Genomic DNA, 72,089 nt, shown 5'->3' with positions numbered 1-72,089 from the left:
AACAATTTCTGCATTCTGATTATTGAAATTTAAAAGTGTTGTGGTACCGTTGTTCTATCACCCCCGTTTCATACCGGACCACTTACAGCACCAATGTTAACGCTATACTATGAAAGCTCTCTATCGTGGTGTCACCATGGAGGGATTTCTTTATTTAAATGGGTTCATTTTTCAGAGGGATACACGGTGAGGGTATCGTGATTTTAGCTACAAGTAGCAGGAGAACGGAGCTGCGCCATGAAGCTACAAACACTGAATAGAAGAAGAGCTGCCATCGATACAGTTGCAGCCAGGCATGATTTAATGTTACACAATACAGTTTTACCAAGTTGCTCAAAGTCTAAACTGGTATTGTTGTGCATTTAAGGTGTAAAGTTTACCTTCGACCAAACGCCCCCCAAAGGCATCCCAGCGCCCCCCTTTTGTAAAAATGTCCTCCAGCGCCCCCTGCCGTCCTCTGAACGCCCCCTGGGGGGCGGTACTGCCCACGTTGAGAACCACTAGACTAGTATATATTCCATTGAGGGAAAGTAACATAAAAGCTCGTTTTGAAGTATAAGCTGCTACTTACAGGCATTGCTTCGAAGAATTCGACTTGGAATGCGGCGTTCATAACAAACACGTGTTCATCTGCTCTACCGCTAGCAAACAACCGTACTGATTATATAACATAAAAGTCAAGCAGTTCCCTTAAAGTCCAACAGATGGCAGCAATGCGCCATGCAAAACAAAACACCCACAGTTTACAGGACACACTTCCTGCTAAAGAGCCCCCTGGTGGTTGAAGAAAAATCCACATATAAAGGAGGTAAAAATAGAGCAAATGAATTGAATAACTTTCAGTATGTTTAGGCATTTTATTACACCCACAACCATCATTACATCTACTCTCCCCCAGTGCATTCTCCTCACCAGCAGGTACAATCATACCGTCATCCTGCGGCTGGACAATAAGCTTGACTGGACAAGCAACACAAATATGAAGCTCCAGACCAGGATATCCTATCTGAGGAGGCTGAGATTTTAAGATCAGTTGTTGGGATTGTTTTATCAGTTTGTTGTTGCCAACGTCTTGTCAAATGCTGTGGTGTGCTGGTGGTGGCAGTAGGGCCGGCTCCGTGGTTGGTGCAAAGCTGAACTCTGGCAACAGTGGCAGAGAACACTGCAGAAACTCCTGGCTAATGTGGACAACACCAGCCATGACATGACTTGCTTTCCTGTCATCAGGAAAGCCAGAAAAGCAAGTTCAGTGGGAGACTGCTTCTTCCAAAGTGCAGGACTAACAGACTGAAGAACTCCTTTGTCCCTCATGTAATTAAACTCCTCACCTCCTCATTGGGATTGGGGGACAAAAGAGGGGCTATAGGATATATATAAAAAATAATTCCCTTCTCACCCTCCGCGGGTGGTCTGTTTCATCCTCTGAGCTCGGGTCCTCTACCAGAGGCCTGGGAGCTTGAGGTTCTCCTCCAGTATCTTGGCTGTGCCTAGAACTGCACATTTCTGGACTGAGATGTCTGATGTTGTTCCTGGGATCTGTTTGAGCCACTGCTCCAGTTTGGGGGTGACTGCCCCGAGGGCCCCGATGACCACAGGCACCACTGTGGTCTTCACCTTCCAGGTCTTTTCCAGTTCCTCCCTGAGGCCCTGGTATTTCTCCAATTTCTCATGCTCCTTTTTCCTGATGATGTAGTCACTTGGTATTGCTACATCCACCACAACAGCTTTCCTCTGTTCTTTATCCACCACCACAATGTCCGGTTGGTTCGCCATTACCATCTTGTCTGTTTGGATCTGGAAGTCCCACAGGATCTTAGCTCGGTCATTCTCCACCACTTTTGGGGGTGTTCCCCACTTTGATCTCGGGGCTTCCAGTCCATATTCTGCACAGATGTTCCTGTACACTATGCCCGCCACTTGGTTATGTCATTCCATGTACGCTTTCCATGCCAGCATCTTGCACCCTGTTGTTATGTGCTGGACTGTCTCAGGGGCCTCCTTGCACAACCTACACCTTGGGTCTTGTCTGGTGTGGTAGATCTGAGCCTCTATTGCTCTGGTGTTTAGGGCCTGTTCCTGGGCGGCCAGGATGAGAGCCTCTGTGCTGTCCTTGAGTCCAGCTTTCTCCAGCCATTGGTAGGTTTTCCTGACATCACCCACTTCAGTTATTTGTCGGTGGTACATCCCATGTGGGCCTGTCCTCCCATGATGGTACTTCCAGCACCTTGTCTTCTGTTCCCCATTGACTGAGACATTCGCTGAGCACATCGTCCGTTGAGGCTTTGTCCTTGATGTATTTATGGATCTTGGATGTTTCATCCTGGACAGTGGCTCTCACACTCACTAGTCCTCTGCCTCCTTCCTTACAGCTCATGTTCAGTCTCAGGGTGCTGGATTTGGGGTGGAATCCTCCATGCATGGTTAGTAGCTTCCTAGTCTTAACATCCGTGACCTTCATCTCTTCCATTGGCCAGCTAATTATTCCGGCAGGGTATCTGATTACTGGTAAGGCATAGCTGTTTATTGCACGGATCTTGTTCTTGCCATTGAGCTGGCTTCTCAGGACTTGCCTTATTTGTTGGAGGTATTTGGCTGTGACTCCTTTCCTTGTGACCTCATCGAGGTTGCCATTTGCTTGTGGTATTCCCAGGTACTTGTAGCTGTGCTCTATGTCTGCTATTGTGCCTTGTGGGAGTGAGACCCCTGGGTCAAAATGGACGAATCGAACTGACTTGTGGTTCTCACGTCACTCGACTCACATCGAAATTACCACATGCTTTAAGAACTCATTTTTGTCGCTATGCCCTTTCTCAGCACATACAAGTACCCACACTGTATGATTTCTCAGATTGGTTGGAATTTGAAGTCCAGGTACAGGAAAGTGAAATTGTAATCTCGGGTTCCAGAGAGAGACCATACAGACAGAGGGAGTGACAAGAGAAGCAAGCACATCCAAAGTCCTCTACTGTTTTACTCGGCACAGGACCTAGGATCACAGCTGCCACCCCTCCACAGACATGTTCTATTTCTACTGAGTCATCCTCAGCCAGTCAGAAATCTAAATTGTACTGCCCATATTGCAATAACAACCAACATCTTCTGAATCAATGCACAAACTTTAGTAATCTCACTAAAGATCAGAGAGAAGAGTGGATTCGGAGTAACAGAAAATCCTGGAAATGTGGAAGGAATCATCAAGCTGCTCAGTGTAAGCTGAAAGCTAGATGCAGGACATGCAATGGCAGACACTTGGAAGCCCTACATGATGTAAATGCAAGACCAGCAAAAGAGGAGACTCCTCCACACTCATCTAGTGAGGTTTTGTATGTGGACCGACCAACAGCTTCCAGCCATGTACTACTCAAGATGAGTAAGGTCATCTTGCGGAATGGCAACCATAATATGGAGACATTTGCCATTTTGGATGACGGTTCTGAAAGAACCATTCTTCTATCTGCTGCAGCACAGCAACTTAAACTCCATGGCAATTATGAGGATTTAGCCTTGAAGACAGTCAGACAAGACATTCGAGTTGTCCAAGGTGAGTCTGTTTTCTTTACAGTCTCACCAGCTTCAAATCCTAAGAAAAGGTATGAAATAACAGGAGCCTTTACAGCAGAGCATTTAGGCTCAGCGGAACATTCACACCCAGTTGCCACTTTACAAAGTAAATATGCTCACCTGAAGAACCTCCCCCTCACTTCGTTCCATCAAGTGAAGCCACTCCTCTTGATAGGTACAGACTATCCGCATTTAATCTCACCAATCGAGCCTGTAAGACTTGAACCCCCTGGTGGTCCTGCCGCTATTAAAACCAGACTGGGATGGACTCTACAGGGTCCTTTTAAAAGAGCAGCTTCCCACACAGGTTCAGTGCCTTTTCACGTCCACACGCTCCACAGACTCTGACCTAATGAAGAATGTGCAACAACTCTGGCAATTGGACGTGCTGCCCTTCAGAAATGAAAAGGTGATTATGCGATCACAACAAGATCAGCAGGCAGTTATGCTTCTAGAGGAGAAAACTAAAAAAGTGACTGTCAACAGTGTTAACAGGTACCCCACCCCGCTTCTTCGCAACATAAATATGCCTACATTGCATGCTGCTAAAGAAGCTGTCTTGCCACTGTTAAGAAGCACAGAAAGGAAATTGCTGAAGGATGTTAGAGCAGACATCTACAATAAAGAAATAGCCAAGTTGGTAGATGCAGGCTACATCACCAAGTTAAAGCCAGATGATGTTGCACAAACAAAGGAAGCGTGGTATATACCACACCACATGGTGGAACATAATGGAAAGCACAGAATTGTGTTTAACTGCTCATTTGAACACCAAGGACAGAGTCTGAATGACTATCTGTTGCCAGTACCAACCCTCGGCCCTACGCTTTTGGGAGTGCTTTTGCGCTTCAGACAACACAGCATTGCCATTTCAAGTGACATTAAAGGAATGTTCCATCAGGTCCACCTCCCATCAGAGGACAAACCTCTTTTAAGATTTCTATGGCGGGATGTGAAAATAACACAACCTCCTCATGTGTTTGAATGGCAAGTTCTTCCATTCGGCACCATCTGTAGCCCAATGCTGTGCTGTCTATGCATTGCAGAGACACACAAAGGAGAATACAACACCTGACGAAGAACTAAGGAGGGTTGTGGAGAACAACTTCTATGTTGACAACTGCTTGTATAGTCTGAGTTCTAAGGAAAAGGCAAAGGAATTAGTTGACAGGCTGCAGTCACTACTTCTTTCTGGAGTGTTTGAACTCAGACAATGGGCAAGTAGTGTCCCTGAAGTTATAGCTCATCTTCCAGATGAAGCCAGAAGTGGCAGCAATGAGCAATGGTTGGCCCAGAACAATCTAGATCAGCAAGAAATGGCACTCGGTCTACGCTGGGATTGTGAGAAAGATGAGCTGGGTTACAGATATCGTTCAGTGCCAGAGAAAAGGCCAACAATGCGCTACATTTACAAAGTTTTGGCAAAACAGTACGATCCTCTTGGTTTCATTACACCTTTTACCACAAGAGCGAAGATTATTGTTCGGCACTTATGGGACAAGCGTAGAGAGTGGGATGACCCTCATTTGCCTGAAGACCTCCTTAAGGCATGGTACAAATGGGAAGGAGAGCTGGAACACCTCCCCCAAATAACCATCCTGCGGAGCTACAGTAGCCCTGAAACAGATATGCAGGACTGCAACAAGGCTCTCCACATATTCTGCGATGCATCTGAACAAGCTTACGGCTCCGTCGCATACCTCCGCACAGAGAAAGCAGACAGAAATGTGGAAACAGCTTTTGTGATGGCAAGATCCAGAGTGGCCCCTAAGCGGCAGCAGAGCATTCCAAGACTGGACCTCTGCGCTGCTCTGACTGGTGCACAATTGGCAAAACTGCTCATCACTGAGTTGACCATACCAGTACAAGAAGTCATACTCTGGTGTGATTCCACAACTGTACTAAAATGGATCCAGTCAGACTCATGCAGATTTAAAGTTTTTGTCAGAACCAGAGTGGCTGAGATCCAAGAACTCACCAGTTCTATGACCTGGCGATATGTAGACTCGCTAAATAACTCAGCTGATGACATCACTCGAGGAAAATCTCTGGAGTCCCTTATCAACTCGAACAGGTGGAGTCAGGGCCCAGGTTTCCTCTTGCTTTCACCAGACCACTGGCCTAGTCCTCCTGAATTGAGGGATGTGGATGAGGGTGAACTGAAGGCCGCAGCCTTCTGTGGAGCCACAATGCAGATTGCAAATTCCATATCTGATGCAGATAAAGTATGTTCCTTTCAAGAACTCATCGAACGCACAGTGTTGTCTGCTCACGGGGCGGCTCCCTTCCAACATCACCTCTCAGTGGACGACTACAAGGATGCAGAGTTGACAATTTTACAGCAAACTCAAATGGACCGTTTTCCAGACGATTATCAGCTGCTGCAAGCAGGGAAAACTGTGCCACCCTCCAGCAGACTTGTTAAACTGGCTCCAGAGTACGACACAGAGATTAAACTAATCAGAGTTGGTGGACGTCTCCGACATAGTGAATACCTGGACACAGAAGAAAAGCATCCCATTTTGTTAGATGGCACCCATCCTGTCACTAAACTTATCATTAAACAGTTTGATGATAAGCTCCATCACCCAGGGCACGAAAAAGTGTATTCTGAACTACGCAGACACTACTGGGTCATCAAAGGAAGGGAAGCAGTCAAACGAATTCAACGAGAATGCCCACTCTGTCAAAAGTGGCGTGCAACACCAGTGCTCCCTCAGATGGCTGATCTCCCAGCAGCAAGGTTGCGCCTTTTGAAACCACCTTTTTACTCATGTGGAGTTAATTGCTTTGGACCATTCCTTGTGAAGATTGGCAGGAGAAACGAAAAGAGATGGGGTACTCTTTTTAAGTGTCTCACAACACGAGCAGTTCACATTGACATCCTCACAAACATGACCTCTGATTCATTCCTAATGGCTCTCAGGCGTTTTGTGTCAAGGCGAGGAAAACCATCAGAACTGCTCTCTGATTGTGGGACAAATTTCAAAGGAGGTGAGCAAGAGCTACAGGAAGCCTTTCAGGAGATGTGTCCTACAATTCAAGACCACCTATCCAAACAACAGATAAGGTTCAGTTTCAACCCACCTGGTGCGCCTCATTTTGGGGGAGTTTGGGAGCGTGAAGTACGATCAATCAAGTCAGCGCTAAGAGTATCCCTTGGAGCTCAGACTGTCACTGAAGAAGTTCTCAGAACTGTGCTCATTGAGGTTGAGAGGGTACTAAACTCCAATATAGCCTACCTCATACCATGAGAGACACAAATAAGCACGACATGCCGGCTCAGACGTCGCCCGGTCAAACAAGGTCTGCGTCAGGTGCTGGGGAACCAGAGCACCCTGATGAAAAATGGGCTACTGGAACAAGACGGAAATGGGCGAGAGGTGAAAACATGGATCTGTTGGAATGCTACCCAATACCCACCATGGAAAAGACGGTTAGAGGCTAAGATCAAGATAACAAGGAGGGAAGTGAGTCAACTGTCAGAGCTCCAAAGGGGTGCAATGAAAAGATCAGTACCCAAGAAGTACAGCCAGATGCCCATACCTGAAGCACTCGAAACTGCCAAACAAAGGCTCCAAGCCTTGGCCAGCCGCCTAAAGAGATACACGAGAGAGAATGAAGCCAGGAGGATTAACCGGCTCTTCGCCACCCAACCGGCTAAAGTGTACTCTCAATGGCAGGGTAATAACAACAGAGCAGACCCACCCAGGCTGGAGACTGAACAATACTGGAAAGGCATATGGGAAAGGGAGGCGTCCCACAACAGCAATGCACAGTGGCTAATCTCTCTACGAGAGGACCACAGCAACCTCCCGGAACAAGCCCCGGTAACCATCACTGTGGCAGATGTCCAAAACAGAGTCTCGGGTATGAAAAACTGGACAGCACCAGGACCTGACATGATCCATGCCTACTGGCTTAAGAAACTCACTGCCCTCCATGAGCGACTGGCAGCTCAACTGAACCAGCTGCTACAAAATGGGACTCACCCTGAATTGTTAACTGAAGGGCGCACAATCCTGATACAGAAGGAACCCTCGAAGGGTTCAGTCCCATCCAACTATCGGCCAATAACCTGTCTCTCTACAACATGGAAGCTCATGTCAGGCATCATAGCGGCTAAGATAAGCGGGCACATGGATAAATACATGAGCAAGGCACAGAAGGGCATAGGCATAAATAGCAGAGGAGCCAAACACCAACTCCTTGTAGACCACACAGTTGCCCGAGACTGCAAAACCCGACACACCAACCTGTGTAACGCTTGGATTGATTACAAGAAAGCCTATGACTCAATGCCACACACTTGGATCATTGAATGCTTAGAGATGTACAACATCAATAGGACTCTAAGAGCCTTCATTGCAAACTCAATGGGGCTGTGGAAAACCACCCTTGAAGCCAACTGCAAACCACTTGCACAAGTGTCCATCAAATGTGGCATATACCAATGAGATGCTCTGTCCCCACTGCTGTTCTGCATAGGCCTGAACCCTCTCAGCCAAATCATCAACAAGACTGGCTACGGATACCGACTCAAGAATGGGGCCACGATCAGTCACCTCCTCTACATGGATGACATCAAGCTGTACGCCAAGAGCGAGCGAGACATCGACTCACTGATCCACACCACCAGGATCTACAGCACTGACATTGGGATGTCATTCGGACTAGAGAAGTGTGGTCGGATGGTTACAAAGAGAGGGAAGGTCGCCCACACAGAAGGGGTCTCACTCCCAGAGGGAACAATAGCAGACATAGAGCACAGCTACAAGTACCTGGGAATACAACAAGCAAATGGCAACCTCGATGAGGTCACAAGGAAAGGAGCCACAGCCAAATACCTCCAACGAATAAGGCAAGTCCTGAGAAGCCAGCTCAATGGCAAGAGCAAGATCCGTGCAATAAACAGCTATGCCTTACCAGTAATCAGATACCCTGCCGGAATAATTAGCTGGCCAATGGAAGAGATGAAGGCCATGGATGTTAAAACTAGGCAGCTACTAACCATGCATGGAGCATTCCACCCCAAATCCAGCACCCTGAGACTGTACACGAGCCGTAAGGAAGGAGGCAGAGGACTAGTGAGTGTGAGAGCCACTGTCCAGGATGAAACATCCAAGATCCATAAATACATCAAGGACAAAGCCTCAACGGACGATGTGCTCAGCGAATGTCTCAGGCAATGGGGAACAGAAGACAAGTTGCTGGAAGTACCATCATGGGAGGACAAGCCCACATGGGATGTACCACCGACAAATAACTGAAGTGGCTGATGTCAGGAAAACCTACCAATGGCTGGAGAAAGCTGGACTCAAGGACAGCACAGAGGCTCTCATCCTGGCCGCCCAGGAACAGGCCCTAAACACCAGAGCAATAGAGGCTCAGATCTACCACACCAGACAAGACCCAAGGTGTAGGTTGTGCAAGGAGGCCCCTGAGACAGTCCAGCACATAATAGCAGGGTGCAAGATGCTGGCAGGGAAAGCATACATGGAACGACATAACCAAGTGGCGGGCATAGTGTACAGGAACATCTGTGCAGAATATGGACTGGAAGCCCTGAGATCAAAGTGGGGAACACCCCCAAAAGTGGTGGAGAATGACCGAGCTAAGATCCTGTGGGACTTCCAGATCCAGACAGACAAGATGGTAATGGCGAACCAACCGGACATTGTGGTGGTGGATAAACAACAGAGGAAAGCCGTTGTGGTGGATGTAGCAATACCAAGTGACTACAACATCAGGAAAAAGGAGCATGAGAAATTGGAGAAATACCAGGGCCTCAGGGAGGAACTGGAAAAGACCTGGAAGGTGAAGACCACAGTGGTGCCTGTGGTCATCGGGGCCCTCGGGGCAGTCACCCCCAAACTGGAGCAGTGGCTCAAACAGATCCCAGGAACAACATCAGACATCTCAGTCCAGAAATGTGCAGTTCTAGGCACAGCCAAGATACTGGAGGAGAACCCTCAAGCTCCCAGGCCTCTGGTAGAGGACCCGAGCTCAGAGGATGAAACAGACCACCCGCGGAGGGTGAGAAGGGAATTTCTTTTTTTTTTAATATATATATATATATATATATATATATATATATATATTCTTTTTTTTATGATTTAATCTGGATTGAAAACATCTCTGTTGCTCTGAGCATTTCACTGGCGGAGCAAATTTATTCCTAAAAGATAAAGTTTATAGTTTATGCATTTAAAGCCGGGAGAGCGGAAAAAAATCACACCACTGGCGCCTCGCGCAATGCCGCTGTTTGATCTCTAGTCTTGGTGTGGATCACGCACGCCGCCTTTCACTCAAACTGGACACAGGCTGACTTGTATGGAATTATTTTTCTTTGACGAACTCCACATCGAGGTAAGAGTTTAAAACTTCAAAATGCATCACAAGACATGACATGTAAAAAACAAGCACTTGACGGAGTTTGGCTATATCGAGGCTCAATGCAGGAAAAAAGCGAACAGACAGCAGGATAAAGCAGCGCACAACTTCCAATACTCACCCGGATTAGAAAATGATGTGCTCATGTGCTCATTTCGGAGTTAGGTGCCCAAATAGTTAATCAAACTTGCTAGTTCTCATTAAGATTGTGTGAAATAAAGGAATTTGTCACGAGAGAATTTCAGGTAATCAGTAGCTCGAGTATGAAGACACAACTGTCCGCGGACAGTACGTTCATGGAATGCGCTCAGTACGCCCGAGTATATTGGGGCCTTTAGTCAGCCAGCACGAAAATCAGAAAAATTCATTCCACAAACTTGAGCAACCAAAGCAGTCTCTGTGACGCTTATTAAAAACTCCACAGGCACAAAATGGAAGAGTTACTGAAGGCACATTAGCCACATTGAATTAAATCTCTCATTTGTTGCACATCTCTGCGCAGTGTAGTGGATTTAACTCATCATACAGGGCCGATCCAAGGCTGTATGAGGCCTCAAACTCAAAGATTAAACTCAGATTGTTGCTGTGGTACAAAACAATCTAACTATGAATATTGTTCTTTGAACTTTTACAAAGAAAACTTTCCCAATCCTTAAAATCTTACATTTAAATGTTAAACTATTTAAAATATCTTAATTTATGTATGCTGAAACCATCAGACCAAATTTAGTAGCATTGATCATCTCAAACGAATGTTACATTTATGTATCTGTGGTTTGTGTTAAAATGTTAGCATTTATGGGGCCCCTTAATCCCTGGGGGACCTTATGGAGCCGCTGATTTAATCTGGATTAAACAGAAGTGCAAATAATTGATATTGATATTCATTTTGACTGTATTTTTTGATTTGATGTTTTTAAGACTAGTGGTGGATTCTAAACAGCGTTTCACTGGCGATGTTTTCCAGTAACATATAACATATGTAATATTTTTACATTTCCTGTCTACTTAACATCTTTTAATACAAATACGTTGGAGTGCCGGTGGACCGCCTCGATCACTGGGCTTAGCAAGTTTTCTGGGGGAAACCCTGAATATGTTTTCGTCACATTAAAGCAGTGCACCCACTTGTCATTGCCACAGTGCTAAAGTTTACCTGTGAACAAGGTGAATACTTGTCAACCCATGGTTCATCTGGATCTCTTTCACTTGATTTCGTCATCCAAAGAGAACCATTTAGGCCTTCTTTCCATTTTCTAGATCTCTCTTCAGATTGAAAGCCCCACATTTGTCTGTCCTCGCTCTTGGCAGGTGCATCAGAGAAGGATGGATCCACCCAGCTATTTACCTAATATTCAAGAAGAAGAATTTAAAGAGTGGTAATTAAGACCTTATGTGCATACCCAAATTTGCACCCTCACACTAACAGGACTTATTTCATTTTATCAGCAATATTAATAAAATACACACTTGAATTTTGTACCCAAAGTATATGTTCCAATATCCTTTGGGTACAAAAACATATCATAATGCATACAAATACTTATTTTATACTAATATATAATACTTGTACCTGTAATATTTCTAAGACATTACAACGGGCAAGTTTTACAATAAAACCAAAATAATATTTCCACTGTAATGTTTACACATTTCTGGCAGTTGGTGAAAATTTTATTTAGAGATTTTAACAACATAAAATTTCAGTTTAACTCAATCATAATATCAAGGTCTTTCTCAAACATTTGACAGTTTCACCATTTTATGTTTTATAACAACAAATACATATACACATTTATCATACTCCCTTTAACCCGCTACCAGGGAAGATAACAGTGATGCATATGGACAAAAAACAAAGTCTAGTTATTTTAGCTTTTCATTTAAGTTTAATTTTTCTGATTATTTGAGTAAAAAAGCAGCTCTATGCCGCAACCATTTTGTCACTTGGCTATATGGAGCAGCAAATACAATGCCTTGTGAATTTAATAATCAAAAACACATATCAGATGTGAGCGCATGCTGCGGTACCCGTCCCACCCCATGCACCACTCTGACAGCACTGAGCAGCTCCTTCAGTGCCCGGCTGCGGCGTGAAGGAAAGATACCGCAGGTCTTTCCTTCCGGCCGCCGTCAGACTGTACAACACCCGCTGCTCCCAGTAGTTCACTACTCTACTACAGGCAATAAACCTGGAATTTATTTATTTATATTTCAAACAATACTGTTTCAGTATTTTTTTATATTCACTTGATTTTACTGTGTATATATAGATTTTTATATTGGTTCTGCTCTGTCCTTTATACTGCTGTAACAATGTAAATTTCCCCACTGCGGGATTAATAAAGGAATATCTTATCTTAATCGGGTGTGCTGTGGTGGCGCAGGGGTTAAGCACACAGACCTCGTCTGTGAGCAACACATGAAAACTTATGTTGCATTCAAGAACACCTCAGAAACCAGATTATCTATACTGATATGAATCTACTTTGGTTTACCTATTCTTATTAATAAATGTCAGAAGACTTTTACCCAAGTGTTCCTAAATATTATCATTAACCAGTTTTCAAGTTATCAGTCAATAAACAGATATAGAGAATAGACTGATAAATACATTTGATTGAGAGACTATTTTACGGCATCATCTTTAAATTCATCCTATCCATTCATTATCTGAACATGTTTATCCTTGCAGGGTGGCGAGGGGGTTGGTGCCTTTCCCCAGCAGACATCGGGTGTGAGGCGGGGTACACCACGGACAGGTCACCAATTCATCGCAGGTCAACACAGAGACAGACAGGACAGTCATGCACACACACTTTCACACACAAGGTCAAATTAGAGAGACCAATTAACCGGCTTCCAGTTAATTGGTTCAACTGGTTAGGGAGGGAACTCACGCATCCACAGGGAGAACATGCAAACATCAAAGAAAGACCCCAGGCCTGGATTCTAACCCATGACCTTCTTCCTGCAATGAAAAGGGCTACCAACTGTGCCACTGTAAAGCCTCATCACCACCAAATATTATTCACTATTTTTGTGAACTACTGCTAGTGTGTGCCATAGTGTGCACATCTACAGGTTATCTGGAAATGCTATGTCTGACTTAGACATACAGGTCCTTCTCAGAAAATTAGCATATTGTGATAAAGTTCATTATTTTCCATAATGTAATGATGAAAATTAAACTGTCATATTTTAGATTCATTGCACACCAACTAAAATATTTCAGGTCTTTTATTGTTTTAATACTGATGATTTTGGCATACAGCTCATGAAAACCCAAAATCCCTGTCTCAAAATATTAGCATATTTCATCCAACCAATAAAAGAAAAGTGTTCCAATACCAAAAAAGTCAACCTTCAAATAATTATGTTCAGTTATGCAGTCAATACTTGGTCAGCAATCCTTCTGCAGCCTTCAATGCAGCATGGAGGCCATCAGCCTGTGGCTCTGCTGAGGTGTCATGGAGCCCAGGATGCATCGATAGCCTTAAGCTCATCCGAGTGTTGGGTCTTGGTCTCTCAACTTTCTCTTCACAATATCCCACAGATTCTCTATGGGGTTCAGGTCAGGAGAGTGGCAGGCCAATTGAGCACCAGTAACACCATGGTCAGTAATACCAGTGGTTTGGCACTGAGCAGGTTGTGCTGAAAAATGAAATCTTCATCTCCATAAAGTTTTTCAGCAGATGGAAGCATGAATGCTCCAAAACCTCCTGATAGCTGCTGCATTGACCTGCCCTTGATAAAAACCCAGTGGACCAACACCAGCAGCTCCCCAGACCATCACTGACTGTGGGTACTTGACACTGGACTTCTGGCTTTTGGCATTTCCTTCTCCCAGTCTTCCTCCGGACTCTGGCACCTTGATTTCCGAATGACATGCAAATTTGCTTTCATCCGAAAAAAGTACTTTGGGACCACTGAGCAACAGTCCAGTGCTGTTCTCTGTAGCCCAGGTCAGGCGCTTCTGCCGCTGTTTCTGGTTCACAGTGTCTTGACCTGGCGAATGCAGCACCTGTAGCCCATTTCCTGCACACGCCTGTGCACGGTGGGCTCTGGATGTTTCTGCTCCAGACTCAGTCCACTACTTCCTCAGGTCCCTCAAGGTCTGGATCGGACCTTCTCCACAATCTTTCTCAGGGTCCGGTCACTCTTCTCGTTGTGCAGCGTTTTCTGCCACACTTTTTCCTTCCCACTGAGGTGCCTTGATACATACAACACTCTGGGAACAGCCTATTGGTTCAGAAATGTCTTTCTGTGTCTTACCCTCTTGCTTGAGGGCGTCAATGATGGCCTTCTGGACAGCAGTCAGGTCAGCAGTCTGACCCATGATTGCGGTTTTAAGTAATGAACCAGGCTGGGAGTTTTTAAAAGCCTCAGGAATCTTTTGCAGGTGTTTAGAGTTACTTTGTTGATTCAGATGATGAGGTTAACGGCTCGTTCAGAGAACCTTTTCATGATATGCTCATTTTTTGGCAAATAATATGCCAAAATCATCAGTATTAAAACAATAAAAGACCTGAAATATTTCAGTTGGTGTGCAATGAATCTAAAATATATGACAGTATAATTTTTGTCATTACATTATGGAAAATAATGAACTTTATCACAATATGCTAATATTTTGAGAAGGACCTGTACTTTGTCTTTTGGACCATTTCAACATTTTGATATCACATTAACCAAAATGTGTGATGAGTTCAAGAAAGGAAAGAGTTCAGCAGATCATACTGAAATTTCTAACTTATTCAGTTACTAGTCTAAAAGTTTCTGGAGCTGACACTTTTAGGTTTCTAGACCTAAAAAAAACACTAAACTGGGAATTCCCACTGTAAAAGAAAGCACATTCATGACAGACAATAGCCTATGATTATGAGCAAAGAGCCACCCGTGATTTTGCTGCCACTAATGTTTAAGGACCGTTTCAAACTGGATGAAAAATAATGACATTTTCTTTCTATGAAAGATATCAAAACTCGGACAAAACAGAATTGGGTTTTGGGATCAGATTTGGATATTTGTCTCAATGTAAATTATATATTTACATTGAGACAAATGTAAATGTGTCTCAATGTAAACCATTTTAAAACAATTGTTTAAAATTAAACCATTTAAACTCTTCAAGAATGGTGATGGGTGTATATACGAATTCATAGTGGAATATATTAATAATGTTAATAATTCTAGTGTTTTAGAATGCAAAATCTACAATAAATAATAAGCAGATAATAAGTATGGTTCGAAACTAGGCTAACCTGTGTTTAAACACTTCTTATTGAAACACTTACTCGTCCTGAGTTGGTTTTATCTTCCAAGGAAAACTTTTTCATCTTTGGTCGTAGCTTTGAGTACAGAGGAAATGACTGATAGAAAACTGTTCCAGATGCTCTTTCAGCGGTAAATGAGTCTTCAAACACGCCGCAAATATGCCGTAGCACTTCTGGGAGACAACACGCTGCTTTACGTCTTCTAAACCCAAAGCCTTCTTCCTCTTTTTCTATTTCATGGCGTAAGTAAGCTGTAAGGTCCATTGCCGCCACCTACAGGACTGGAATGCAAATAGATGAACAAAAAATGTTCGCATTCTTTCTGTTAAATTTGTGACCTTCAAAAAAGGCATAGCGGTTTTTTTTTTCTATTTTATTTTTAAGATTTAGGTGGCTCAAGCTTTTTCATGATCCATGTTTTCTTCTTTGTATGTTCAGCAGCCCATCAAGTCAGTTTTGTAGACTGCAACAATCATCCTATTTTATATTTATCCTTTTAGTTGAACAGTCTTTGTTCAACCCCATAAATTGACATCCCTGCAAACAGCCTCTTTGTAGGGACATTAGTTTGGATAACTATGGATGCAAAGAGCTTGTAATCTAAATTTTGTGTTGCTATATGGTGTTATGAACTGCATTCCATTTTGTTTTTATCTGTCTTTGGAATTAGATTACTGCCTGTCTCTACAATACCTTCAATCTTCACCTTCAAGTCTGTTGAAGGAGAGGTGTGTTGAAGAAGCAAAGAACATTGAAAGATAAAAACAATAATAGTAGCAGTTATGTTTTATAATATTCTGCTAGAAAAAACTCCCTACATGACCGACATCCTTTTTTTTGTACTTGAGATTGCCTTATTTAATTGCACCGGATCCAATTACAATTACACTTAAGTATGCAGTTGGCATTTCTATAAGTTGGTATCATTTTCCTTCTGAGATCTTATTTTGTTCTAGCCTATTTCCACATAACTCTTTAAATAAACTTGATGTTCTACAAATAAATAATGGCAAAATTGTGGATCTTTACTGAGAGTTTCCAAACTATGTTGCGGGCAGCACCATGTTTCTGAGTATGGGAGCAAGTATGTTCCCATACTCAGAAGTCAGGGAACAATTCTTAGACATGTTATGTGCATTGAGCATTGGAAATCAGTACAACTGTATTATGACCCTATATTTTAAAAGCTTACCTGAAAACAGTGTATAAAAATGTTAGGATAAGATGTGCAGGTGTAAAATGTACTTTTTTTGGTTATTTGTCTTGTTCCTTATCTTACTGAAACCCCTCTGTCATTGTTTTAACCGTATTACTTTAAGATTGGAAGCCCCTCCCTTGTATTTCTTCTTCTGTGGTATGGACCTTACCAAGCTCCGCCCAGAAACGCCCCTCGAAAGTCCCACGTGACTTCATGTCTCACATTAACCTCCTCGCAGAGCTTAGCTTCTATGGGATTTTTCGTTTCGACTGACTCTGCAGAGTATTTCTGAGTCGATTAGTTTAGCATTTCTGCCGGATTTTCACAAAATATCAGCCACGACAATGGACAAGGGAACCAACAAGTTCATGTCATCCTTTTTGGACGACATCAATGTGTTTGAGCCACGCGATGCTTCTAACATTGTGTGAGTTGCAGCTAAATGCTACCAGTCGATGAGGAAAACAGCAGATTCTCAGACCCTCAGCATAAATATAGCCGTGGACAAGATCACTGATGGCTGTTGTTCTTGCAAGGCTGGGTAAGTCGGGCATTCATGGTTTTGAGGGTTCGAATGTGCCTAGGACTTATACACGGTACTCGGTGCTAGCGTGGCTAACACGATTACAGTTTAGTAAAAGCTAGCGTAGCTAACACGATTACAGTTTAGTAAAAAGCCTTTTCAGGTGAAATAAAATCTTTAACGTATGTCAGATACGGTACACATTGCATATTGATCTGTTCAGCTAACGTAAGACTGTAACAGACAGGCTTCAGGATGTAGAAGTTGTATCGGTACTGCCATTATGCTGTACTTGGCTAAAAGGTTTTCATCATGGATGTGTTTATTATTGACTTTATTTTTCATTCACTAAACACAAAGAAAGCAAAGCAATAATACTTACCCCAGCAGACACTTTGTTCTTATTGATCCTACGATGGTTGAGCAGCAAATGCGGTCGTGCACAAGCTTTGATCCAAGCAAGGCTTTCCGTTTCAGATTTTGGAAATCTGTGAATTTTAGTTCCATGAACACAATCAGGATACCTGACATCACCTGTACAGATACCCCACTGACTGTGGAGAACCATTTTTTTTCGAGTCATGACGCAAAAACTTTCTGTCGGTCTGCTAGTCCACAATGTACATTAGCATGAGTTTGTGAGCTGGTAACCCACGTGATAGCTGCGCTGTGATGTAAAATGGGCATTAGCCAATGAAAGGCGGACCCTGTGGTAAGGTCCATTGTCTTTAAATTGTTTGCGCCCCTCTCCTTTTGACATGTTGTCCTGCGGGAGAGGTGTGTGCGTTTTATTTTTCCATCTAAATACATTCGGTTTATTTATAGATCTATTAAGTTAATTTTTGTTTAATACTTTTGTTTGGTGAAAGTCTTGGAGCGGGCAGCCTTTAACACGGTTGTTTTGTCTGTATTTTCGTCCGGTATGTTATACAAAAATGTTTAGTTTTTTTTGTAAGTTGTGTTCCGGCCCTTTTGACATGTTGTCCTGCGGGAGAGGACTCGGAGCGGGCAGCCTATAACACGATTGTTTTGTCTGTATTCTCATCAGAAATAAACCAAGAATCATCTGTTCGAAAAATAAACAGTGTCACAGTCCATTCACTTGATAACCAGCACAACGCAGAAAAAAATCCGGTTACACAGGGTATGGCATGATTATGACACCATACCCTGGACAGGTCGCCAGTCCATTGCAAGGAAACACAGACAAACAATCAAGCACACACACACACCCCTAAGGAGAATTTGGAGAGAGACCAATAACCTGACAGCCATGTTTTTCGACTGTGGGAGAAAGCCAGAGTATCTGGAGAGTACATATCAGTTATTTGCCCTAATATGCATTATTAATGTATTTTTGACATTTGTCTCAGTTAGATATTCTTAGCTTTGCTTTATTAATTCTCATGATAAGGTTTGTGTGAATGTGTTGGCTCTCATCATTGATTGTTCCAAATTAATTGCCCTTTAAGGACCTAATAAAGTGAATTGAATTCCACAGATTCAACAGAATTAAAATGTTTAAGATGGTGCAAGAGGCGATGACAGGCTAGATTGGAACAAACCGTAAAAACAAATTGATCTGGTATAATCAGATCAGAGTTGCTGCACAGAGATCAGAAAAACTTGTCCCATAAAGTTCAAGCAATCAAAACAGTTTCTGTGGCACTTATTAAAAACTCAACAGAAACAAAATGGAAGAGCGACTAAAGCCACATGAATTAAATCTCCTGTTTGTCCCTCTGTGTCCAGCATAGATGCAGTATAGCAGGTCTAGCTCATCATGCAGGGCCGGTCCAAGGTGTACGAGGCCTTGAGCAGAATTTAAGTGCTGATGTTACATCAGCCTTTAAAGAAATCTGGGACAGGAGCCTCGTTTAACTGGCCGAGTTTAAAAGTAATCAGTGATAATTGTAATTTACCAAAATGTATTTGTGAACAAACAGCTCAAACTCAAAGATAAAGCTCACAGAATCAGATTGTTGCTATGGTAACAAAACTAACTATTGTCCTTTGAACTGTACAAAGTAAACGTGCCATCTATTTAAAACCTTACATTCAAATGTTAAATGATTTTAAATATTTTCTTTCAAGTATGCTGAAACCATTGAATCAATTTAGCAGCATTGATATTCGCAATAATCAAATGTTAAATTTCTATATCTGTGGTCTGTTATAAAATATTATCATTTATGGGGCAACTGCTTAGTTCATTTATGTCATGGTCTGGTTGTAAATGTGATCAGCATTACATGGTGTTAGATCCACTAGCTGATGACTTAATTTGGATTTATCAGAAGGGCAAATAACTGAGATTTATTTTAATTGTATTTTTTTTATTATTTGTTGTTTTAAGATTCTAGTTGTGAGTTTAGGAATTGTTGGCAATGTCTTCCAGTAATATAATTACCCAGTAATATTTTTTGCATTTCCTGCCAACTTCATCCATCCATTTTCTTACACCCTTGCCCCTCAGTGGGGTCAGGAGGGTTGCTGCATGGTGTCTATCTCCAGTTAACGTTCCGGGCGAGAGGCGGGGTCACCCTGGACAGGTCACCAGTCTGTCACAGGGCAACACAGAGACACACAGGACAAACAACCACACACACACACCTAGGGGCAATTTAGAGAGGCCAATTAACCTGACAGTCATGTTTTTGGACTGTGGGAGGAAACCGGAATACCTGGTGAAAACCCACCATGCACAGGGAGACCATGGAGACTCCACGCAGAAAGACTGGGAATCGAACCCAGAACCTTCTTGCTGCAAGGCAACAGCTCTACCAACCGCGCCACTGTGCAGCCCCGATAAATAATTATGTGAAATTAAATTAACTATATCCCGACTTCAGAAGATTTGCCTTTACCTTTACTGGGCTCTTTGGTTCCTCCTATCAGTCTGTAGTTTCTCATACTGAGATCATCAAATCAAATTTCAGATCCACCATGACTGACTGATACCTGCTGGTGTCAGGTTTGCAACCAGCTTCTGACTGAGAAACCAGTGAGCTGCTCCCAGTGTCAGAATCTCACTGAGGAAGAAACTGCATTAGGTTTTCTGTCACTTTATTATTTCTGCTATAACTGATGTATATTCACATATAAAATAAGTCAATAGAGTTTAATTTGCTATTTTTATGTCTTTGTGTCATGAGGTAGATCTCAGGTGGCTGGTGAGAGAAAAAGTAGATCTTGGTCTCAAAAAGTTTGGGCACCCCTGATCTACAGAGTGAACAGTTCCAGATGTTGGAGGATTTGGGAATGTCAGACCTTCTCTGCTTTAAAGACAAAATAACTGAGCTCCAAGCTGAGGCTACAGATAGCCCAGTAAAGGAATTTAAAGTAGCATGACACGAACAGCAGAACGAATATGATGAGATCCTGGGCAGTACATCAACAAAAACCAGACCTTCTCAGTCTGATGTACCATCCCAAATAAGACATACTCACGTGTTGGATGTACATAAAGTTCAGACTGCCATGTTCAACCTTGGAATTCCAGCTTCAGCTCTATGTCAGACCCCTGCTGTATGGCATAAAGAATTCAAAATATCTGGACAAATTGGAGACCCAGGACAAAAAGATTGCCTCATGTTTTCCAGTCTCGCACGACAAATTGAGCATGGTCTCCTCAAAGGCTTTCCAGAGACTGAGATTGTTGATGCTGGGCCATTTGTCCCGGGGACGCAGTTGCGGAGTTACCTAGAGGGAAAAAATGAGCTTACACTCCCCACCCTGAGAAGAATACTGCGCTGTCATTATCAGGAAAAAGTGCAACAGAATTATATAAACAGCTGTCATCAGAAGCACAGAGCGTTAAAGAGACTCCTCAGAGTTTTCTCATCTGCACTCTAGACCTGAGACAGAAGATTCTGTTTGAATCACAAGAGACAGAGTCAGGCTTACGTTATGATCCAGTGATGGTACAGAACATGTTTCTCCATACAGTTATGACAAGTTTGTTGAATGATAACATAAAACGTGACCTTCAGCCATTTCTAGAGCAAGCTGGTGTTTCGGATGAACTTTTATTTGAAAAACTAAATATTGCATGTGCCTATGAAAGTGAGAGGCAGGCAGGACAAGAAAAAATGCATGCACCACAGCGATCGGTGACTGTTCACTCTGCTCAGTCTGACCACACCACCATTGAGAAGAAGGACAAAATAAGCCAGTCGAGTCACAGTAAGCGTCAGTCTTTCAGAACTGCAGGAGATGAAAGCAAACATGACCTGCTTAAAGATCTGAAAGCTGAAGTGTCTTCTATTAAAGAGTCTATGCAGCAACCCTCTTATCTGCAGAGGCAGCACCCAAACCCAGTATCAGGACCAGATTGCATACCAGTGCCAGCTTACCACAACCCATCACTAGCACACAAGCCTGCAGTACATCATGGTTTGATGACCGTGTCATCAGCAGTGCCGCAACTCTGTGCACACTGTGGTGCAAGTGGGTTAAAGGTGAGAATGAGACAATGTTCATCTTGTAAAAGTGTGTTATACTGTTCTGAGGGATGTCAACATGAACACTGGGTTGTACATAAAAATCAATGCTCAACAACTTCTTGTAGCACCGTCCGAGTCACACCACGAAAGAAACAGCAAGTTAAATTTGCCCCACTAGTTGGAAAAGACCCCTTATGATGGACACAAACTTTGGATCTGGCGTTCCCTCACCTGGACGCGGGTCACCGGGGCCCCACTCTGGAGCCAGGCCTGGAGGTGGGGCACGATGGCGAGCACCTGGTGGCCGGGCTTTTACCCTTGGAGCCCGGCCGGGCTCAGCCCGAAGAGGAGACGTGGGTCCCCCTTCCGATGGGCTCACCACCTGTCTGAGGGGCCAAAGGGGTCGGGTGCATTGTGCTATGGGCGGCAGCAGAAGGAGGGGACCCTGGCGGTCTGATCCTCGGCTGCAGAAGCTGGCTCTTGGGACGTGGAACGTCACCTCTCTGGTGGGGAAGGAACCGGAGCTAGTGTGCTAGTGTGAGAGGTTCCGGCTAGAAATAGTCGGCCTCACCTCGACACATGGCTCTGGTTATGGAACCAGTCTTCTTGAGAGGGGCTGGACGTACTTCCACTCTGGAGTTGCCCACGGTGAGAGGCGCCGGGCTGGAGTGGGCATAGTTGTTGCCCCCCATTTTGGGCGCCTGTACGTTGGGGTTCACCCCGGTGAACGAGAGGGTAGCCTCCCTCCGCCTACGGGTGGGGGGACGGTCTCTGACTGTTGTTTGTGCTTACGGGCCAAACGGCAGTTCAGATTATCCACCCTTCTTGGAGTCCTTAGATGGGGTACTGGAGAGTGCCCCTCCTGGGGACTCCCTTGTTCTACTGGGGGACTTCAACGCTCACGTGGGCAATGACAGTGAGACCTGGAGAGGCGTGGTTGGGAGGAACGCCCCCCCCCGATCTGAACCCAAGCGGTGTTCTGTTGTTGGACTTCTGTGCTCGTCACGAATTGTCCATCACGAACACCATGTTCAGGCATAAGGGCGTCCATATGTGCACTTGACACCAGGACGTCCTAGCCCGCAGTTTGATGATTGACTTTGTCATTGTCTCATCGGATTTGCGGCCGTATGTCTTGGACACTCGGGTGAAGAGAGGTGCGGAGCTGTCCACTGACCACTACCTGGTGACGAGTTGGCTCCGGTGGTGGGGGAGGAAGCCGGTCAGACCTGGCAGGCCCAAACGTGTAGTGAGGGTCTGCTGGGAACGTCTGGCGGAGTCCCCTGTGAGACGGAGCTTCAACTCTCATCTCCGGCAGAACTTCGAACACGTTCCGGGGGAGGTGGGGGACATTGAGTCTGAGTGGACCATGTTCCGTACCTCGATTGCCGAAGCGGCCTATCGGAGCTGCGGCCGCAAGGTTGTTGGTGCCTGTCGCGGCGGCAACCCTCGAACCCGTTGGTGGACGCCTTCGGTGAGGGATGCTGTCAAGCTGAAGAAGGAGTCCTACCGGGCCTTTTTGGCCTCTGGGACTCCAGAAGCAGCTGATGGGTACCGGCGGGCGAAACGGCATGCGGCTCGGGTTGTCGCTGAGGCAAAAACTCGGGCGTGGGAGGAGTTTGGAGAGGCCATGGAGACAGACTTCCGTACGGCTTCGAGGCGATTCTGGTCCACCATCTGGCGTCTCAGCAGGGGGAAGCAGTGCAGCACCAACACTGTTTATAGTGGGGATGGTGCGCTGCTGACCTCAACTCGGGACGTTGTGGGCCGGTGGGCGGAATACTTCGAAGACCTCCTCCATCCCACCAACATGCCTTCTGTTGAGGAAGCTGAGCATGGGGACTCTGGGTTGGGCTCTCCAATCTCTGGGGACGAGGTCGCCGAGGTGGTCAAAAAGCTCCTCGGTGGCAGGGCCCCGGGGGTGGATGAGATCCGCCCGTAGTTCCTTAAGGCTCTGGATGTTGCGGGGTTGTGTTGGCTTACACGACTCTGCAATATCGCATGGACATCGGGGGCAGTTCCCCTGGATTGGCAGACTGGGGTGGTGGTCCCCCTGTTTAAAAAGGGGGACCGGAGGGTGTGCTCCAATTACAGGGGGGTCACACTCTTAAGCCTCCCTGGTAAGGTCTATTCAGGGGTCCTGGAGAGGAGGGTCCGTCGGATAGTCGAACCTTGGATTGAGGCAGAGCAGTGTGGTTTTTGTCCTGGTCGTGGAACACTGGACCAGCTCTACACCCTCAGCAGGGTACTGGAGGGTTCTGGGAGTTCACCCAACCAGTCTACATGTGATTTGTGGACTTGGAGAAGGCGTTTGACCGTGTCCCTCAGGAGGTCCTGTGGGGGGTACTCCGGGAGTATGGGGTACCGGGCCCTTTGATACGGGCTGTCAGGTCCCTGTATGACCGGTGTCAGAGTCTGGTCCGCATTGCCGGCAGTAAGTCGGGCTCGTTTCCGGTGAGAGTTGGACCCCGCCAAGGCTGCCCTTTGTCACCGATTCTGTTCATTACTTTTATGGACAGAATTTCTAGGCGCAGCCGAGGTGTTGAGGGGATCCGTTTTAGTGGCCTTATAATCGCATCTCTGCTTTTTGCGGATCATGTGGTCCTGTTGGCTTCATCGGAACGTGATCTGCAGCTCTCACTGGAGCGGTGAGAATCTGGTTAAAGGATTTTCAAAACAAAAGATCCTCCAGACTCCAATAATACATAAAACGGAAATATTTCGCCATTTCTTGCACGGCCCGGTACCAATTGGTCCACGGACTGGTACCGGTTCACGGACTGAGGGTTGGGGACCACTGAATTATGGCAGAAAAATAGAGAATTTGACGCTGATCAGTGAAAAAAATCCACACGATGTGAAACACATGACGATTAGGCGGCGCAGCAGGTGATGAGTGAAGATTACTGATGGTGAGCGTCAATAAATGATAAAATAAATCTAGCAACAGGAAAGAAACTAAAGTGGACATAGCAATAAACCAAGAGAGGATCAAACTAATCAGATAAAACTAAATGGAAATGAATGAACAAAATGCAAGAATTAACTAAGAAACTAAAGTAAATACAGAGGAATAAACTGGTATGGCAAGACCTTTTGAGCAATAATTAATACAGAGACTGTATGGCAAGAATAAACATACACAATTTCCAGATAAAAGGTAAAATTGTCAGGCTGGATTCTGTTTTGTTTTCGTTTTGGTTGTTTTCTTTGTTTTGGGAGGTTTGCTGCTTCCTCATTCCCCCACCAGATGCCGCCTGTGAGCAGAGCCCCTGGAGCAGACTGTGGGAGAACCTGGAGACACACCTGCGGTGCATTAGGAGACTGATTCTGTGGCTACTTAACAGCGGCGAGCTGACACTTTGGCGCCTGAGTGTTTGTGTTACACGGTAATCAAACGTTCCAGTGAAAGGCCCTCGAGTTAAGCTCCCGAAGTGACTTTGCTTATGTTTGTTCTCCTTGTCAGGTTTTGCCTGAGGTTTTCCAGCGGTTCCCCGGAGTGGAGTTTAAAGCAAACGCCTGCAAGTTTTTCCGTGTACATCTCCACAACGCTCTTGGTATTACCAAGCGGTGCCAGCCCCGAGCACTCCCCCCTCCTGGTCCTTTGTCCTCCTTGGATTCCCCTGTGACGCAGCGGTTCGTACCGGATGGCATCCGTGACTCCACGGCGTTCTCATCTCTGGACTGCTGTCGACCGTCAGCTCGCCCTCCACACAGCCACCTACCTGTCTGTCCTCCCGCGGTCCCCAGGTTCTCTCAGCCGCCTCAGGATTGTGGCCTGCTCCTACAAGTCACTCTCTCTGCTCAAAATGGATGATCTGGTGGTGCCCTACCCGAGTCCTGTTCCACATTCACTCCCTTTCCCCTTCCCCTGTACAATAAAACTATATTATTGTTTTGAAACGTGCTTCTCCTGATTGTGTTCTTTCATGTGGGTTCGACAATTGGAACTAAACATGACAAAAATAATATTGTTGAAATGTCATGGGTTTGTTGAGACCACATCTAGTACTGAGAATAAATATATCTTACAGACCATAACAGTAAAGAACTGATCACTTATTTATGTTTTTAATTAGATTTGATATATTTATTTCTTCAATATTATTTTTCATGTCAGTGTTAATGTCATGAGGCTGATGACTCCATGACACTTTGAATTTGACTCATTAGGATTTGATTAAGAACCAGATTTGTTCTTTGTAATTTCTGTCCAGTAAAACTATTAATCTATAATCAATAGACAGGTCTATATAAAGATATAATCCATGTTTCTGTCTCATATTTGTATGGCATTAAAAGGACCTGGAACTTTAGTTTTTCCACTGAAAGCTCTGGTTTGCACAATAAATGCCATGTGGGTGAAGTTTTATGGATGATACTCTGATGTCCCATTCTCCTGAAGGCAGCACAGAGCTGCACCACCAGAAACCCACAGAAACACTGAAGAGAAGAAGAGTTATGATTAATGTAGTTACTGTTCTATCCATGTTTTAATGTTGCAGAACTCAGTCGTTTTGCAAATAGTTCAAAGTTTAAACTGGCATGTTGAACATCTTTTATCTGGTCATTTTGTGGAATATATAACAACTAGAAAATGGCAAAGAACAAGAAAATGTTTCCACTCTGATTGGCTGCTGTTAGGCCTACCAATTTTAACTTGAATGTTCATTGCATGTTTCGTAGACACCTGTGAAAATAATTTCTATTCTCATAGCTTTTTTGTTCTCTGGGAAATTATTTTTGATGATAAATACAGAAACAAGCATACAAATCAAAACATCTACAATAGTGATAGTAATATTAACAATAAAATAATAGTCAGTGCAAAGTAGCCTGCAAATTCTTTGGTGGGGGGCGGAGAGGGATCTGGATAAGGGCTGGGGGGGCGCTGGGCCAAAAAAGGTTGAGAAACACTGATTTAATTGGTAATGTTGCATGTTCTAAATTACTTGCTAAAAAATTGCCTAAAAGGACTCTTACTTAAAATTGAGGGATTTTTGCCTGTAAGGCAAACCTTTACGGCACAGACATTCTACATTTTGTTTTGAGTTGAAATGTACTGAAGTCTTATTTGAGTATTTAGCTTCTTAATTGTATTGTTAGAAGCAATTGTTTGCACTATTCAAAGATACTTTTTATTAAACTGTGGCAATAGCAACGGTATAGTTAATTTCTATCATAACTATAAGTTTCAGGCTCAGGATTTTTTTTTACTTTATGCCCTGTCGCTATGGTAACGTTTATATACCCCTTCAAAATAAGATAGATGCACCACAAAAACGAACATTTTACTTTCGTGAAAATTTTAACTCACAATAATGACTAACGGGAGCCCTGAGCTTGTCTCTCTGCAATGAGACGGTCCCATCTGGGAGTGAAGTGTTGCTTATGTCCACAGCCTGCTTGGTCTCTACGTGGTGAAGCAGTTTGAAGCTTCATTCCCTCATTAGCAGCCGGTCGCCGCATGTTACGCAGAGCTGCTTGTAACATGGGATTCACCTACCGGTCCGGAATAAATCCATTCTCCTGTCTCTTCTCTGGGCCTTTTCCCCTTTGCAAAGAAACTTTCCAAAGGCATCTGATCTTTTTCTTACTCATTTTGCTGCTTGTGACTCAATGTTGATGCGCAAGTAACAAGGATTTTCAAAATAAAAGATCCTCCAGACTCAAATACATAAAACGCAAATATTTAATTATTTCTTGCGCGGCCCGGTACCAATTGGCCCACGGACCGGTGGGTTGGGGACCACTGATCTAATGTACCAAGCACCAATAAAAAGGAGATGTCCTTAAGGAAAAAAGCATTACCCATTAATCACCAACTAGACTTTGTCTTGTAAAGTTTCCTGTAATGTAGCAACGGTGCATTGACAACAGATGGCTGTCTATATAGTGGACACCAACAGATGCAAGTTTACAGTACATTAAAAAAATGTGAGTTGTCATTTCAGTAAATACACTTTCAGTGTTCAAGCTCAAACTTTCTTTTGTCACATTTATTTCATTTTTTAAAAAATGACTGTTTTCCTGGGACAAAATGAAAAGTTTAGTTCATCAAAAATGTATACAAGAGATCTATAATCTATAGATCTATAATCAAGGGTTTTTTAACAGGAAGAAAAAGAATACATTTCTCTGAATTTTTTCATCTTTACTTATTCTGAGCATCATTTTCCCCTAAGAGTTACTTTTACATTTAGACTAAAAGTAAAAAGACCATATCATCTTCCACAGAAAAAGAAGAGAGAAGGGAGTCTGTCTGATCAACAGACAATCCTGGATGGGTACAGATGCATGACACTATCACACCCCTCCTGCATATTGGCAGCTCCAGGCCTGCAGAGTGGTGCAGTATTTGGTGTGGAAGAGAGTGAACAAGCAATGTGGTTAGAGGTATGGTACAGCAAATAGGATAGATAACCTGTCAGGCAGAGAAAAGGAGAAAAGAAGAAGAAACGGCTATGTGCTTGTCACTTTTTAGTCCAGGGGCCTTTTTTCTCCGTGTTTCTTTGTAAATTCTTCAGCATTCTTCAAGAATTTTTTACGGTCCTTTGAGTACTCTTCTGCTAAGTCTGCCCTCAGAGGATGTTCTGGCTGAGGATCATTCACCAGTGCAATGAGGGACTGAATTACTGGAAAAGAAACAAAAAAATCAAGTTTAAAATCAAACGCATTTTAAAGATACCTGGTGATACTGTTGTCAAATACAAAAGTACTAGCAAAATGCAGACCCCTCACCCCCTTAAAAAAATTAACAATCATCTTATGAATTCAGTTCAACAGTTTATTTATACAATACCAATTGGTAAAAAATGTAAAAAAAATTTTTTTTACAGAAATATATAGTAAATTTACAGATGATTCAGTTACCAGTTTCAAGGTATACCGCAATATAAAAACCTCATGGATTCAAAACCACTAAAACATTCTGTCATTCTGCTGCTGCAGGGTCAGAGTATCCGTGATTCAATTGTTTTTTTTGTTTTTGAGAATCAAACATTGGATAAAAAAAACACCATTTCCCATTTCGTTATTCATTTCAAGAGACATTCAAAAAATACATCAATGTTTTTTGTATGTTCGATTTTATCCTCACACCGAAAATCACACAAGGCAAGTGGCACTCTAGCCGATTAATGTGTGGCTCGGTTCTACCGCAGGTAGTGAGCTTTTCCATTATCTGCTCTGTTTCTCAGTGTCGCTGTGGTCAACTCTCTGCTGATGTTTTCAACAACCATCAGAAATGGAGAAAGAATCAGGTCATTTGATTATTTCGCTATACATAAAAATATAATTACAAACTGTTACTTTTTTAAAAATGTGCAAGGTTTTGGATTTAGATAATGCAGTAGAAAGATGTAAACCTAAAGCCACGCATGAATTTTTAAATCTTTTTTTTTTAATCCAAAGGAAAAGTAAAATTCACATCACAAGCTAATATTAAGTAGCTCCGTTGTTTCACACTGTCGACACAAAACTGCAACTCCATCAGAAAGCTGGCCACAGCTTCACCATTTCTCTCTTCTTTATTGCTGTTTATTCATCAGAGCAACAAGCTGCTAGCAGGTCAGCTAAATCACGGTCATTCTGCTGCAAAAATTACTGCAAAAGTTACTGCAAGTGTTCCTGCTGCGGCTCCTGATTAAACTTATTAATACTCTGTATGAGCAGCTCTCTGTGTAATGATACGAGCAGCTGAATTTTGAACCAATTGTAATTTACGCAGAGTTTTCTGTGGCAAACCAAAAAGTAGAGAATTACAATAGTCTAAACGAGATGTGATCAAACTGTGGACCAGAACAGCAGTGGAGTGCGGAGTGAGAGAAGGACAGAGACGGCGAATATTTCGGAGATGAAAATAAGCTGAGCGAGTGATATTATTGACATGGGAGGCAAAAGAGAGGCTGCTATCGAGGATGACCCCCAGACTCTTAACCTGAGGGGAGGGAAAAATGGAGGAGTTATCAACTGAGATGGAGAAATTATCAAGTTTACTTAGTATTGAATTAGTACCAATTAAGAGAAGTTCAGTTTTACTGGAATTTAATTTGAGGAAGTTAAGAGTAAACCATTGTTTTATTTCAAGAAGACAGTCAGTGAGGGAGGAAAATGGAAGCATGGAATTAGGTTTGGTTGAGGCATAGAGTTGGGTGTCATCCGCGTAGCAGTGAAACTGGATGTTATGTTTGCAAAAAATATTACCAAGGGGGAGGAGGTAAATAATAAACAACAAGGGTCCCAGGACAGAGCCCTGAGGAACACCTGAGGAGATGGGAACTGGGCGAGAGGAAAATGATTTTAACTGAACAAACTGAGAGTGGCCTGAGAGATATGAACGAAACCAGTTGAGAGGTGTATTTACTTTGCCAAGAGAGGATAATCTGTCAATAAAGATGTTATGTGAAATTGTATCAAAAGCCGCAGTCAGATCAAGGAGAAGGAGTATCGATAATAAACCAGAGTCAGCAGCAAGAAGGAGATCATTTGTAATTTTAAGAAGAGCTGTTTCTGTACTGTGGAGTGGACGGAAGCCAGATTGGAATTGTTCATATAAATTATTGCTGGAAAGATGAGAATGGAGTTGAGCAGCAACTGTCTTTTCTAGAATTTTTGAAATAAATGGAAGATTTGAGATAGGACGAAAATTATTGAGTTCATTGGGATCTAAACCAGGTTTCTTAAGTATTGGGGATATTGCTGCAGTTTTGAGAGCCAAGGGAACAACAGCAGTAGTAAGGGAAGAATGTATAATGTTAGTGATGAGAGGGGACAGAGAGGGGAGGGTCACTTTAACAAGAACAGTGGGAAGAGGATCTAAATGACAGGTTGAAGATTTAGATTTTTGAATTAATTTGGTGACATCAACAGAGGGAAGGCTGAAGACCGAGAATGAATTGGTACGAACAACTGAAACTGGGACAGGTGATGTTAAGGCGAGACTGGGAATAAGTTCCTGATGGATCATTTCTATCTTAGAAGTAAAAAATGATACCAAAGTGTTACAAAAATCAGAGGTATACAGGTGGGGAGGAAGGGAATCTAGTGGTTTGGTGATGTTTGCAAGTACAGAAAATAAAGTTTTGGAGTTATCCTTGTTAGAATTGATTGAAGTGGAGTAATATGTTGATTTGGCTGAAGAAATTGCATCCATTTATAAAAGAATGTGACTGGAATACATGTCTTTGTGAACAGTGAGACCAGTTTTTCGGTACAGTCTTTCAAGGCGACGTCCTTTTGTTTTTAACTGTCGAAGAGTGGAATTAAACCAAGGTGCAGTATGAGTAAAAGAAACAGATCTGGTTTTAAGTGGAGCAAGATTGTTCAGGATGTTGTGAAGACTTTTGTTGTAGAGAGCCAATAGTTCATCTGTGGAGGAGAAATGATTAGCAGTAGGTAGTCTATTAAGACAATGTGATAAATTATCCAGGTCAATGTCCTTAATTTTACGGAAGGTTATATCACGTGGGGGGTTAGATTTAGAAAGTGAAATCTGAACTCCAAATGATAAAAAGAAATGATCTGAGAATGGCAGGGAATCCGCTTTACAGTCAGTGGGTGTAACTCCTGAGCAGCAGATTAAATCCAATATATGTCCTTTAGTATGTGTGGGAAAAGTTGTGTATTGCTGAAGTCCAAAGCTGTCCAAGCACGATATGAAGTCTTTGGAAAGTGGAGACTCTTGATTATCAATATGAATGTTAAAATCCCCAATAACTAGCTCCCAATTACTAATAACTATCCCCAATTATTAGCTATAGCTGCTGGCTCAAGCAATGTGTCTGCAGTGGGCCTACGTTATTTAACCTGTAGCTGATTTAATGTCCAGGATCTGTTGTATGGGGCATAATCAAGCCAAAATCGTGTAAAAAACAACATCCACACAACTGGAATATAGATTTGCACAAGCTAAATAGTGATCTGCTTCCACACGCACATCGCTTGGTCTTGCCTCCTCGTTCATGACTAATATTTTCAGCAGAAGGTAGGTGGATCCAGTTGGCATTCCATCTCTACGTATGACTGGTATCTAAGACAGTTACTATTGTTGTGATGACATGGTGATGACATGGTGAAGGCGGATTGTCAGAAAGAGCAGAAGCTTCATAAATTTCCTTTAAGTTACGTATGGTATATACCCAATTTTAATAACTGAAGGTAACAGTTACTTAATTGTGCTATACAATGGCACAATGTGATGAAAAATACATAGTAATAGGTACCGGCAACCAATTTTTTTTCTTTATATTTTTTGTACTCTGAATGCATTTTTCTATTAAGTATTACCAGAAAAGAGCAGAAAAAATTTCAGCCCATTATCTCTAATGGTTTCTGAGATTTTGGGGGATAGGTGTACCTTGCCACAAACCCACCTTTGAGTAGAAAAAGATGGGGTTTTTGAAAGCCGATAACTTAAAAAATAAATACATTTGACATTTATTTGTAATGACATCCTTTAAATATTAATAAATCATATTAAAAAACATGAATATGTACAGTATAAATAGTTTACTTTTAAAATGAAGGTTCTTTAAAAAATTGAATTTTTAAAAATAAAACAAATTTCAATATTTACCCTGACAGCAGAGATGGCATGTTTGGGATACAATATTAAAAAATATATGCTGAAACCAAGCCCCAAAAGTTATGTTTCCCATCCTGCTATGTGGTCTTAACATGCTCAATTTTTGTAGGGGTCTGGAACCGTTCAATAAAGATTTATTAGACCGAAAAACTGCTTCCAAAGCCAACATGACCGACGGAAAAAATGTCAAAAATTGGCAAAATTAAGTATTTTTTGACCACTCCCCAAACTTGTATTTTTCATCAGATTTCAATAAAACTTCTCTACTACAGATAAATTAGGCTGCTGAATAACATAAAAGCATCCATTTTTGGCCACCTTTAATAGTTTCCTTGATATTGCTGGTAGAAAATAGGGATTCTTTTGTGTTTTTAAAAGAAAATCTAATTTTAGAGAATTTTTGACTTGCACCAAAATGTTTATTTTTTTATGCATTTCATTGAAACTTCCTTCCTAGATGTCAATTAGACTGCAGCATCATATAAAAACATTTATTTATTTTCAGCTTTTCAGTTTGCAAAATCACAAGAAAAATTGTTAAAACAGGTCCCCGCTGGAACCGTGCACACGGTGAAAAGCTCAGGAGGGGTTCACTCGATCCGCTCTTAGAACTACCGGGGGCTTAAAACTCCGGTTATTCGTTTTTAGCTAGCTTCACCACGTAGCCACATTTAGCTTACAGAAGGAACGAAAGCTGGAAGGGGCGCCTCGGGGGAAGTCCGTTCGTGTGTTGATAGGCGTGGGGCGTCACGCACATTGATTCTGCAAGTGTGGTTCCAGTATTATATTAAAGCTAACAAATTAACCTTTATTTTTATACCCATTTTGTCGGGTTTATTTTTTATAATTCGTTGCTATTTGACGAAGTTCTAATACTTTTATGATTTACAAAAACACTAAAAAGATAACCCTTGACAAACCGGGTATGTATAGAAAGCCTATGGTTTAAGGTTTAATATGATATCACTGTTGGCTCATTTCGTCATGTGTTCGTGACGCCCGAACCGATTTTCTTGGACAATGTTTCAGCGCCTTTCAGGAGGGGCGTTCGAATTAGCATAAATAATGCGGCTTTTCAAAAAAATTATGAAAATTACCGGGAAATTTAAAGAGTTTTATTTACTTCAACATACATAAAACTGGTATCGTTGGAAAGGAAAATCAATTAAATTTAACACAGCAGTGTTGCTTTTGGCAAAAAATATTCTGAAAAGGACTTTTGATGGTGGGGAGTTAGGGCATTTTCTGTGATCAGCATGCGTTCTCTCCCATTCCAATAAGACTTAAAGCATAAGACTTATTGCTTTAAGTCTTATTGCTTTAAGACTTAAAGCAATAAAATGAGCTGCAACTTAAAATGTAGGTTGTTTGCAGCAACAACTGGCTTAGTGTGATTCTACTGCGACCCCCCCTCCCAAATAAGAAATATGTAAATAATGTCAGTGTGATTGATACAGGTACCAGTGTTCTAGTACTCGAGACCGAGACCACTTTTTGATGGTCTCTGACTCAAACGCATTTATTCCAAGGCCACAACTGTGAAAATGATATTGCCCAATACATTTGTTACAACCTTGCTTTCATTGGATGGAAAACATACTGATTCAAATCCAAGCAATGTTTTTGTTAGCACCTTCACCCATCTCCAGCTCCTTTCACTGGCTAACTGCAACCCAAGTAAGCAAGCTGTGATTGTGTAATACAGCCCCATCTGAAGATGGCTCATCAGGAAAAATGATTGGTAGATGAAGCAACAAATATGGGAGTACACTACATCCTGCACAACCTCGGCTATCCAGGGACTTGTGTTGCAAATCCATTTGTCAAGGGTCAACTTGGCTTTCAGCACCATCAACCTACACATCCTCCACTGGAATCTTCCCCAGCTTGCTGTGTCAGGTTCCCCCCCTTACTTCCATCTTGGAAATATAAATTGTCTCATTGTCTGATCACCTCTCATCTACATTATTCTCTTCTTTATGGCCAAGCACAGAAAACCCTCCATAAATTACAATTGGTCAAAAATTCAGCTGCCAGCATCATACACAAACCTCCTCATTCACATCACACCTATTGTATGACAGCTCCATTGGCTTCTCATCCCCATCAACTACAAAGTACTTATCCTTTTACTTTCAAAGTTGTTCAGAACCTCTCCCCTCCTTATCTTTTGGACCTCCTTCACATTGCTACACCCGCTCATACCCTCAGATCCTCCTCTTCTATTCATCTCACTGTTCGCCCTGCCCATTTTGTTACTATGGAGAGCAGAGTTGTACTTAATTTTTATTGTCTTAATATTTAAATTATGCAAGGTGACCTTGAGTGCCAATAACCCCTGCATCTCCGGGATTATTCTACCACTGAGGGGAGTGTGTGCAGGATCAGGTACGTTCAGAGTCTTGCCGACTTCTGATCACTTCTATTGGTGAAATGTTGCTTGATTTCAAAAACGTTCTCACTGCAGAGAAAAAGTTAAATGTATTCAGCTTAATGATGACACAATGTGGATTATCTGTTCAGCATGATGAATATTAATTAAACAGGATGTAAATAAAATGCAATTAAATGTCATTATTATAATTTGATGGACAACAAAAAAAAATCTAGCGCAACCTCTGCTGCAGACTACGAACATTTGTGTCCCCCTCTCCTTTCTTCAGTTTTTTTTTTTCAGAACTAACTTATTGGTGTGTTACCACCACCACCACCTGGTATAAAGTGTGCTTTAGCAATCAGATGTCAGTGGGGGCCAGTGGGGACCCCAACCTTGCTTTCCAACCTTTTGAAAAATCAAAATAATAGCTTTTTAATTAATATAAGAGTGCAGAACAAAAACGCAATATGTGACCCAATGAATATCAACAGAACTCTCCACAATTTTATATATTTCTATACAATATGAACCTGACTGACCCAGCAGATATCGCCTCTTATCTGAGCGGTATATCTACCTATTATTGCGGAGGAGTATTGCTCCGTCTCACATGGTGCTGTTACTTTGGAGGAGGTCTGGGCAGGAATTAAAATTAATGCTAAATGTAAAATGCCCTGGCCTGCAATGGGGTTCCACTGGAATTTTTAAGTCATTTTGGCCAGATATTCAATCAATATTTATGCCTGCTGTTAATACCACTTCGAAAAACAGCACCCCCTCCCCCTCCCCCCTCATGGAGACACACCTCCATTAGTCTGCTTTTAAAAGAAGGTGAAAGTCCCCTGGACTGTTCTTCCTTTAGATCTGTTAGTTTGTTTAATGTACAAAATTATGGCAAAAGTCCTTGAGATTGGAAAACATCCTCCCTAAAATAATAGACCCAAATAAGGCAGGATTTATAAAATCAAGATATGGCAAGAACAATATACGACATGTTCTTAATGTTGTTCATTATCTTAATACTAACAAAGAGCCAGCATTAATTGGCTGATGCAGAGAAGGCTTTTGACAGAGTTGAAAGCAATTGAATTTCAGGTGTCAGAGAAATTCCGTGGAGGCCTTTCACCCATATACTGCTGATGTATACTCCTGATCAAAATCTTAAGACCAGTCAAAAAATTGCAAGAATTTGCATTTTGTACTATTTTATCTTAAGAAGGTTCTAAGTAGAGCTTCACAATGTTAAAGGAAAAAAATCAGTGCAAGAGACAAGAACTTTTGAGCGGGGAATTTTCTGAAAACTGCATTTACACTCAAACATGATTTTTTCAGCTGATCAAAAGTTTAAGACCATAGTCTTTAAAAGTCAAAAGCTGTGCAAAAATCTGGATTCCATGTCATTTTCTGTCAAGTCTTTACTGTAAAGATCTCCTGGTGGCAAAAGCAAAAAAGCTCACTGACTTTGAACGTGGTAGGATTGTTGAGCTGCATAAGCAAAGCCTCTCACAAAGTGCCATCGCTGCTGAGGTTGGACGCAGTAAGAGTCATTTTGCATTTTTTAAAAGACTTGAGGGTTATGGAACAAAAAAGTCAAGTGGTAAACCCAAAAAAATGTCACCAGCTCTGAGCCGCAGGATCCGATTGGCTGTCCGTCAAGAAACAGGACGATCCTCTACCCAAATGAAGGCCATTACTGGTGCTGGCTGCAGCCCAATAACCATCAGGCGGCATCTGGAGAGAAGGGCTTCAGAAACAAAAAACGTCTTCAAAGGCCACATCTTCTTCAACGCCACAAAATTGCCCGTTTGGACTTTGCAAGGGTGCACCAAACATGGGACATTGAAAGGTGGAAGAAAGTTGTCTTCTCTGATGAGAAAAAATGTAACCTTGACGGTCCTGATGGCTTCCAACGTTACTGACATGACAAGGAGATTCCACCTGAGATATTTTCTACACGGCACAGTGGTGGGGGCCCCATCATGATTTGGGATGATTTTCCTTCAGTAGAACAGCTTCAGGTTGTGCAGGGGCATCAAACAGCAGCTGGCTATGTGGAGATGTTGCAGAGGGCATCCCTCATGACTGAGAGCCCTCGTCTGTGTGGCAATGACTGGGTTTTTCAACAGGACAGTGCTGCAGTTCACAATGCTGCAGTTCACAATCCCCGCCTGACAAAGGAGTTCTTCATCACTCTTTTGGACCATCCTGCATGTTCTCCGGATCTAAACCCAATTGAGAACATTTGGGGATGGATGGCAAGGGAAGTTTACAAAAATGGACATCAGTTTCCGACAAAGGATGCCCTTCGTGAAGCCATCTTCAACACTTGGAGCAACGTTCCCACTAGCCTCATGGAAACACTGGCATCAAGCCTAAACCATTGTTTGAAGTCATCAACAAGAATGGTCGTTGATGACTCATTACTGAGTCCTTTTTTTTGACACTTTGATTTCTGTTTTGTTTTTTTTTTTATTGTTTTTTTTAGCTATGGTCTTAAACTTTTGATCAGCTGAAGAAACCATGTTTGAGTGTAAATGCAGTTTTCAATTAATTCCCCGCTCAAAAGTTTTTGTCTCTTATGCTGATTTCTTCTTTTAACATTGTGAAGCTCTACTTAGAACCTTCTTAAGATCCAATAGTGCAAAATGCAAATTCTTGCAGTTTTTTAACTGGTCTTAAGATTTTGATCAGGAGTGTATATGGAATTAATATAGATGGGTCACGTTATTTCACTATTCGCTTATGATATAGTTTTGTTTATGTGCAAACTTGAAAAATCAATTCCAGCAATCTTGGAATCTATGGGTTCACGGTGCTTTGTCAGGATACAAAGTCAGACTAGGGAAGTCTGCTGCCACCCTTTTTAATACAATATAATACAATATTACAATATTTGGGTATCTTTGCTACATCTTATATGAATAATCTCTCTGAAACCAACTACTTACCCCCAAATCAGAAGACTAAAAATGATTTAACAAAATGGGCTCCTCTACAAACTACTTTCTTAGAAAGAATCAATACCATCAAAATGAACATTCTTCCACGACTGAACTACTTATTTCAAAATCTTCCCTGCCACCTATCCCCTGGGCTCTTCAAATCAGTGAACTTTCGTTTATCTCGTTTATTTAGAAAAACAAACACCCATGAGCCAAGCTTTCCATATTACGGTAACTAAACCAAAATATGTTGGAAGTTTATCATTACCATCTCTACTGAAGTATTATTGGTCGTCACAGCTTAAAATCATATCAAATTGGTTCATGAATAGAAAGGATTAGCTATTGTTAGGTCTGGATTTTCAATCTAGTCTTCCCAGCAAACTCAACTCCCTTCTCTTTATAAATGACATAGACCAATTAAGCCAGCTTAGAAGTAACTCCATTGTTTCTAATTCTTTGCTGATTTGAGGAGAAGTGAAAATATATGTACCTTCTCTTCTTCGTCGGCATTAACTTTTAACCCAGATTTGCCGGGCCGGATTAGAAGCATTGGTTTATCTGAATGGTCATCTAAGAGACTATTAAATCATCTGAGGGACAGACTTCAACACTTAAATCTTTTGAACAAATTATGGTCAATTTCCGTAATTCTAACTAAGAATTTTTACAACTATCTTCAGAGCTGTCATTTTGTAAGAAATCTTTCTTGACAGGAAAATTGTGCACAAAATTGTCAGTTAGAAAATATAATCGTCATGTCCAAATCTCTGAACATATACGCTTCGTTATCTGGTTGCGATGCCCCAGGTTATGATGCTCTTTAGTATGACCTATGGGGTGACGTACAATCCAAAATATTTAGAGCAGTGGTTCTTAACCTTTTTTGAGGTACCGAACCCCCCAGTTGCATATGAGCATTCACCGAACCCTTCTTATTCCAACCCACCCTCCCCCTGACACACAAAATACTTTGCGGTATTCTGATTTAGTAATGTAATTATATTAGCTGTGTAACCACCCCCACACCACTAGAGGCAGTAGCAACCCCAAAAAGATGCGACTAAGGAGCAGATTTAGACTATAGAATTGGGTAAAAACTGTGAGCTTTGCTGAAATAATTAAAGACAAAAGTTCAAATCCATGCTGAGAGTGTAACTCCTTCAATCAGGGCTCCTCCGCAGCACTGATTGGTTAAGCAAAGTAACATGATCCTCTGCAGCAAGTGATGGCAAAGCGGGGCGTCATCACAACTTTACACAAGTGTGTCTTTACCTCCGTGGCAGAGGCTCCGCCGAACCCCTGAGACAGACTCACCGAACCCCTGGGGTTCGATCGAACCCAGGTTAAGAACCACTGATTTAGAGGGAGATCTGTAATTGAGTTTTCTCCAGATGCACCTTGATCTCTACAGTGGTGGGAAGTAACGAAGTACAAGTACGTCGTTACTGTACTTAAGTACAATTTTCGTGTATCTGTACTTTACTTAAGTAGATTTAATAATGGATACTTTCTACTTTTACTCCACTACATTTTACAGTAAGTATCTGTACTTTCTACTTCACTACATTTCTACAAAAGTATCTCGTTACTCGTTACATCCAAGTCTCGTTGCTCTTTTTTTCCGTTAAAATGTGAAGTTCAGGGTCTTAAGGTGGCGCCGTAAAATCCGAGCAATAACGTGACTTAGTGTCTGTTGTCACCCATCGGCTCCACCTTTACTCGCACACGGAGTTCCAGACATGCGCAGTGGTTTCCTCTGAGCGTCAGTAATATAATAGTACTGAAGCGCTGCATAAATCATAAGATATGGCGACATGTAAAATCAGCAGGGCTTCGCTTTCACAGACGGTGGGACTTTGTCCAACTTTTAGCGTCACTTGGAAGGAAAGCTTAAAGAAAGGTAAGATCTGTGGACGTGATGCTAGCTAAGCTAGTTGTATTGACTGAGACACATGTTGCATCTGCATGACTGACATGTCGCATATATGGGACAACGCTGTGACCAAAGTGCAATATTGTAATATGACATTCAAGGAGGATCCGATTCTTCTGGACGGATCTTGACTAAGTCATATAGTACTGAAGCCTCACTGAGAGCCGTTCTTTGTTCTTGTAATGCTCTGCGTAGACTGCAGTAGCTATTTTATTTCATTAAAATATCTTTATATTTAATTGGTGAATAAATAAAACAAGAACGTAAGAACACAGAACATGCTCATTGCTCTTTGTTTTCGTCACCTGTCGTGGTGGAAGACATTGCAGCAGGAGGGAGGATGAGAACAGTCACGGTGCTCCTCCTGCTTGGTTACTTCTTGCTTATTGGGCCTTGGACAGTGTTCATAGTTGAGCGTTGTTAATTGCTGTTTAATGGTGCAGACAATTATTATTTCTGACATTGGCAATATGGGCAACCGCACAGGGCGTTATTTCTTTAGGGATGGCAGGAGACCTGTGTATTGTGGCACAGAGATGAAAGCAAAACAGAATGAGGAAGAGTTTGAATTGATACTGGTAAAATTTATTTCAGCTCTAAGTATTTCATATCTAGGTGGGAAAGTGAATCTTTCAGATCAATTTGAGAAGCAGTTTTGATAGGTGCACTAAATTTTATTGTCATGTAGCGCGGGGTGCTGGTTTTGATTTGGTCTTGGGTTCAGTGGTCCGGACTACAACTCTGCTACGTGGCTCCTTGGTTCCATGTCCTCCTGTGCCAGTTGGATTTCTTTCAAAATAAATGTGTGGCAAAAAAAGTGAAGTTCATGTTATGTTAGGACAGGAGACGAGATGTTTCCATCCCTGAAATTATGATGCATAGAATCATATATCTAAGTCTAATCTATGTTACAGAATAAACGCAATAAAAACATGCTTTATCTGTGGCATATGATCATATGATCGGTCCACTTAATGATATTAGTGATTAGGTAATGCATTCAGCAAGTACTTTTACTTTTAATACTTAAGTATTTTCAAAAACCAGTACTTTTTTACTTTTACTTAAGTAAAATGTTAATGTGGTACTTTAACTTTTACTTGAGTACATTTTTGTCTGTGTATTTGTACTTTTACTTAAGTACATTTTTTGTGTACTTTCTCCACCACTGGATCTCTATACAGGAACAGAACTTTAAATTATTCTATCAAACTTGTAGAAGAAATTACAGTTCTACGACTTTAAGCAACTGAAGCATCAGGAGAAATGTTCCCTGACATTTATACAAGAGTTCATTGGTAAATATTTCCTACTGTCTTCCTTCCTTCTGTCTTTTTAACCATGCTCCATAAATTTTGTTTAATGCAGATACTAAATCTTTACAGATACTAAATCTTACGGGGATATGGAGAAAGAAAAACAAGCGATCGCAACTTACTTTTTCGAGATCCTGAGAAACATTCTCAAGATCTGTGAAATGTTTGAAAAATTGCGAGTTCCTTTTTTGAAAAAAGGAACTGAAGTAAATAAATAAATAAATAATAGAATACCAACTACTTGAGTGATCGGCAGCAGTAGGACAGTCTGGACAGCATAATCTTCTGCACAAAATCCATCAGCACAAACACTCCAACGAAATGTGCTCTCTCTCTCCACAGCCCTTCTCCATCAGGACAAGGAGATCATATTGCTGTCACCGCTCTGATTCAAAACAATTATGAGTCTGTGTACAGATAGAACGTGGATCAGCTGGTCTACTGGAGCAGTGGCAACCACCTGAAGTTAACCCTTTCAAGATTTTACCATCGTCAAATAATAGGGACCCAAGTTCTCTCTAGAACTGTGGTGGTGTTGCCAGAAAGACAATGTCCAAAAGAAGATCCAGCAAAGGTTAAAGTCCCTGCAGGTGCCTCAGGTACTGCTTGTCATCTTTGATACCGCTATTATTCTGTATTTTGTATGTCTATCCATTTATAAATAACCTCTATAAAGCCCTCTGTTACCTTTGTCTGAATGAAAAACTTTGATTCACTCACAACATTTTGGGATACTTTCTTATTCTCAAATGAACCCATTTAGTTAAAGACATTCTTCCACGGGTGACCATGATAGCTTTCATTTTACAGAGTCAACATCAGTGCTATAAGTGGTGCAGTATGCAACTGTACTTTTAGATTTGACTTATCAAGACATTTTTTGTTGTAACAGGTCAGTCTGTTTTTCCCCATTGATGCACTCCCTGAATCTGTGGAAAAAGCAGTTTTTTATTTGTTAAAAAAAGTTTAAAGTATCCAATAAATTTTGTTCCACCTCCCAATTGTGTCCCACTTGTTGATTCTTCACAAAATAATAATTTTAGATCTTTATATTTGAAGCCTGAAAAGCGGCAAAAGGTTGAAAAGTTCAAGGGGACCGAATACTTTCGCAAGGCACTGTACATAAACCAAGAAAGGATAATACTAATCAAAGGAAACTAAACGGAAATGCACAAAGAACAAATGCAAGAAAAAACTAAGAACTAACTAAAAATACAGAGGAATAAACCTATATGGCAAGGCCTTTTCAGCAATAATTAATACAAGGGACTATGAATATGGTAAAAACAAAGGGTTTTCAGATAAAAGGTAATATAATATTGTTGAAGTGCCATGGCTTTGTTGAAACCACATCTAATACTAAGAAGATATTTTACAGACCATAAACAGTAATAATAAGGAATTTATTTATGCTTTGAATTAGATTTTATCGTTAATATTATGTTTGATGTCAGTTTTAATGTCATGATAAGTGACTCCATTACACTTTCAATTTAACTTCTTATAATTTGATTAAGAGCCAGTTTTGTTCTTTGTAATTTCTGTACAGTAGAGATGTGCCTATCAGGTTTTTTCCTGCCGATACCGATACCGATCACCCATGAGGACCGATCGCTGATACCGATCACATAATTATTATTCTTTTTTTAATCATAAACACTATCGGTTACATTATGTGGAAAAAGGAACCATGAATTCACCTCAATTTAGACAAAAACTTGTTTTTAATAACTTTTTCCAAGAAGAAAACTAAACAAAACAGGCATTGTGCAAATTGTACTACTATCAATAATACTATCTTTAACAGACTGATAACATATGGAGGCTCTGAAGAGGCTAAATAATGCAAAGAGCCAAAATAAAACCTCTCAACATTGCCAAAAAAAATTCAAGTATAAAACTTAACATTCAAAGGCAAATACAGGATCCATTACAATAAACAATCCAGAGTTACTGAATGAAAACTTCATGTTAGCATGGCGGCTAGCTGATTACTGCTAGTTCTGATTGGCTGTTTCTGACTGAGCGGAGTAATTATGCAGAGCAGGGAGGAGATCGATTATTTTTTTAGAGATTATCTGTCTCATGTTAGGACAGCGAAAGTTTTAATACGTATGTAAAATGTATTTTTTAAGTTAGATGCTGCAGCTTTAAACAGAGGTTTGGTGTGAGAGTCACTACCAGGTGGAGCAGAAGCGGCGCTCCGTCTGTGAAATATTACTACCTGTAGCGTAGCAGCGGTTCAACAGCGAGAGCAGAACCAGCGTCTTACATCGCAGCTCGAAGACTTAAATAATTTTGCGTGTTATTTGTTTAGCTTTCTGACCGTCATGCTAATCCAGGTGAGTGTTTGTAGCTGTGCTCTGCTTTACCTGCTATCTGATCCTCCATATGTCATTTTTACTGCAGTGAGCCTCGATGTAGCCAAACTACATCAAGTATGGCATTGTTTTTATGTCGTATTAGCTTCGTTGTGTTGATGCATTTTGACCTGCTTCAATTTTCCACCGCAACACACAAACTTCCCCATTCACTCAGTGCGTTATAGTTCCACATCGCTTAGAATTTGTTGCTGCGCGTTTGCGCAGAGTGAAGGAAAGAGGAGACCAGCTGCACAGGAAGGCTGAGAAATGAGATGCAGGTGATCGGTATCGGCAACAAGAGACAATGATCGCCGATCATGCACTTTTTCACGGAAATCAGCCGATTATGATCGGTGGCCGATCAATCGGCACACCTCTACTGTACAGTAAAACTACTGATCTATAAATCAATAGACAGGTCTTTGTAAAGATATAATACAAATTTCTGTCCAATATTTATGGCATTAAAAGGATCAGGAACTTTTGTTTTTCCACTTAAAGCACTGGTTTTCACAGTGAATGCCACATGAGTGAAATTTTATAGGTGATACTCTGACATCCCGTTTTACCACAAGAAAATGTCAAAAACACTGAAGAGAAGATGAGTTATGATTGATATATGTGCAGCGCTAGCCATGCTTTAATGTTGCAGAACACAGTTTTTTGTAAATGGTTTAAAGTTTAAACTAGCATTGTTGTACATTTTTTTATCTGGTTACTTTGGCCAGATAAAAAATGTATCTTTTACACCTTTTATCTGGGCAGATCAGATAAAGGTTAGTTGCTAAATCTTGTTAGTTTCAAGATTTAGCAACTAACATCAGAATATGGCACAGAACGAGAAAGCTGATAAAGTTTGAATTGACTTGTTTTGTGCCACTCTGATTGGCTTTCTTTCTTTTGTGTTACCTCGCAAAGCTGGTGGTGTTCTCGCTAAAGCCTGAATATGCCCGATTTGGGTTGTCTTGGCCCTTTTATCACAGCCTGTGGGGTTTTCCCTGACTGGAAACTACAATACAACCTGTTGAATGTGACAGGTAGCCAATCAGAAAGCGCGGTGACGTAAGAAGAGAGGGGAATCCCAAACAGCATATGAGCAACAGAGATGATACGTGGAAATGTTTATTATTATATGTAAAGGTCATTATTATGTGTATTCAGTTAAAAATGTTGACTATGAAAAAACATAGTCATCTCCAGTGCAGCAAATAGAGCGGCTGCTCCCGCCGTCTTTTATCCACCTCCTTTTCTTTTTGTTACGTCTTTTATTCAAATGACTCCACAAACTATCACTATTGTTTCTGCATCGTCATCTGTGTTTGGTTATTCTAAATTCCCGTATGCTATGTTGGGGGTTTTACTGGATTATCCTCTGGAATCGGGATGTTCGTGACTGGAATCGGTTCCTGCCGTGTGGCTGGACACACGAACCCATCCAACCTGTTGTTATTTTATCAGCTCTGTGGCCACTGAGGTTTGGAGAATCGGCCGACAATTCTTAAATCTTTCCGTCTAAACCAGACTTAAGACTCACAAGCTCTACTCATCTCCTCTCAACCACTGCCCAAACGCTCTCTGACTCTGGTCGCTATGGTAACATTTACATACCCCCTTCAAAATAAGATAGAGATGCACCACAAAAACGAACATTTTACTTTTGTGAAAATTTTAACTCACGATAATGACTAACGGGAGCCCTGAGCTTGTCTCTCTGCAATGAGACGGTCCCATCTGGGAGTGAAGTGTTGCTTATGTCCACAGCCTGCTTGGTCTCTACGTGGCGAAGCAGTTTGAAGCTTCATTGCCTCATTAGCAGCCGGTCGCCGCATGTTACGCAGAGCTGCTTGTAACATGGGATTCACCTACCAGTCCGGAATAAATCCATTCTCCTGTCTCTTCTCTGGGCCTTTTCCCCTTTGCAAAGAAACTTTCCAAAGGCATCTGATCTTTTTCTGACTTTTTCTTACTCATTTTGCTGCTTGTGGGCTCAATGTTGACGCGCAAGTAACAGAAAGAATCCGGTTAAAGGATTTTCAAAATAAAAGATCCTCCAGACTCAAATAATACATAAAACGGAAATATTTAATTATTTCTTGCGCGGCCCGGTACCAATTGGTCCACGGACCGGTACCGGTCCCCGGACCGGGGCTCGGGGACCACTGTCCTAGAGGACTCCGTAATTTTAGAAATATAAAAACACATTTTTTTTAACATAACACTTAAAAAACAACTTTTTAAAAGTGTTTTTTGCCGTTATGATTTTGATTGTACAGACATAATCAAAATCATAACAGCAACAATAATGAGAGTTATATTAATAATAAAATAATATTCAGAGCAAAGTAGCCTACATCTTCTTTTAAGGGGGCAGTCAGTGACCTGGATATTGGACAGAGGGGTGATGGCCCAAAAAAGGTTGAGAGACATTAAGTGCCTTTTAAACATGTTTTCAAAGAAACAATAATAAAATAGCGTTAATTGACAAACCAAAAAAAAACCATTTTATTGGTAAAATAGCTCAGCTAGCTTTATCAGGTAGCTCAGATAAGTTATAACAAAAAAAGGCAGTTTTATCATGTGGTACCACTAACCTTGGTCAGTTTTGGTAGCGGGTTTCCAGTTCTCAGCACTAATCACAGGCAAGCACACCTGACCTTTCTCATCGATGTTGGGGTGATAGATCTTTGTCTTGAATGTGATTTTGGGAGGCTTGAATGGGTACTCGGTTGGAAAAATTATTTCAATCCTGAATGCACCTTTGTCATACGGTGGATTGTCCTGGAAGAAAAGTTAATGATTAAAACTATAAATCCAAATTAAGGCAAATCAGCCTAGAAAAACAAAAAGAGACAACTTCTTACAGGAACAATAAGCCCTTGCCATGACAATAGGTTTGATTCCTCAACTTGAATGTTTCTGAAGTTCTTCATCCCAGATCTCCGAATCTCTTCAAGTTCCTAATAAACCAAACACGACACATATTATTCATTAAAAGTCTCAACTTCAAATGCTGTGATCGATCGACGGATAGAAACATACACACAAACTAAGAGGCAATCTAAGGAGGACACAAAAAATAATCTGTGGAAAAAGGAAACCAGACTGTCTGAGGAACAAATTAAAACTAACAGAATACCACAGATCATCATTGCTGCTTGCAAGTCACGTCAAAGAATCCAAGAGAACCACAAGAAGCAGTGAAAAAAGCAGAGCAAGGACGATTGGTGACAACATCAGACTCTTCTTAAACAGAGATGAATCGTCCACATAAGTAGAACAAAGCTGAGGTGGTCATAAGCGGTGGACAAATTAACAGAAAAGGTTCCTCTCAGACAAAAAGAACCCAGCCCTGAATGTATCACGCTCCCAGTTTAAGCGGAGGCCCTTCTGGAGAGTGAGACCAAAGGTCACTGATATAGCGAAATGTGCCTGTAAAATTCACAAGAATTATTCAAGTTTAAAAAAACGCACCATCTTGAAATTATAGATACATTATCTGTTACTGATGTAATGGCTTCATTAATCTGTAATTAAGAAAACACTGATTGCATGTGTTTTCTTAGTAGGTAGATGTAAAGCCTACAAGAACCTTCCTAGCCCTTCAACTAACAATTATATTTGTTATCAAGTATTGTGATGACTAATCAGATAAAAAAACTGGCACATTTCAGATTTTTTATTTTACCATTTAGGCCTTTTTTAAGTATGCAATATCAGAAAGACAATAATAGACGCAAAAAATAATTACATTTATTTTAAAGTAATATAACTTGGCCAAAATCCAATACAATGGCATTCTTTTAGTTTATTTGTTAAAAAGGAAGTGTCTACAGCTAAAAACAAAAAACAAAACACTTCTAGCAATGTGAAAAGCTCGGCCCCTTTTGCTTCACTTCTCTCAATACAGTGTGGTGTTAAGCTTTTGACCATTTCAGAACTGAGTGAAATCTTTTAGTAACACTTATTTTGAAGGGCTGTGCATAATACTGTCTTAAACAAGGCATAACCCCTGTCATGAACATGAAGGAGTCTTCATGAATATTTATGACTGCTGTCATTAAGTGTCATTTGGTAAATAATTACACTTTTAATACAAAGTTGACACTGTTTAAAATGTCTTGTCATTATCCTGGAAAAAAAATATCCTTGTTATGACAACTTGACATTAATCAAGAATCATCATCTGTCATAAATATATCCTAGCAGGGGTGTATTACCAAACTTTAAAAAGTTGTGTGTTTTTGCAGGATTACAATATCCTGTCAATTCTAGTTAATCTTAATTGTGACAATCGTGAGACCATTATAGTTTTGTCATTAATATTTTCCCTTACACACTGGAACACATTGAACTAGTTACGGATATCATCAAGTGTTACTACACTGTAAAAAACTTCAACGACACAGTCATCAATATTTCCCCTTACACAAGTGGAACAAGCAGGATCAGTAATAATGAGGTTATGTCTTACTACACTGTCAAAAGCTTTAACCACTAGGCCCGTCACCATTACACATTTTGCTGGACGTTAAAATGTCCCAGAACTTATTGCGATAAACCATAATATTGTTTTGAGACCATTTCAAGTAATGTGATAGTAATAATGGCATAATAAAAATGCAATAACACATTTTCAAGGATCAATAAACTTTAAATTCTTATAAACATTTAAACACTGGAACTGGGGGACATCGGTAATATCCAAAATAATTTAAAAAAATCCCAACAGAAACAATGAAAAAAATTTATTCTTAAGTCTCTGTAAACAAAATTGTCTTTCAAAAAAGGGGTTAGTTGAGATCAAAGCACCAGCCTGAAGACCAGTTTGGTAGAAAGAAAGAGAAAAGAGAAGAATGCTAAATGAAGAAATTGAAAATTATTGAGTTTCTTGTAATTTATTGTGCAATTACTTTTATTGTTTATTGTGACAGACGTACTAACAGTCATTAATATTTCCCCCTACCTGAAAAAAAGTGGAACAAATAGGACCAATAAAAGATTTCATTAAGTTTTATTGCACTGTCAAATGATTTAATAACAGAGTCATTAATAATTAATCTTACATAAAATAAAGTGAAGCAAGTAGCAGCGATTTGCGCCGAGACAAACTTCAGAGATCAAGCCGCCCGCTGAGGCGCCAGAGATCTGATTGGTGGGCGCTCCCTGTTCAATGGATCAACTATAAAAACTATAAACCCATCTTTCTTTCAGGAATAATTCTGATCTGCCAGTAAAATGCTCACCGCAAAAGCGATGCCTTTGCAGTCCGGCTTACTAAAAAAAAAATATATATATATATACATTTTTTTTCTTTTTTATAAAAACAAAAACAAACAATGCTTAGCCTAACAGGGGGCCATGTAAAGCATAGCCAGGCTTAAAATACACTAGGGAAAACTCTGTAAATTCTATTATTATTACATGTACTATTCTTAGTACAAGTAAAATAATGACTAGAGCTCAACAAAACTTTCTGACCAAATATTTGTTTGGCAGAAGTTCCAACCAGTTATTCCTAATGCAAAACTAACTAATGTTTTGCATTCTGTACCAGAAGTAACTGTACCATGGCTCGTCCTCATAAGCCTCTTCCACACCTGTAGCATGTCTTCAGTAGCGTCTTTTGTCCCCTTACCATGTGTTCTTAGGCAAAAACGAGTCTGTATGTGGCTAAAGTTGGCAAAGCAAAGAACACAAGCACCACGTCGCATCCGTCAAGCTGCTAAATAAAACACCCAAAGGGTAACTTTGAGTAATGTAGTAGCTTACTATTTGCCAAATTAAAATTGGAGGGAAAATTTATTTGCCTGCCTTCAAAAACGTTTATGAATAAGGGCTAACCTTACAGTTATGGAGTTTGATAACTTTAGCTAACGTTAAGTTACAGGAAGCTTGCATTAGCTTGAATCACTGAAAGCTAACTTTACCAAGAAGAAAGTCAATGTTTTCTTCTCAAAGACAATCTAAAATTAATAAGACACATACCTTATATATCTATTAGACGTACTTCTTCGCACACTGGAGGTTTGGCCGAGTGTTTTAATCTGTGTTCGTTAGGCGCGCAAGATGATGGTTTCTTATTATTTTTACCACCCTGCAATGTTGGTGCACTTCTGCCTCTCATTGGTGGAGATGAGAGGCATCTCCACCAATGTTTTAAACCTGGTTTAAACCAGGTTTAAACCTGTTTTAAACCAGGTTTAAAGCAGGTTTAAACCTGGTTTAAACCAGGTTTAAACCTGCTTTAAACCTGTTTTAAACCAGGTTTAAAACAGGTTTAAATCTACTTAAAACAGGTTTAATGTGTTTCATTAGTGCTTTGTAGACATCTTGCTAGAATATTGTGGGATCAATTAGATTAAGAAACTTAAGACTAACATATGACAGAGTAATGTAATAAAGCAACATAATTGCTGTGTGTTCCAATGTAAGGGAAGGGAAATATTAATGACAATTATTAATGGTCTTGTGACTGTCACAGTTAAAACTAACAAATGCCATGTTAATGTAGTAATACCCAAAGATACATAACTTTTTAAAGTTTGATAAGTAATGCCTGTTATAACATGGATGATGATTTTTAGTTAATATCAAGTTGTCAAAACAAAACCATTTTTTGTGAATGACAATTTGTCACAAAGACATTTTAAATAATGTAATTTTTGTATTAAAACTGTAATTGTTTACCGAATGACACTTAATGACAGTCACAAATAGTCAAGACTTCTTCATGTTCATGACAGTGTCATGTCAGTCTTATGCGCATTCCTTCAAGAAATGTTGCCACATTTCTTTAAATAATTTGAACTGGTTGAAATATTTCTATTTATGTTGTTTTAAGTAGAACAAATTGATGGACAAAAGTACACAATGTGTACATTTTTGTACAGTTTGGGCTTAACATCTGCTCCAAATGTGCTGTCATTTCAGCAAATTGCTTTTTTAAATATCTGTATACTCCAGTTAATGATTAATTATGTAAATTAGTCAATTTTCTCTGTAACTGGTTCATTATGTAATTAATCCGATTAATCGTTTCAGCCCAAGATCTTAAAATTTACCATTGATCCCACAACAAAAAACATCTTGAAGTTATTGTCAAGGTCAATAACAAAACTGCAGGAACTGAGATTGACATGAAAACAACAAATTGTTAATATTGAAAAACGAAGACGGACCTGCATGTATTCATTTGGCAGTTGTAGTCCATGTTGTTTACTGTGAAAATGAAGTAAAAAAATGAAAGGCTGCTGGATCTCACCATCAAGTCATGCTCCATAAGGGTGATGTTCTATGCTAGTGGACAAACTGAATCCTTTGCAACTGCGTCTGGTAGGGGAATGCTGATAGCAGTTTTCTTACTGATCATTAAAAAGCCTGTCAATTGTAATTTGGCTGTTATCACTTTTTTTATTTAACCAATACCATCAGCAGTTAAAAGGTCGCAATACACTTTGAATGTTTCAACCTTATTTTATTAAAAAATATACCCTTGAAACAATACAAACTTGTTTTAACTGCCCATAGGATAGTGCTCTGAAAGATAAATTAAGTTTGTATAATTAATTGTTATACAAACTACAAAACTAAGCAAAACAAAATCATTTCCTTGTCTTTCACTTTTTACACTTTGAACACAGGTTAGACTAGAGACCCGTTTTAAGCCTTGTCATAATAAACTGCACAACACTATTTTGCTTTTTGTTAAAAATCACAAGGTCTGAGGTACTTTGAGGACATAACACAACTTAAACAACCAATAACACGAGTTAAGTTTTTGGTTTCCTTGTGAAAACAATTGTTTTTACATATAAAAACAACCTAAAATATAGCATGAAAAAGTTTACAGTACCAAAGCTCCTAAATTACAAACATGCAACAAAAAAGTATAGAATTTGTACTTTCATATGAGCAATAAGAAAAACATTGGCACAGGTTAGTTTATTCTCACAGATTCATTGCAGTAACTATGGCAGGTTTTTCTTGATGAACAAAAACATTTCTGCATTTTCACCAGACATGCAACTTCTTTTCTGAGCTACTACATGTCCAGCCAAGCGTTTGCTTTCAATACTTGTGAATGGGGCAGACAGACAAGCTCGGGCAAGTAGAGCAAGATGAGGGAAACAATTTCCATTGAGCCTCCAGAAGGCCAATGGGTTCTGGCTCCTTTCAATAGGAACCTCAGACAGATAATTCTGTACCTGAATAGCTGAAAGGCCGGCCAGCTATTGCTCCTTATTAATATTCTTTTTCAAGATTTCAGTACTGCAAACAGTAGACCACACATTTTGGCTTCAGGTATGTCAGGAGGTCCCACTACAGAGAATTTTCCTGCAACAAGTTTCTCATCCACAGGTGTGCATCTGGTCTCCCCCTCTGCACGTTTGACCAAAAGGAGCAGTTTCAATTGATCTTTCACCTCTTCTGAGAAGTAGCGATTCTTGTACCTTGTTTTGCATCAACAAAGAAAGATGGGTCAATTTTAGTTTTTATGAGTTGCACGAATTTTAATGAATCCAAGTCATAAAAATTCCATACATTTTAATTTTTATGACTTTGAATGACTTGCATTTTAATTTTGCATGTAAATGAATGCATTTCAATCAAGCAATTTTCATTTTTAATTTAATTTAAATGTTTGTTGAAATATAGCACTAGGTTGAAATAACTATGGATAGAAAATAGAATACTTGTACTTACTTGCCTTGGATCAAGAATAGTGGCCAAGGGCGTCGCGTGACACAGTAGTAACAGCGAGTGGCCCGTAAACAGAGACCCGGCCATCCCGAGTTTGACTTATGTGCTTGGTTCTTTTGACTTTCAACCCTTCTCTCTCTGCCGTCTTCCTATTAGATTACTGTTAAATAAAGTCAACTAGTTCTCCAAAAACAAAATCTTTAAAAGCTCAAGGGCTCATGTTCAATGTTGTTGAATGTTCTTACAACAGCCTCCAATAGTGCAGCTTTGGCTGTACAATCGTGCTTGTTTGCCTCTGCAAAAGCTGCTCGAGTACAATGACATTTAGGATGACCTCTGCTGCTGTAGTTGTTGAGATAATCTCCTTTGTGAGTTCTTCAAATGGTGCAAGGATGTTCCGCACATTGGTCACACTGGTTCCAGTCAGTGTGACTGGTAACTCGTGCTCGGTGGCATAAACGCCAACATCATGTCTCTGCTCCAACAGACTGCAGCCTGTAGACCATCCTGTTCCACCTCATTGAAAAGACTTGTTGTAATCGCTTCCTGGGCTGACCTAACTGTATCTATGTTTGTATGTTGTAAACCGAGGAATAAGCAAGCAATGAATGCTTAAAATGTCAGAAAATTCTCCTTCGTGTTGCCGGAATAAATGCAATGCTGTTCTAGTTGTCCCTTGTTTAAGAGTTGCAGTGTGTGCCAAGCAGGGTAAACTTTACAAGTTGGTATCATAAAGTACTTGGGCCATATTATGAGCGTTGTCCCGTAAAACAACACTCATATCAATTATGCAAGAGTTCACAACAATCCAACATCACCTTAAATTCTGATGGTAAATTGGCAGCAGCGTGAGATCCCAACATTTTTTTACAGTGTTAGCAGTACTTGATGACAACCAAACTGTTTGTCAATCCACTGCATAGTAATATTCAACGTGGACATGAAACATCAGAAGTCCAACAGAACTCAGTTGCTGTCTTACACTGATACTTCACAACAGGAAATAAACAGATAACCCTTAGCTTGGCACACTGACCATTTCAAATGCAGTGCCTTGTCAAAGTATCCGGCCCCCTTGAACTTTTCAACCTTTTGCTGCTTTTCAGGCTCAAACATAAAGATCTAAAATATACATTTTAGATCTTTAGGCCTTTATTTGAAAGTGGTCAGACAGAAGGTGGGCAATGAGAGAGGGGAAGACATGCGGCACAGGTCACCAGGCCAGGACTTGAACCTGCGACAGCCGTGTGGAGGACTAAGGCCTCGTCACGTGGGTGGTGCTCTACCCCTGTGCCACCACAGCACCCCAAGAATAGACGCATCTAAATATGAAGGACACTATTTTGAGTGAATTTAGATTTCTTTCCGAGACCAAAGTCTGTATACAACTGCACAGCTTTTGAAACCCTTAACGTTACAGTGCCTTGTCAAAGTATTTGGCCCCCTTGAACTTTTCAACCTATTGCTGCTTTTCAGGCTTCAAACATCCATCTATCCATCCATTTTCTGTACACCCTTGTTCCTTAGTGGGGTCGGGAGAGGCGCTGGTGCCTATCTCCAACTAACGTTCCAGGCGAGAGGCGGGGTCACCCTGGACAGGTCGCCAGTCTGTCACAGGCTTCAAACAAAGATCTAAAATGCTTATCATTTTGTGAAGAATCAACAAGTGGGACACAATCGTGAGGTGGAACGAAATTTATTGGATATTTTAAACTTTTTTAACAAATAAAAACCAGCAAAGCGGGGCGTGTAATATTATTCGGCCCCCTTACTGTCAGTGCAGCAAACTCACGAAAGAAGTTCAGTGAGGATCTCTGAATGATCCAACGTTGTCCTAAATGACTAATGAATGTAAATAGAATCTACCTGTGTGTATCCAAGTCCCCGTATAAATGCAACCCTGAGACTGCTCCATGATAGTCTCAGGGTTGTATTTAAAGTGCAGAGAGCATCATGAAGACCAAGGAACACACCAGCCAGGTCTCAGATACTGTTGTGGAGAAGTTTAAAGCCAGATTTGGATAAAAAAAGATTTCCCAAGCTTTAAACATCTCAAGGAGCACTGAGCAAGTGATCGTATTGAGATGGGAGGAGACCACTGCAAATCTATCAAGACCCGGCCGTCCCTCTAAACCAGGGGTCCCCAAACTTTTTCCTTTGAGGGCCAAGTAACTTTTCCCTTCCCTGGTGGGGGCCGGAGTCAGTTTGTAACAGAAAAAGTGTGACGATTGCAGGAGTGCCTAAATGTAAAAATTTCTTGTTTTCCAGAAAACACAACCAAATAACCCTCTCTGGGTTCTTCACAGAAAAAATCCAGGAAATAACACTATGAAATAAATACTGTATTTTCCGGACTATAAGCCGCAGATATCTCTGCTTCTCCAGGTTTTCCACAGCGATGCAGCAGCAGCAGAGGGGGGCGGACACCCAACATTTGAGTCATAACAGGTCAATTGAATATCACATTTATTAGGGTTGAAAAAGAAAAATTTGCCAAGTTTAGATTTAATCGAACTGATTATGGTAGAATTCCGAACGGCAACTGTAACAGTAAAAGTGCTGATCCTTTGTGTCAGCACTTTTACTGACACGCCCATTTTCATTTAGCATGTGTTAAATGGAAATGGACACTTTCTTCTTCTTCTTCTTTAGATTTCAATGGCAGCTTGCATTGTTGCACTACTGCCATTTATTGAATCCTAATGTCTATACCTCAAATTCTCACAATGATCCCAGTATAAAAAAAACAAAAAAAATCTTCTTTTTCCCCTCAATGCTATTTAACTGATCAACAACATTCTCAAATTTCAATTCCCTATTAAAACCTAATTCCGTATGTATGTGCGCTTTCTTCTTTTATTTCCAATTTTGACTTCCAATGATTGACTTCCAATGAGCTCTGGTCAGGTGAAACCAAAATCAAACTTTTTAGCCGCAATGCAAAACAATACGTTTGGTGTAAAAGCAACACAACTCATCACCCTAACACACCATCCATACTGTTAAACATGGTGGTGGCAGCATCATGGTTTGGGCCTGCTTTTCTTCAGCAGGGACAGGGAAGATGGACGGAGCCAAATACAGGACCATTCTGGAAGAAAACCTGTTGGAGTCTGCAAAAGACCTGAGACTGGGATGGAGATTTATCTTCCAACAAGACAATGATCCCAAATATAAAGCAAAATCTACAACAGAATGGTTCACAAATAAACGTATCTAGGTGTTAGAATGGCCAAGTCAAAGTCCAGACCTGAATCCAATCAAGGATTTGTGGAAAGAGCTGAAAACTGCTGTTCACAATAGCTCTCCGTTCAACCTCACTGAGCTCCAGCTGTTTTGCAAAGAAGAATGTTCAAGAATTTCAGTCTCTCCATGTGCAAAACTGATAGACACAAATCCCAAGCGACTTGCAGCTGTAATTGCATCAAAAGGTGGCGCTACAAAGTACTAACGCAAGGGGGCCGAATAATATGGCACGCCCCACTTTGCAGTTTTTTATTTGTTAAAAACGTTTTTAAAATATCCAATAAATTTCGTTCCACCTCACGACTGTGTCCCACTTCTTCTTGGTTCTTCTGAAAATAATACAAATTTTAGATCATTATGTTTGAAGCCTGAAAAGTGGCAAAAGTTTGAAAAGTTCAAGGGGGCCGAATACTTTTGCAAGACACTGTATCTTGACATTATCATACCAAAAGACCTCCAAAAACTATTTAAATGTAATTATGTTCTCAGGTACTGGCAACCAATTTTTTTTCTTTATATTTTTTGTACTCTGAATGCATTTTTTAGAAAAGAGCAGAAAAAAATTCAGCCCATTATCTCTAACGGTTTCTGAGATTTTGGGGGATATCTATCCCCCAAAATCTCCTTGCCACAAACCCACCGTTGAGAAGAAAAAGATGGGGTTTTTGAAAGCCGATTACTTAAAAAATAAATACATTTGACATTTATTTGTAATGACATCCTTTAAATATTAATAAATTATATTAAAAAACATGAATATGTACAGTATAAATAGTTTACTTTTAAAATGAAGGTTCTTTAAAAAATTGAATTTTAAAAAATAAAACAAATTTCAATATTTACCCTGACAGCAGAGATGGCATGTTTGGGATACAATATTAAAAAATATATGCTGAAACCAAGCCCCAAAAGTTATGTTTCCCATCCTGCTATGTGGTCTTAACATGCTCAATTTTTGTAGGGGTCTGGAACCGTTCAATAAAGATTTATTAGACCGAAAAACTGCTTCCAAAGCCAACATGACCGACGGAATAAAACTTCTCTACTACAGATAAATTAGGCTGCTGAATAACATAAAAGCATCCATTTTTGGCCACCTTTAATAGTTTCCTTGATATTGCTGGTAGAAAATAGGGATTCTTTTGTGTTTTTAAAAAAAAATCTAATTTTAGAGAATTTTTGACTTGCACCAAAATGTTTATTTTTTTATGCATTTCATTGAAACTTCCTTCCTAGATGTCAATTAGACTGCAGCATCATATAAAAACATTTATTTATTTTCAGCTTTTCAGTTTGCAAAATCACAAGAAAAATTGTTAAAACAGGTCCCCGCTGGAACCGTGCACACGGTGAAAAGCTCAGGAGGGGTTCACTCGATCCGCTCTTAGAACTACCGGGGGCTTAAAACTCCGGTTATTCGTTTTTAGCTAGCTTCACCACGTAGCCACATTTAGCTTACAGAAGGAACGAAAGCTGGAAGGGGCGCCTCGGGGGAAGTCCGTTCGTGTGTTGATAGGCGTGGGGCGTCACGCACATTGATTCTGCAAGTGTGGTTCCAGTATTATATTAAAGCTAACAAATTAACCTTTATTTTTATACCCATTTTGTCGGGTTTATTTTTTATAATTCGTTGCTATTTGACGAAGTTCTAATACTTTTATGATTTACAAAAACACTAAAAAGATAACCCTTGACAAACCGGGTATGTATAGAAAGCCTATGGTTTAAGGTTTAATATGATATCACTGTTGGCTCATTTCGTCATGTGTTCGTGACGCCCGAACCGATTTTCTTGGACAATGTTTCAGCGCCTTTCAGGAGGGGCGTTCGAATTAGCATAAATAATGCGGCACTGTAAAACAAGGGGAACGGTATGTGATGGGTAATATTGAGCATTAAAATGCATTGCCCTGTTATATATATATATATATATATATATATATATATATATATATATATATATATACATTTATAATAATCATAATATATGTGTCATATATGTATTTATCATTACTATTATTTTTTATTATTAGTATTATTACTATTTGTTTCCCGCAAAAACGTGAAGAAAGTGACAACTTTGCCGAAACATGTTTGAGTTTTCACGGTGTCCGTAGTTCCCTACGCGCGTGCTTTCTCAGTGCTCATCACGAGCACGCGCGTATTTTGCCGTGTGGGCGGGGCGGAGCGGCAAGAAGACGCAGGGGGAACCGGATCTGATGGGGAAACGCGGATTGACGTAACACCGGTACCAGAATCAAAGATGATATCACAAGATGGAATCTTGCTCCTTTTCTAAGTTTTAGCTCTAGAATTGACTCAATTAAAAGGAATATACTGCCCAAACTGCTACTCGACATAACCGTTGTAAAATGGATCATATATGACTGAGACTTCACACCAAACAAACTGGATGGCAGGTTTAAAGACTGAATAAAAAAAGAAATTACTGCTCTCTGCACAACAATGAACAACGAAATCTTAATTGATTTAGAAACACTCAAGAGAAAAAAATTCTCTAGACAAACAGGACTTCTATCAATACTTAGAAAAAAGAAATGTTAACTTAAAAATTAAGCCAATTACTGACAAAAATATAAAGTAATAAATAATAAAATAATAAATCACTACAATGGCAAGAATTTGGATTGAAAAACTGGTAAGATTCTTTTATCACACCAACTCAGAAATTGGACTTAACAGAAATCCTCCTACTTCTTCAGAACCTTCATCATGTCTTTTGGGACTGACCAGTCATAAAAGATTAGTGGAAAGACTTAAATAGTGCCCTACAAGATATTTTCAAACAGAACATCCCTTTAGAGACTAAGTAAATGTATTTTGGCATAATATCTCAAGAAGTTTAAAAAAAATAAATAACTGATAACTAGAGGCGTGCTGATCGATCGGCCACTGATCATAATTGGCCGATTTCCGTGAAAAAGTCTCTGATCGGTGATCGCCGATCACTGTCTCTTGTTGCAGCCTGTGTTTGACTTTGAATGAATGTCTCCTTTTTTACTTGACATTACTGTATTTGATATAGGAAGACTTATTTGACTCGTATAATTTAGGGAACTGAGAGCCTTACTGTTAAATATTATTTTACTGATTGCAGGTTTTTCAGTTGTTCTTTTGACTGAGTAGCTGCTGTATTGCGCCTGCAAGTATTTTGCATGTTTACGTTAATTAGGTGAATTTATTACCATTTTTTAATTTCGCCAGATCACATAGTATCATTTATAACTAAAATAAAATAAACAGTCAATCCAGGCGATCAGCAGAGATCGGCCTCATTGGTGATCAGTATCGGAATCGGCAGCAAAAAACCTGATCGGAGCATCTCTACCGATGATTAATTAATTAATAGCAAGTTAAAAGAATATAAGAAAATGATTATCACAGGACAAACCAACTTTAGACAGTTGGATGGATATAACATTTAGCATATAAGATGGAAACAAATAACAGCCTCTCTCAATCACAAGACCGAATAATTTTGTCTGTGGTTCCAAAGTTAGGTAGAGTGTGTGGAACTCTTAAGACCCGAAGAACTCCTTAACTTTCTTCAAAGTAACTGTTCTTTTCCCAGCTTGTGAGAGCTCACAGGGGTCACAGACTGGCCCTTTGCTAGACTGTTAAGCCTCGGGCTTGGTCTCGGTCAGCATAATGGGTAAAAGCCAATTGAAGACTCTATAGTTTTTCTCAAAAATAAAAAATACTCCCTTTTATTTCCACCCTCAGACAAACAACAAGATCTGACTTAAAAGCAACATTGGGATCACAGCACAGGTGCAGTCCACCACCTCAGAAACAACACAATGCTATTATTGCTAATGTCTGTAAAACTGTGTTGCATGTGAATGCTTACAACAACAGCTGACATTTGGTCCTTCAATTTGAAAGAGCACGTCTGAGTGATAATAAGCAGTGCAGCTTAGCTTTGGCTGTGCAAACACCTGCAATCTTATGGTGACCATTATTAGTTCAATACTAAGAATAGTGTTGGTTGAGTAATTGACTATATTTTCATTCATTTTTGCATTTTACAGTACATAAAAAGCAATGTCCTAAAATATTTGTCTAAGACAAACATTCGGCCTCAACCTTGGTCTTCACTTCATCCCTGGCCTGCAGTGGCTGACTGCAAACTCAGTATGTTTTTTGTGAAGCTCCCCCAGATTCTTAAATGGATTTTTCCAGGTGCACTCTCCTACCACATTCTTTCTTTCCACTCAAATTTCTATGCATGGATAGAGCACTCTAAGAACAATTAACCTCTTTATCAGTGGTTTCGAACTCAAGACCTCCAGGGTCAGAGGACTGCAGTTTACACCCTTGAATTAAACGGCTACACTGCCTCACTTATAGGAATGCGCAATATAAACTGCATACAGTAAAAACTATAGAAATTTGTCCTACGGTAGCGATCTGCAATCTACCACCTAAGTGCAGTAATACTTGTTGATGATGTAACCAGCCTGCATCAAAACAGAGCCAACAGGAAGAAGTGCGGCTGAGAGCACAAGGGAAGAGCTCATTAAAAAGGCAGGTGCAAAAAGGGGGGTTAGGAAATACAACATAGTTTTACTACCTTAAAACGATGCAAGTAGTTAACTGGGTACCAGCAATGCAGCTGACTACAATTTCCAATCACAAAAGGAAGGAAAAAGCAGGATTTGACTCAGACATCCATTCAGTTATTGTGTTTCTATATAGAAATATTTTTTATCTATTTATTTAACTTTGATTTAACCAGGTAGTCACTACTGAGACTATACTGCTCATATCATTGCTTAAAATTAGATTTTTGTAAAAGGAAATGATAAAGGTAATGATAGGCAGCATAAAACAAAATTTACAAATATTACATACAAACATCCTAAAAAACATATAAATAAAAATTCCACTCAAATAGCATGCAATTTTTTTGTTTCTATTTTAAGTTTTACCCAAATCGTATCATGATATATTTTGTTAGTACTGCCACCCATCACAATATATATTGTGATATGAATTTTATGCCATATTGAACATCCCTACTCACTAGCATTATTGTTATCTTAAACCTATTTTAGTAACTTATGCAACAAAAAAATAAGCTCTCACAATGGTCTTCCTTGAAACATCAACAGTTCAGGCCAGCAGACACCAGAGGTCCCTGATGACATCACCAATTATTTTTCTCCCCAATGATTTTGAACCTTGTGTTTATTGGAATGCTTATGTTAGTTTGCAACCAAACTTGTCTCCTGTTGCTTTGGAATAATGCATCATACAGTTTGTTCTAGACACAATGAAACATTTGGAACAAGCTCAGCAAATAGAAAATGAAGAAGCTTGTGTTTAAAGAAGGGGTTTCACATTAACAAACTGTATGCGTCTGTGCTTTAAATGCTTATTTGGTTAAATATGCATTTAAAGCATATTTGTTTTTCATTCAGTGAAGTTATTGACAGTGGGTATCCAGAAACTTTGCTCAAGTAAGAGTAGCAATATTTTATAGCAATATAATATTATCCAAAGCTGGCGTATATAACTTTTATAAAAATTATGTTTTTACTATTTGTCAAAAATGTCACCATGTTGTCGGGTCGCGGGGGCAGCAGCTTCAGAAGGGAGGTCCAGACTTCCCTCTCCCCAGCCACTTGTTCCAGCTCCTCCGGGGGAATCCCAAGGCGTTCCCTTCTGAAGCTGCTGCCCCCGCGACCCGACCCCGGATAAGGGGCAGAAAATGGATGGATGGATGGATGGATGGTCACCATGTTGTGACAGCATGAGACAAACGATCTGGAAAAAATCAAGCTCCTCCACCTCCTTCCAGTGGTACGATTGTACTGCTCCCAGTCAAAAACAACTAATCAGAGCTACGGTGAAGGTCTTAGCTCTGTCAATCATCCTCATGTGTGAGCTGCTTAATGTACTAATGATGGAGAAATAACTGTTTATCATCAGGAAAACTGTTTATCAGCAGTGGTCATGGTAACTAGTCTGAGCAGTTGTGGCAGAGCAGGCTAAGTTGCATTACTTATAAAATAAACAGTTACTGCCAAACCTGACAATTTTGTCTCCAATTAATTGCCGGAATCATTGGTAGAATATTCTATTACTAAAATATTCATAGCTGAAGCACTACACACAATAAGAATCTATTCTTTCTCTGAGGTCCAGACTAAATTCTTTTCTCATTTTCTATTGGCATGATGCATTTGCTTCTTACCAAAATAGTCAGATGTTCAAGTGACACTGGCCCTGCTAACCAGAGTTTAGGGATGCACAATATTGGATCTTTGGTCGATATGCCGATATACTAAAGCTCATTTGGCTGATAACCAATACCAATATTTTTTCCTATACCTACTTACTGAAACGATATGACTTTCTCTACTGTGTAATTAAAATATTGCATTCTTTGCCAATTTAACCTGCTATCAAATGCAAATGCTAAAAAGAAGGATGAACATGATCTAACACTTTGAACTTATGTTTAATGTCAAATTTATTCATAACATCTGCTCTCTCTAAGACAGTAACAATACTCAAACAGTAAGTCTTCACAAAACTAAACTACTTGTTCACAAACAAAAAGCACATCAGTCATGCATTAATGCTTAGCAGTTTATGTTGTGCTGTGCTGCAGGACTCATTGTCACTGGTTAAAAACGCCTTTTAAATCAGTGAATTATTTTGACAGCATGGCCAATGTCCAATATTAAATTTTACAGTTAATATCAGCCGATACAGACACCATGCTGATAATATTGTCTATATCTACCAGAGTTACATAAGTTTTGACCCTATTTGACTAACCTCCCCACCCCAGACACCCGTTTTTAAAGCAAATTTAATGCTCAATTATATCTTGGAAGAACAAAAAAAGCAGATATGATAATTTTGGCCTTGTCAGTTTTCAGTTTTCTTGTTACAACTCAAACACATCAAAAATTATATACTGATCAAATGTTTTGGTGATTTTGTCTTTTGGAGGAATAAAAAAGTATGAACAGATTTTATCTAGGTATTTTTCTAGGTAATAAGGGTTTATGTGACTTCATCAAGTCAATAATAATTCTGACCCTCAATACAAAAAGACCGCATTTTTGAAAAACCAGTGTTTCGTAAAACAAAGTGCACCACAGTTGATTAAATAAAACTCCACGCAAAAAATAAATGGAAGTTCGTTTCCATAATGTTAAACTTCCTACCCAGGATTCACCGTTAACAACTATCCTGTAGGGTGTGATCGACTTAAACCACCGGAGTGATGAATTATTACCATCTTAAAGTAATAAACTGCCTAACCAGTCTCGCAGTGAAATAATATACGTTTGGACAAAAAAACAAAAACAAAACAACATCAAATTTCCACGACTTCTTTAATCAAAGCACCGGTGCAACCGATACCCAATCGTATACAAAAACCATAAGATGGATGTCTTAGGAGGGCTAGCTATGAATTTACACCACAACGTTACTGCCTGGCTGGACGACCAGCATGACCTCTCGTTAACCGAAGATTTAAAGATTAAGACAGTAAGTACAGCATTGAACTGTTTCATTATTTTGTATGCTCTTAGACACAATATGATCACGAAGTTTGGCCCCCACAAGGCATCTACATATTAAGAAGAATGCATCAGAGTTCAAACGGAAACGTTTACCTTGGCCAGCCTTCTGCTCGCCGCCATCTTGAAGTCGTTGTGTTGTTCCCAGAATGCACAGCGCCCCCCCCCCCACAAAAAAAAAAAAAAAAAAAAATCTTCTTCTTCTTCTTCTTCTTAGTGTTTATTGGTAGTTGGCAAACATTGAAATTCTGCATTACTGCCACCAACTGTTATGGACTGAGGACCATAATGTCATTTTACATTGGTAAATTAGTAATTAGTATACTACTTACTAATTAGTGAGATGGAATCATCCAAAGAACTTAAACACACAACATCTTTTAGTAAGAAAATTAAAAACATGGGAAAATGTCTGGGTACTGTAAATCAATTATATCTCAACTGTAACAACACACATCAATACACATCTCAAGTGATGGTAATCAGAAAATTGAGGTTACAACCAAAATTAGACCGAATTTATTCCTATAAACCTCAAGGAGCATTTTTGAGATCTGGGGCCAGATAGGTTCAATCAATCAATCAAATTTTATTTGTATAGTACATTTCAGCAGCAAGGTATTTCAAGGTGCTTTATATAATTAAAGAAAAAATAAAAACTGCATGTGACATTGAATAAACAGTAAGAAAGAGATTTTGAAAAAAAAAGATAAAAACATACTTTTGTTACGGAATTGAAGCGCCTGTCGTCGCCGGACTCCGCCGTCCGTTTAACACGGGTATTATCCAGGCCCCGTCACCTAACAGGACAAGGTCTCCAATCTTGCAGCACCAGGCTCTGTCCACCTGTCACACAAATTTTTGCGCTAGGACTTCGCCATCCTACAGGGATTTTTGTGCACTATTTTTACCTGTTGGAGCAGTGGTCCCCAAACTCTTTCCTGTGAGGGCCACATAACTTTTCCCTTCTCAGGTGGGGGGCCGGAGTCAGTTTGTAACAGAAAAAGTGTGATGATTGCAGGAGTGTCTAAATGTAAAAATGTGTTGTTTTCCAGAAAGCACAATCAAATAACCCTCTCTGGGTTCTTCACAGAATAAATCCAGGAAATAACACTATTTATTAAATAAATACCTTATTTTCTGGACTGTAAGCCAGACTGGACTATAAACTGCACCCCCAAAGTTTTTTTGTTTAAAAACCAGTAAACATACACATATAAGCCTCACTGGGCTATAAGCCGCAGATATCTCTGCCGCTCCAGGTTTTCCACAGCGATGCAGCAGCAGCAGAGGGGGGCGGACAGCCAACATTTGAGTCATAACAGGTCAATTGAATATCACATTTATTATGGTTGAAAAAGAAAAAGTTGCCAAGATTAGATTTAACTGAACTGATTACGGAAGTTTCCGAAAGATAACTGTAACAGTAAAAGTGCTGATCCTTTGTGTTGCTCCTATCATGTGCTAAATGAAAATGAGCGCTTTCTTCTTCTTCTTCTTCTTCTTCTTCTTCTTTTTCTTTTTTTTTTATTTATTTTTTTTTTATTATAATATAAACATACAATCAGCTCCATAAAGGTACCGTAATGTATACATTATAAGATCAGAGAACAAAATGACAACAGAGCCAGACAACTGGGACAGAGGAAAAGAGAATGAAACAAATATAAAAAATAAAAAAAACATACAACAGGGCAGTACATTACAGTATGAAACGTTTCAAAAAATTGGACAACTTAAAAGCATGTTTTGACTTTACAAGACATAAAGATTTATAGAACAAGTTTAAATCATTCATCCACTGTCTAAAGTTGGGAATAGTTTTAGAGAAGCGACATTTGTGTATATGAAATTTAGCTAACAATAAAACATTATTTATTCCATAGTCAATGAAGTGATCATTGATGAAGATACCGAATTTAACATCTTGTATGGTTATATCTGCTAATTGTATACCATGGCTAAGAATGAACCGATGAAGATCTTGCCAAAAAGCCTGAACCACTTCACACGAGAAAAACAGGTGATTTAAATATTCAGTAACTTTTTCACAGAATCCACACTTGTCCACATCCATTTTAAACACGTCTCTCAGGAAGTTGTTAGTTGGATAAATTTTGTTTAAAATTTTAAATTGCATATCTTTTATTTTGGCAGGAAGTGGAAAACATAAATATTTTGATCTAATCTTTTTAATTTGTTCTTTGTTGAAGTCTCTAAGGATATACTCTCTTTTAAGCACATCGGGGGCCCAATAACTGGATAAACAGCTTCTTATAAACTTGTTATTGCATTTGACATCACAAAAATCAACATTTTCAATCAAAAGAGTCCTTAAACGAGGACAAACCATCGAATACAATAAATCTTGTCTGACCATGGATACAAGCTGACGAGGGAAGGCTTTGATGATTTTTTTGTATTTTGCTTGGGTACAATATAATTGAAATTTGTCACAAAACTCAGAATGTTGTAAAATGTCACCATTTGCATCCAAAAAGTGAGCAACAGCCCACACACCTTTACAAAACCAATTCTCAATAAAAAACGATTTTCTATTGATCAATATATATCTATTGTTCCATATTGGAGTGTTGTGTGGAGTGAAGTTGTGTTTAAAGATGAGCTTCCAATACAGGAGAGCCTGTTGATGAAAATCTGAAAGTTTAACTGGTAATCTTCTAAGATCAAAATCACATCTTAATAGGAAATCAAGTCCACCCAAGTTTTTAAAGACCATATTGGGAATAACGAACCAAATGGAATTTAGATTCTGCAAACACAATTTAAGCCATTTTATTTTTAACATTCCATTCATAACATCAAAATCTATGGCATTGCCTCCACCATCTTCATATGATTTAATCAAATCCTGTTTTGCAATATAATGAGATTTATTTCTCCAAATAAAGTTGAAATTTAAACTATTAATATTCTTAATTATTTTGCTTGATAAAGGTAAAGAGTAAGCCGGATAAATAAGTCTAGAATAACTGTCCATTTTAGTTAAGAGTATTCTACCGAAAATAGAGAGATCTCTTTGCAGCCATCAATTTAAAACTAGTTTACATTTATCTACATTGTCGCTTATATTAAGCTTTTCAGAGCGAGATTTATCTCTAGTCACAACAATACCTAAATATTTCACCTCTTTACACACCTTAAGGTTACATATTGACAGAGTAGATCGATCCTTCAGATCAAATAATACACTTTTATCTAAATTCAGTTTTAGACCAGAAGCCTTGGAGAAGTCGTTGATAATATTCAATGCTAAGGGAATTTGAGATTCATCTTTTAGGAACAAAGTCGTATCATCAGCCAATTGACTAATTATTAACTGATTACCTAATATGTCAAAACCAGTCAAGTTACTATTCTTAATTAAAATAGCCAACACCTCAGCGACCAGAATAAACAATGGGGGTGAGCTGCCACATCCCTGTCGGATTCCTCTTTCAATATTAAATCTTCTGCAAGTTCCATGACCCAAAGAAACACAACTATTTATGTCAAAGTAGAGCATCTTGATGATTGTGTTGAATTTTTCACCAAAACCAAAATGTTGCAGAGTATTAAGAATAAAGGAATGCTCAACTGAGTCAAAAGCCTTGCAAAAGTCAAGAAAGAGTATAAAACCCTTATCATCAATATAGTCGGTATAATCTAATCAATCCAGAACCAATCTAATGTTATTATGAATAAGTCTTCCATTTAAAAAACCAGATTGAGTTTCATTGATTACCTCCGATAAACCATTTTTGAGTCTTAGTGCAACAGAACCTGAAAAAATCTTATAGTCTGTATTCAATAAAGTAATTGGCCTTAAGTTATCTAATTGTCTTTTGTCTTTGCCAGTTTTTGGGATCAGTATTATCACTCCCTGTTTCATTGTTGTCATCAGTTCTTTTCTCTCAATGCATTCTTTCAGCGCTTCAAACAGAACTACTCTAACTTCCTCCCAGAAGTATCTATAAAAATTGACAGTAAGGCCATCTGAACCGGGAGATTTATTTAAGGTCATTTTTTTAATCATTGCATCAAGTTCATCAATTTTAAGCTCCGCATCACAAAGATCTTTGTAAGTTTTGTTAATTTGCGGGATCAAATGTGAGATAGAACTGAATAAGGATTTACAGTACTTTTCTGAAAAATTGGAAGTGTATAATTTGGAGTAAAATAAGTGTACTTCATTTTTAATTGCTTGGGGATCTTTACACTCCTCCCCATCTATTAAAAGATTTGAAAAGTTATTTTTTTTCTGACGACTTTTTTCCAAATTAAAGAAATAAGATGTATTTTTTTCACCAGCTTCTATCCACTTTGCTCTGGATCTAATGTCTGTTCAGGTGCAGCTGATCCAATTTAGATTGTAACTCAGAAAGTTTAATCCTGTCTTGAGGTGTTAAATCAATATTGCTACAACAAACATGTATTTCTTTTATTAAATTACTTTCATACTCTTTATTTTGTTTATTCAATATTTTACTAAATTTAATGCTAAATTCTCTAATTCTGAATTTAATAAATTCCCACTTGTTAATGTAACCTACAATTGAAACATCCTCTTTTATCTCATTTATCAAACCTTTTACTTGACTGCAGAAATCTTCATTTTCTAATAATTTTGCATTAAATTTCCAAAATCCTTTTTGGTGCGTTTGTCTTTTAGAAGGTTCTAATGTTAACTCTATGAAGCAGTGATCTGATAATGGGGCTTTGGAAATCATTGTTTTGGTTGAGTGACTGAGAATATCATCACTCACCAAAAAATAGTCTAATCTGGATTTACATGTTCCATTTGGTTTATACCATGAGAAATCTTGAATGGCCGGATTAAATTCTCTCCAGATATCATGTAAATTATTACTAATTATAAAATCGTTAATGATTTTATTATATTGGGGACTCTCTATCCTAGCGGGCCATCTATCCAGCCACTCGTTTGGGGTCAGATTCCAATCTCCTCCCATTAATAAAAATTCTGTAGGGTATCGACTTTTTAAATCAGCAATGACATTGGATAAGTGAAACAGCATCAACAGGTTCTGATTGTTGTTATTGTACCCATATACGTTAATCAATATAACAAAAACATCTTCAAATTTTACCACGACTGTCAACCAGTGACCCTCTGTGTCAGTCCGGTGGGCCAAGACATCTCCCGGGAAGCTGTTGAAGCAGATGGCCACGCCTGCGGATCTTGGGGAGCCGTGGCTGAACAGGATCTTGTTTTGACCAGAATGAAGAGTCTGTTTCTGTAGAATGAGTCTCTTGTAAAAATAAACAATTAGCTTTTTGCCCCTTGAAAAATAAAAATAAAGCTTTTCTTTTTGCCAAGTCTTTTAAGCCCCTAACATTTAATGAACCAAATGAAACTTTAACATTAAGCATGAGCTGTAATTAAACTCAAACTGTAAAAGCTGAAAACTGAGGACGAATAATCGACCAACAAAGCACAGCCTTCCTTAGAGCTACCAGACCATTACTACAATTTCCACCTTTAGAGTCTTATTAAGTCTAGACCACTTGTGGCTCCTTGTCATTTATGCGTCGACCTTCAATATAAGCATGAGGACCCCTGAAGAAGGCCCGTTTGCCAGCCTTTGTTGCTTGATCAATAAGAGGCCAGAGACGTCTTCTTACTTCTAGATCTTCCTTTGGAATCATCTCAGCAAAACTGATGCCTTCAGTTTTACACGTTGCAGAGTTCTTGCTTCGTCTCCACAACTCCTCCTTCACTCTTCTTTGTGCAAACATGATGATGATCTGTCTGGTTCGGTTGTCTTCTTTCTTTCCTAGCCTGTGCACAACATCCACAGCATCCTCCATTTTCGCCTCCAGATCTGGGGCAATTTTTTGTAAAATTGTTATTACCGTCTCTCTAATATTTTCATCTTTGCTCTCCTTCAAACCTCTTAGACGGAGACACCATCGCATTTTGTATCGTTCTTGTTCCCGCAATCTCTCCTTGATCTCATTATTTTCTTTCAGTAACTGTCCGTTAGCTGCTTCCAGTTTAGCCACTTTCTGTTTGCATTCCTTTAGCTCAACCGTATTCAGTTGCACCGCCTTTGCTAGGTTAGCCATCATAGTGCTAGCTTGACGGTTTTGCTCTCTCATATCTTCTAATTGCGTCTCCACTCTAGTTATTTTTGTCTGCAAACTCATTATTGCCTCAAGAATAGTGTTGTTGGATACTTGCGTCTCTGTGTTGACTTCTGTTGGCTTGGTTTTCTTACCAGTCGGTTCTTTGCTCGGAGTTGAGGGAGCCGAATCAACATCACGGTCGCGCTTCGGTAACGTGGGTATTTGAGATACAGCGTAGTCATGTTCCATCGGTCTCTGTGTCTCTTGCTGTTTCAAAAGTCCTGGTGTTCGGGATTTTGCATTCTTTGTGAGCTTCTGGGAATCCATCATGAACTTTCGGGTGGAAATATGCAACGTTACTTAGTCGGAAAGTTGGTCATATGTGGAGCTCTCGGAGACACAGCTTGTCAGTCCGCCATCTTGGTACCTCCCCGGCTTACCGTCTCTTCTTTTTCTTCTGCTTCTGATTTTGTCTTTTGGAGGAATTAAAAGTCTTCAGATTTCAATGGCAGCTTGCATCCATTATTGTTGCACTACTGCCATCTATTGGATCCTAATATCTATACCTCAAATTCTCGTAATGATCCCAGTATTATTTTAAAAAACGAAAAATCTTCTTTTTCCCCTCAATGCTATTTAACTGATCAACAACATTCTCAAATTTCAATTCCTATTAAAACCTAATTCCGTTTTAATGGGCACTTTCTTCTTTTATTTCCAATTTTGACTTCCAATGTCTCACTTCCTACTAAAGAGCCCCCTGGTGGTTGAAGAAAAATCCACAGCTTATAGTCCGGAAAATACGGTATATGAAAAAAAAATCTAAATGCTCTCTGGTATTGTTCAGGGGGCCGGACCAAATGTGGAGGCGGGCTGGATCCGGCCCGCTGGCCGTAGTTTGGGGACCACTGTGTTAGAGTCTAGAATTTACAGGGTTTTTCTGTGCGCGCAATGACCCGCAGTCACTCGCCACTTTTACATCATTAGAAAGAGGAATAAAAAGAAATTAATAAATAGATAAAAAGTAAAGATAAAAAGATCAAAACATAAACACATGGAAGACATCAAAACCCATACTCTAACCCTAATTTAGCCATAAGCAACTCTAAACAAGTGGGTTTTAAGTTGAGATTTAAAGCCACCCAGTGTTTCAGCTGTTTTACAGTTTTCTGGAAGTTTGTTCCAAATTTGTGGTGCATAGAAACTGAATGCTGCTTCTCCTATTTTGGCAGGCACGTGCAGAGCCCCTTTTGGTCCTTGCCCCCAAGTGCCCTTAAGGTCTTTTTTTTTTTCGTATTATTATTTTCTGAACCCTCTTCTGACACATAACATGTACTAAAATTATTATTATTTATTTATTTTTTGTACAACATAATAAGCCCTCCGGTCACTTTGACCTTTTGCCCGTGACGCATGACGCAGTTGCCTCTCGTGCAGTGAGATAAGGCGGCTAACTGGAGCTTGTTGAGGACAAAATGACTATTTTTAGTGTTTAACACAGTTTAAACCTTTTAGAACGAATTTCTTAAGTTTGAACAGGTTTGTGATAGTGATTTAAAACCCGAAGAACTATTGCTGGGTTAAGCATTTAAAGTACAAAGGAGAATAGAGGATCTGCAAGAGCTTCGGCTCAGACCCCTGGAGTCTTATCATTAAAGACAGGAGGTCATAAATTAACATATGTAGGAAGGTGGAGGACAGAATCACTTGAATTACTGTGAGAAAGGGAACTTTGGTCGGTTCACGTAACCAGGATGAGAAGTCTTCCAAACTAACATCTGACATTGTGAAGTCAAATCAGAAAAGAAAAAAAAATGATGGAAAAAAAAAACAAAAAAAAAGCCATGTGCTTCCACACGGACCTAAAAGAGGGACGGACAAGAAAAAACAAAGAAAATGCAAATGAGAGCCGCCAAACAGAAGACAGGAGTTTGCGGACTTTTGAATCACAGATCCTATCCAACCTGTGTCCAACTGGATGATCTTTTGATGAGCAGAGAGGCAGCCGGTAAGAAATAAACTGTGTTGATATGAAATCGGACCGCAAAAGTGTCTACATCCCAGTTTGGCCGATCGGATCATTAGTGACAGCGAACTGAAGTGGTGGATTGCGGCGGTGACACTTGCCGTTCATTGATTGATGGACTTTTATGATTAAGTTGTTTGTTGTGTTGATGAGATGGATTTGGTACCAAGTTCAACTGTTAATTAATTTATCATCAACTTCAAAAAATAATTTAAAGCTAAATTTATAATAAATATTTATTATTAATGTTGAGAAGTTATGTTTGTATGTTAAGAAATGTATGAAATGTAAAAATAAATAAACTTGAAATGCACTTTAAAGTTAAGTTTAAAGTTAACATAAGTTTAGTTACTTGTGTATTTAATTTTGATTACTTTGTTGCTTGGTATTTACCTATATAATTTGCCATTTCTTTTGTAATTGAGTGAAATTAATTTACACAGATTAGTAATTATTATTTTTTGGGTTTGTTTAAAGGTTTTTACCTGAATCCTCTGGATCAACGGTGAACATGTCTATACACTGAAATAAATGGAAGTAAAAGCAAGACAAACTGTTTGATCCTTCGAGTAAATCCCTGTCATTAAGAGTCTGCGTGGGGTCATCCATTCCCTTTTCAAGTGGGGAAGTTACACAGTTTAAAAGAAGAACTTGACAGACATGGTGAAAAAAACTGAATATAACATAAAATGTTTTAAATCACTAACATTTAATTTGTAAGACATTTTTCTTAGTTATTAATAACATGTTTTGACTGAAAATTCTATTATCTTGTTTTAGAATTAATTTAGTTAATGATGAATGTATTTGAAATTGTATTATTTCTGACTATATTAGAATCACATGAAAATGTTTTGTTTAGTATTAGAAAATACTTAGGTTTATGGTGAATGAATGTCTTAATTCTTATTTGTTTATAATTCCTGCTTTTGGTTTGATATCAGGACCAAACTTTGGAGATGCTGAGTGCAGAAGAACAAATTGGGTTTCTGGAGAACTTTTCATTGAATTAAAATACAGTATTAAAGGTTTGTTCCTGGCAGAGCAGAAGAGAAACCAGAATTTCACAGCTACCTGTGAGGTTCCTGCATCTGTTTCTCTTGGCCCAGATGGCTGTAGAGCCGGATAGTGTTAAGAAAATTTAAAATAAGTTAGTTTTAGAATTTATCATGACTTGATTGAAATACCATAATTATAGTTTTAAAATTTATAACATATTCTGACCTATAGATCTATATTTTACTGTAGTTAAAGCAGATTGTTTGCCAAGATCTCTGATCTGCTCTTTGTCTGTTGGGAAACAATCAGTAGGAAGTTCTAGCTTTTCACACTGATCTGTGAAAGACATAAACCACCATGAATTCAGAGAGTCTGCTTCCACCTTATTTAACAAAAGGTGTTTGATCTTGTGAACAAACTGCGGGACTTTTTCTAAATTTAAAAGGGCCAGAGATGTCTTCCAATTGGTCAAGTAGAGATACGCCTTATTTGAATACATTAAAGAGGAAAACACACCTACAGGTATAAAAGTTTGTGCACAAGGGAAA

At 39.8% G+C, this 72,089-nt stretch overlaps 2 protein-coding genes and 1 long non-coding RNA gene across 10 annotated transcripts in view; 1 reads left to right on the top strand and 2 right to left on the bottom strand.

The window, feature by feature from the left end:
• Positions 1 to 15,456, bottom strand: part of rad17 (RAD17 checkpoint clamp loader component) — a 55,603-nt gene extending 40,147 nt beyond the window's left edge. For 3 of the 7 annotated variants that reach the window (XR_014089117.1, XM_008402242.3, XM_008402244.3), the window contains exons 1-2: positions 15,252 to 15,456; positions 11,111 to 11,302 (exon numbers count right to left, since the gene is read on the bottom strand). Coding sequence is in view for 6 of the 7 variants with exons in the window: in XM_008402242.3 (XP_008400464.1) it covers positions 11,111 to 11,302; positions 15,252 to 15,293 (234 nt within the window). In the remaining variant the exon portion in view is untranslated. The remainder of the gene's footprint in view (positions 1 to 11,110; positions 11,303 to 15,251) is intronic. The other 4 variants (XM_008402239.3, XM_008402240.3, XM_008402243.3 and 1 more) reach the window with 3 other exon arrangements.
• Positions 15,457 to 23,728: 8,272 nt separating this feature from the next.
• Positions 23,729 to 25,299, top strand: LOC145552967 (uncharacterized). The gene is made up of 2 exons (XR_014089114.1): positions 23,729 to 24,785; positions 24,863 to 25,299. It is a non-coding gene; the product is annotated as an uncharacterized LOC145552967 (long non-coding RNA).
• A 2,068-nt stretch (positions 25,300 to 27,367) lies between these two features.
• ube2l3b (ubiquitin-conjugating enzyme E2L 3b) lies at positions 27,368 to 62,600 on the bottom strand. 2 transcript variants are annotated; one of them, XM_008402238.2, is made up of 4 exons: positions 62,523 to 62,600; positions 45,777 to 45,872; positions 45,507 to 45,693; positions 27,368 to 28,031 (listed from the first exon to the last, which is right to left on the bottom strand). In XM_008402238.2, exons 1-4 carry the CDS (start codon positions 62,547 to 62,549, stop codon positions 27,877 to 27,879), a joined length of 465 nt encoding a protein of 154 aa, XP_008400460.1. In that variant the 5' UTR covers positions 62,550 to 62,600; the 3' UTR covers positions 27,368 to 27,876. The 2 variants fall into 2 exon arrangements, with proteins under 2 accessions (XP_008400460.1, XP_017158675.1); XM_017303186.2 differs by lacking the exon at positions 62,523 to 62,600 and adding an exon at positions 50,094 to 50,114.
• Between the last annotated feature and the right edge of the window lie 9,489 nt (positions 62,601 to 72,089).

This window comes from Poecilia reticulata, chromosome 9 (genome assembly GCF_904066995.2).
Source record: "Poecilia reticulata chromosome 9, P_reticulata-male-v2, whole genome shotgun sequence".
NCBI lineage: Eukaryota > Metazoa > Chordata > Actinopteri > Cyprinodontiformes > Poeciliidae > Poecilia > Poecilia reticulata.
The sequence above is the reverse complement of the archived record's forward strand: the minus strand, read 5'-3'. Positions and strand labels throughout refer to the sequence as shown.

What these genes read in the sequence shown, in the direction of transcription:
- ube2l3b (XM_008402238.2), bottom strand. Translation starts at nt 62,549, where the DNA reads ATGGCGGCGAGCAGAAGGCTGGCCAAG. An exon ending in CGAGCAGAAGGCTGGCCAAG is followed by an intron (nt 45,873 to 62,522) that starts GTAAACGTTTCC and finishes TTGGTTTATTAG; the next exon opens with GAACTTGAAGAGATTCGGAG. An exon ending in CGCTACCAAAACTGACCAAG is followed by an intron (nt 28,032 to 45,506) that starts GTTAGTGGTACC and finishes TTTCTTTTCCAG; the next exon opens with TAATTCAGTCCCTCATTGCA.